Source organism: Equus caballus, chromosome 2 (assembly GCF_041296265.1).
Source record: "Equus caballus isolate H_3958 breed thoroughbred chromosome 2, TB-T2T, whole genome shotgun sequence".
In the NCBI taxonomy this organism is placed as follows: Eukaryota; Metazoa; Chordata; class Mammalia; order Perissodactyla; family Equidae; genus Equus; species Equus caballus.
The window spans coordinates 121,134,809-121,206,154 of NC_091685.1; the positions used below are offsets into that span (position 1 = coordinate 121,134,809).

General features: G+C 45.6%; 2 protein-coding genes across 6 annotated transcripts; both read left to right on the forward strand.

Moving 5' to 3' along the window:
- Window positions 1–23,014: 23,014 nt before the first annotated feature.
- On the forward strand, window positions 23,015–42,959 carry PITX2 (paired like homeodomain 2). 5 transcript variants are annotated; one of them, XM_070259814.1, is made up of 5 exons: window positions 23,018–23,604; window positions 27,381–27,436; window positions 27,881–28,018; window positions 39,034–39,239; window positions 41,706–42,959. In XM_070259814.1, exons 2-5 carry the CDS (start codon window positions 27,391–27,393, stop codon window positions 42,267–42,269), a joined length of 954 nt encoding a protein of 317 aa, XP_070115915.1. In that variant the 5' UTR covers window positions 23,018–23,604; window positions 27,381–27,390; the 3' UTR covers window positions 42,270–42,959. The 5 variants fall into 5 exon arrangements, with proteins under 5 accessions (XP_001916416.1, XP_070115915.1, XP_070115916.1 ...); XM_070259815.1 differs by lacking the exon at window positions 23,018–23,604 and adding an exon at window positions 26,310–27,245; XM_001916381.5 differs by lacking the exon at window positions 27,881–28,018 and having other exon boundaries at window positions 23,015–23,604.
- A 1,128-nt stretch (window positions 42,960–44,087) lies between these two features.
- On the forward strand, window positions 44,088–52,088 carry LOC138923103 (RNA-binding protein 27-like). The gene is made up of 2 exons (XM_070259818.1): window positions 44,088–45,073; window positions 47,124–52,088. The coding sequence occupies exon 2, from the start codon at window positions 48,279–48,281 to the stop codon at window positions 48,870–48,872; it is 594 nt and encodes a 197-aa protein (XP_070115919.1). The 5' UTR covers window positions 44,088–45,073; window positions 47,124–48,278; the 3' UTR covers window positions 48,873–52,088.
- Window positions 52,089–71,346: the final 19,258 nt, after the last annotated feature.

Here is a 71,346-nt window from a genome sequence, read left to right on the forward strand (position 1 = left end):
GTCCATTCATTCAGAAATTGCAGTTGGGTGCCCACCATGTGCCAAGAAGTATGTAAAGTATTGGGGATATCAAAGGAAATTAACAGTATCATTCTGACCTCAAGGAGCTTATAGGCCAGTGGCAAGACATACAGACACAAGTACAAAACAATTAGATAATTGCTATAATGGAAGTGTAGGCCAGCTGCAGCAGGAGCGTGGGAGACAAGGGCACCCACACAGGCTTGGGGCAGTCAGAACCATCTTCATTCACATTTCTCCAGCACAACAAGCTGCTCCCTTCTCCCGCAGCATGTTTCCTACCTAACCATGGTGTTTATTCCTCAAGAACATTTGTGCAGATCAAGCTAAGAAATTCCTACACAGTAACATCTTCCTGTGTAGGAATGCCTTAGCCTTTATTTATGGGAAGATGGAAATGTGGGCATTCCTTCTCCAACTGAGACGAGTTCTTGTATAAGTAACAAAGATAAGGTAGCACTTTCTGACACACTTTCTTGTTTTCCCAGAATTTAGGCTTACATCACTGCTTATCAGAACGGTCACAAAAGTTACTCTCTTTTAATCCAAAAGTATACTGCTGTTTACTCAATATAATTCACTTTGTGGAAAGGCATTTAATATTTCACTACACAAAATATGCTGCAGATATTTATGTCACGACAGCTTGCAAAATATTATAATTTATATTTTTATCTTTCTTACTTCCTATCATTGCCATCTCTGTTCATAATACTTAGAATGAAATTATTAATAACAATAAAATAAAAGATGATATCAGAAGAAAAGATTATATTCTATTATTAGTTACCACCCGGAATCTGCATCACTGGTTTTCTATCCTGGCTGCATATCAGAATCAGAATTTATAAAAATACTGATGTTCAGGCTACATCTCTGACCAAATAAATCAGAACTTCTGGAGCCGGGTCTGGACATCATCATTCTACTACAGCTTCTTAGGTGATTTTAATGACTCACCAGGATTGAGAAACACTTCTTTCACCATCAACCTAGACTTTCCTTAGTGTAACTTCATTTCTTCCCTTAGTTAGGCTAAAGTCGCTTTTTGAGCTATTAAGGTATATCCAGTACCCTTACTACAAATGTTATTTTAATTCATTCATTCGACACACGTTTGCTGCGTGCCTGATACGTCCCAGGTACCGTGCTACGTGCAGGGCAGGTAGAGAGCACTGAGCCACATGCCCTTCTTTTAGGGAGATTAGGGAACAAAGAGCGCACCTTAAACAAGTAAACAAAGACTATTTAAAGAGTAAACACAAGTATTATAAATTACCATAAGCACGTGAAGGAAAGGCCTAAGGACACTATAAGGGAGCTGAGACCTGAAGGATAAATAGCAGTTCACACACAAAGAGCCGGGAAAGAGTGTTCCAGGCAGAGGGAGCAGCAGGCGCGAAGGTGCCCAGACGGAGAGTCCGACACGTTAAGGAACTGCAGAAAGGCCACCTGCGGCCCAGGGTGGGCTGAGAGGCTGAGCCATGTGGTTAGGGCCTCAAGGCTGGACTATTTTTCTAAGTGCAATGGGAAGCCATTCAGGTATTTCAAAGTGGGGAGAGGAGGCGAGGAAGAGTGCCAAGATCCAATTCACCCAGTTAATGAGAGCTCCCCAGGAGACGTTTTGAGAATCATATGCTCACAAGCTTCTGAGTCTCTAGTTGGTGGAATCGTTTAATGAAATGTTTCTGAAAATAAAGCACATATTTGTAAATCACACACACACACAAAGCAGTCACCTAACTAAGGTGGTAACAGTAGTGGTAAATCTAGTATCTACTGCTATGCTAGTGGTAATACTAGTGGTAAGTACCGGGGGTAAATCAGTTCAGTATCCTTATATTGCCATCTCAATACTCAGCTGCCCTGTTTCTTTTAATAACTGATTTTTAATACAGTGCATGCTACTCTGCAAAATTGATAAATGGTGTTTGTAATCATTCTCTTTTATTGCCAAACCTAACTGTTGTTTTTGTTACTGTGGAACCTGAGTTCCTTCCGAAAAACATGAAACTTGTCATCCATTTGCCCAGGAAAGGCAGTATCATTTTTTAGGCAAAATCTGTTAGTTTGATCTTCATTGATGAACATTAGCCAGTTGATAAATCTTCAGAGAGAAACTTATACCTCCATATGGGTACAATGGATTTCTGATATGCTAACAGGATTGGTCCTGTGAAGAATTCCAGCAAGATAAATACACCCTGGGAGAAAATGACTTTTTCCTAAATGACAGATTAATGGTATTAATGACTTCTTCCCAGCCTGGCAAAAACATGGTGCCCAAGAAGAAGTCATCAAGAGTGTGTTTAAATGATCATTTTATGATTTAGATGAATCTCCTATTCGTTCATTTAAAAACATAAGAGCTTTCCTTTGTATTAATTTCCAGGGCTGCATAAGGAACGCTACAAACTTGGAGACTTAAAGTGACAGGCATGTATTCCCTCACAGCTCTGGAGGTCCGGAGTCCGATGTCACCGACCTTAGGGGAGAATCCTTCCTGGCCTCTTCCAGCTTCTGGTGGCTCCCGGCCTTCCTTGGCCTGGGGCAGCAGCACTCCAGTCTCTGCCTCGCTCTTTGCATGGCTTTCTTCCCTGTGTCTCGAGTCTCCCTCTCCTTTCTCTTATAAGGACACCTCATTGGATTTAGGGCCCATCCTGAATCCAAAATGATCTTATCTCAAGATCCCTAACTTAATTATATCTATAAAGACCCCACTTTCAAATAAGGCCACATTCACAGGTACTGGAGATAGGACTTGGATATATCTTTCTGGGGGACATAATTCAACCCACTACGCCCATGTAAGCTCCATAGCTAATATTATGACTAGTTGCAAATAAGAGAAATCTCAAAATAAGAGTGGCTTAAACAAAAATGCTTGTTTTTCTCTCAAGATAAAGATCAAGTTGAGAGGGCAATGTTGATATGGCTCCCCAGGTTGTCAAGGACCAAACTGCTTGTATTTTGTTTGTGAGAAGATGGCCTCTATTCTTAAATTTACCTCCTAGACCAAGATAATCACTCTATCTCCAACCATCATTTCTGCCCCCCAGCCACCTGGAAAGTAAAAAGATAAGGAGAAGAATACACCATCTTCCTTTAACAAAACTTGCTGGAAAATTTTCACATACTACCATTTACAAACCATTGGCCAGAATTCAGTCATATGGCAAACCTAGCTGCAAGGGAAGCTGGGAATTATAGTTTCTATTCTAGGCAGCCATTTGCCTGGCTAAAATTCAAGAATTCTATTACCGAAGAAGAAATAGAAAGTGACATTAAAGGACATCTAGACCTCTAAGCCCTGATAGCAAAATAATGTCCCAGGATGAATCTGAAGAAGTGAGCTTCCTGAATTGCCATGTTTCACAAAGAATCAATGCCTGCATAGAACCTGATTTACTCTAATCTGAAATAATCACAGTTTATAATAGTTCACTTTTACTTTTTATTCTTTTCTTAGTACTATCTATTTGCTTATTTGATCTCCACAGAATACTGTGATGTCTCTACCAAATGCACCAGTTAAAAAGTTATTACATTTGTTGACAATTACAACAATCTTATCAATTCCTTTGATTGCTATTCTATTATTGTGGTAATAACCCACTAGACCTTATTGGACTTACTATTAAAGATGACATGAATGAAAGATACCACACAAGTAAAGGACTGTAATTCGAGCAACAGAGGATTGTGTCAGATGAAGAAAATAAGTAGACCTAGAAAAAACCAGAGAAGCAGCAGCAGCTTCCTTTTTCAGCAGGAAAAGAGCCATCCACTTCACCTCTGACAGTGGCAAAAGAAGAACTATTCAATAACAACAAAAACTTAAGGCCAGTATAGGTAGTGGTCAAGAGCCATCTCATCTGAGCTGATAGAAGAAAGAAATGCTTGAGGAGTTCCTGTAATGGTAATATGCAGAGTCAATTACAGACCCACCGACTAGGGGAGTTAGCTTAATGTAATATGAAAGGGGTAGGGGAGGAAACTCTAGGTTTCCTCAGCTACTAGGAAACTCAGCTCTAGGAAATAGAGCTTATAGGAATGAGACCAAGAAACATGCCCCAATAAGCCAGCCAGAGAGCTGGGTTGCTCCTAACTCCCTACTAGAGACCAGAAAGCTAAGACAAAGAAATCCAGAAATGAAAAATACCTGGGAAGTAGGGAGATAGACTGTCAAATAGCTTCACCAAGGAAAGATTCAGAAAACCCTTGTGAGATACTGCCAACCACAACCACAGAATACAGTGTCTTCTGGAGCTTTGCCCTAATGAGCAAGCAAGAAGACATTTGCCAAATAGTAAGTGGGCAAAACATACCTTGATAGGTGAAGTTCCAGCACAACCTACTGGTGACATTCACTTACCAACAGGGAGGACAAGTGCCAGCAAGGTAAGAATTGATGATTACTTTCTAAAATACATATATATTTGTACTTAAAGGACCATGTTAATTTCTTTATCAACCCACATCTAAGGGTTCTGGTGTAAATCCTAAGAATAAGATTGTTTTTGTGGTAAAACCCAGCTAACTCATTTTAGGGCTTGAATTTTTCTGTTCCTAGTCATACATCATCTACCCTTATCAACGAAACCATCCTTTATTACATCCTTGAGTCCATCTAGAGAGACAGTCCTCTTATTCTGAGTCACTATTGATGAGCAAAGCCAAATCTCCCATTAATAAACCTGTGAAACTAAGTCCCCTGAATTCAGACACTGGTAGATGAATTCATGTGTTTCCAAAATGGTAGACAATGAAAGATTTTTTTCAATGTCATAATTTGAAAGGCAGATTCATATTCCTTAAGATACTAAAAAAGATAAAGTAGCTTAAGTATCATTCCAACCATTACCAAAAGTGGTAGAAATGGTTGTGCGATAAAAGATACAGAACTTTCATATCTTATTGGATCAGACACCCATCATGTGACCAGCTGTTGGTCAGATGATTATTTTACCTTCCAGAGTGCCCTTTTTTTCCGTATCTATAAATAAGGGGAGAAAAATCTCCTACAAACACCATAGGATCCGTGTAAAAATCATATATGGAAACAGATATGAGGGCACTTTGTGCAGCACAAAGTAATACACAGATGCAAGGTGTTCCTATTTCCACTAGCACAAACACTTTCCTCTAGGAGTATTTCCTCCCTCCGTCTCGCCACAGGACCAGTGCAATTGCCAGAGTATCAAGAGGACTTTATGTTCATTCTTATATAGTTCATGTTCCCAGTTCATCTTTTAGATCTTTGTCTTGATTCTTGAATTTGTTTGCTGAGTTTTCATTTTTCTTGCTCAGGAACAAAAATCACCTGTTTAAGATCCCTCCCTTGCACAATTTTTCTCATTCCACAGCCTGCAATTGTTGGTGCACCCTTAAAGGCCTCTTTCAGGAGTGCACATGGGTGTGAAGAAGGAGTGACTTCCAGTGTTCTTTCATTACTGAGTGACTTAGAAAGTTTTAGAAAGACAAGAGAACAAGTTTGTTCAACAGATGAATTGGAGGTAGAGGGGAGCGTGTGTCCTCAGCCTCAAACTCTGCCTTCAAACGCCAGAAAATATTTGAAGCACCTACTTAGACACATTTTTTTCCTCCAACAGACTCCATCCACCCTGGCTTAAGTTTTTCCTGACAATAATAATCACGTTGGTGTTTTTGAGGGACCTCAATGTGGGCATTGAACCAATAAGGAGTCAGACCAAAGAGTCAGCTATTGAACAAAAATATCAATGTTATTACTGATACAGACTAGATTAGAGGACTCAGCTTACTGAGAGAACCCAAAGGGGCTTGTTCACTCCCCACCCGCAGTCTAGTCTTCAGAGCAGCCCACCTGAGGGAAGGCTTGAGACCATGTGGCAGACACACTTACCTAGGTCACTGCCTCCACTTCTCTGAGTGGAGAGTGAAAGACAGACACTGAATCCCCTCATGCTCGGGACTTTTAATAGAAGAGCTCCCCACAATCAAGGGAATTGGAATAATGGCTGCCACTAGGCAAACGCATCACCAGGACGAGTAAAGAATTGGTCAAAAGGTTGGGAGTACCTAGGGATAAGAAGCCTGGAGTCAGAGGAGGTGTTTCACCCTAAGAAATAAGAATAGCTAACATTCATTGAGTTCTAACTAGGTGTCAGGCACTGCTCTAAAAGCTTCATCCAGATAAACTCATTTAATCCTCACAACAAGCCTATGAGGAAAGTACCATTATTATCTCCATTTTATTGATAGGGAAACTGAGGCACAGAAAGCTTAAGTAATTGAATGAGAGAAAAGAAAGTCATGTGCAAGTAGAAGGCTCACCAGGAGGCAAAGCAGCAGTATATTATTGATAGAAATTCTTGAGAAAGTCTAGCCTAGATGGAAGAGTTTCTGTTCTTTCAGATTTAAGGTTTCTACTTCCAATTGAAACCGCTGCTCATGAACTGGGCTGGCCTTAATGGGATGTGACAGGAAGGACAGAAGGAAAGTTCCTCTCTCTCCAAAATGTCTCCCCCTTAGGCTGATGTGGAGCCTGCATGAAATTCCCCCCTGACTTCTCTCCTCAGGTTAAAGCATCCAAAACCAGTTGTAAAAGATAAGTGTTATTAAAACAGGGTAACAATGAGTTACAACCAGCCTTTACCTCCTTGCAACATATTGATTGGGAGGTGGAGGTCGGCCCTAGGAAAAATGCTCTGAGGAAATGAGACAGAGGCTGGAGAGGGGTTAGAAGAAGGAGAAGCGAGTTCTCAGGGTGAGTGGCTTGGTGAGAAGGGCTCAGGGTCCCCAGGAAGCAGTGTGAGGGCACCAAATGAAAGAGTTTGAGTCCAAGACAGGGAACGGTCTGTCCCTCTCTTTCTCCTTCACCTTATTTGACCTGATATTCCCAACTCTGTCACTTGCCAAAAGGTCATTATTGCCTGTGTATATCACAACAAAAGCACTCATCTGCCCCTGAAGCTCTTCAGCTGTGCACTCCCACCAGCAGCACCCACTCTCCCTTAGAGTCTGTGAAGTCAGGAACCATAGAAAGGGCATCACTTCTTTGATGTTATATACATAACGCCAGTTCCTGCCCCATGTAGTTGCCTGTGGCTGCTATAACAAATTATCACAGAGTGGCTGGCTTAAAACAACAGAAATGTATTTTCTCACAGTTTTGGAAACATGAAGTCAGAAATCAAGGTGATGGCAGGGCCACAGTCCCTCCAGAGACTCTAGGAAGGAGTCCTTCCTTGCTTCTTCCAGCTTCTGGTGGTTGTCTACATTCCTTGGCTTCCTTGGCTTGTGGCCACACCACTCCAATCTCTGCCTCCATCTTCACGTGGTCTTCACATCATCTTCCCTTCTATATCTTTGCCTCTTCTGTCGGTCTCAAATCTCCTTCCGCTTTTCTGTTACAAAGACCGTTGTCACAGGACTTACGGTCCACCCAGATAATCCAGGATGATCTCCTCATCTCAAGATCCTTAACAATTATATCTGCAAAGACCCTTTTTCCAAATAAGTTGACATTCACAGGTTCCAGCTATTACAATGGGGATATATATTTTGGAGGACCAACATCCAACCTACTATACTCCATCAGAAGAACAATTGAGAAAAATGGGAAGATATAATGGAGTAGTACACTGTTTTAGAACCCTACCTCCTCACTTCATCGTGAAAAATACTAAAATGGAGGTTGTAGAGTGATGCCTTGAAGAACACACCAGAAAAGAACACCAGGTACCTGTGCCAACAATGTCAACAATCAGACATGTGATCTTGGATGATTCATTTATCCTTGCAGGGCCTCCATTTTCTTATCTGTAAATAAGAGGTTGCTTGGATGTTCTTTGAATACTCTTCCAACTCAACATCTTATGATTCTACAGAACATTCCATGCATATTTTAAAGCCCAGCATGCACACAGTTAGAAAACAGACAAAAGTAATGTTATCACAGCTAGTCTTTCACTCAGCAAACACTGCTGAATGCCTTCTTTTTGCCAGAAAAGGAAGAGGCCTCAGTGCATCAATAAATAAGCCATTGCATTAACTAAAACAACCCCAGGACCTCTCAGTGATGCTAAAATCAACAAGCCCTCACAAAATTAGATTGTTTTATACAAAGGCTATCCTACTGGAAAGAAGAAAAAGGAGGAGGGAAAGAAGAAAGAAACCTGGTGTAGCTAATCTGAAGCAGAGCTTTCCAGTTGCCACCAGGTACATCTGACTTCGTCTACGCTAGGAGACACTGTGCTGGAAGAGAAAGATTGATCTCTGCTCCATGAGATCTTGAACAAGTCACTTACCCTTCCAGAACCTGTTTGCTCATGTGGAAGATGGGAAAACCATAAGAGTACATAGTCTATGGGAAAAGTGTGGGGACCCAGCTCAAGGAAGTATGGAAGGCATTTAGCAGAAGCTGCCTGCATGTGTTGTTTCCTTCTGTGTCCCCCGCCCAGGTAAAAGTAAACAGACCTGACTTTACACCTTTATGTAAAGTGTTTGAAGTTCACTTTTCACCTGCTTTCCACTTTTCTTTCCCCTCTTGATAATCCTTCCAGGCAAGGAACTTGTCATTTACAGTTGTTCATTGATTAAACTAAAATTATTCATATCAAAATGTTACCTGAAGAAGCCTTTCAATTATTTTGTCTTTAACTATAGATTGTATTTCAAAGAATATTTTAATATGAGCACAAAGATGACAGGAGATCAGGGGGTGGGAGTGGAGAAGCGAGTTCTGAAGTCCGTTGAAATGAACGAGGCCCCCTCAGCTGACTCGGAAGAGGAATGTCATCAGACGCCTAGAAATGCACGCAAGGACTGGACACAGCGCTGCATAGACTCGCCGTTTCTCACCAAAGCCGGACTGAAAGCTGGAATCTCACTTTGCTCTGCAGCCACGACTGACTTCAATAAAATAATGACAGACTAAGTGCATATTCTTAAGAACGAGAAGACTATTCCATTGTCACGTTCGTCTTCCCAAAGCTCACTTATTGTGACCACTTCCCCTGTCCCCAAGATATCAAGATGTATAATGAATGTTTTCTGTAAGAAATCTTCTTTTTTGCTAATATTTGATGACTTTTTTCATGCCCAAGCCTTTCCCACAGCTTGTAACCAGGAAAATATCCCTATGGCTCCTCACTGTAATTGTGAAGTACCCCCAAAGTGCATGTGCTAGGATGATACTCTTCACTAACAGAGGCAGATAAAAGTGAGTGTGAACATTCGGGCTCCGGAGTCAGACAGGCCCAGGTTTGCATCCCAGTTTATGGCCGTTTGCTCTCTCTCTCTCTTTTTGTGATAACACAGGAAAGTTACTGTCCCTCTTTAAGTCTTAATTTTCTCATCAGCAAAATGGGGACAATAATAGCTCCGACGTAAAAAATTACTTATTGTAGCATACTCATTACACACGAGCTATGATTATCACCCAAACGTATGTTTCTGAAAATAGAACCTTATTACTTCAGTCTTGAGAATGGGAGAAGCATTAGTCTGAATTAATGAAATATTTAACTGCAAAATAATTTTAAAGAAAGGAACATAAAAGAGTCCCACAGTACTGCTTGGTAAAGAGCCATTAACCAATAGATAAGATGTATCGGGGGACCCACAGAATAGACCTGTGATGGACAATTTGACTTGAGTGAAGCATTAAAAAAAAAATGAACCACAGTTCAGTCTGACATAGTTATTATTATCAAAGTTGCCAGATAGGCCATTTTTAGTTCTGATTACTTTCATCACAAGGACAGTTTGTCAATTTGATCCATCTCTTCTTCTATTCAACAAATAGCAATTATTGATATAAGGAATCGTGCAAGGAACATGAAGATGAATACTATTTAGCCCACGGCCTCCAAAAGCTTACATATATGTACTGCACGCAATAATCATGCAAGCAGTCTAGGTAATCATTCAGAAACTTAGCTAATTCCATGTTCTTCATCTTTATAATGGAAATAATTACACTCATTCCTTACTTCTCAAGATTATTGGTAAAATTACAGAACTTGCTGATTGAGATCTTTAAATCTTTGACTAAACAGCATATGGAAGCATATGGTTTATTTTGATGATTTTTATTTTGACACTGCATTAATATTAAAACTATCCTGAAAACAATAAAAATATGGACAATTGATTAGAAGTTTTGACTAGTTCAAATGAGCTCTCAGAGCTGTCCATTGTGTTCATTTATTTGTCTCTATTGGCTTACTTACATATTTCTTTCTTCCCTCTTGCAAAAATGAAGCAGGAACAGCAGTATTACCCGAGGAGGCAGCACTCAGGAGCCGGCCCAGGTCACCACAGGGATACTTGAGCAAAATAAAACTGCCTTTCTTTTAAAACACTCTTTAATTTAGACTTTCACTAGTGTGCCTGGTCATTCCTCTACCTGGCGTGTTTTGGTTTCTCTTTTTGTTTTACACGGGATAACCTGCTTAACAAGCTATAACCAAATCACTTAGGAGTTTTCTTTCTGTTATGACAGAGTGCAACAAACCAGATTTCCAGTTTCTTTTCCTATAAATAAGATATAAAAGCAAGTAGCAAAAGATGCTGAATATAATCCACAACAGTTCAGATTCATATGGAACATTATATTGATAGGGAGAAATAAAATTTTCCGTAAGTCCTAAATTTGTTATATTTTCAGTACAGTTTCAATACAATAGAGTAATTAGCCACGTCCTCTGACCTAGAGTATTAGGATGAATGAAAAGGGATTATTTTTACCTTACCAGGGTCAAAACGATCTAGTGGTTGGAACTGGCAAATGATACATCATCTAAAAATGTTTCAACATATCATTTTATACTCTTCCCAAGACCATGTCACTTATTGTCTTAATTGGCCTGAGACAAGGAGGTTTTCACTAACTCTCACTAAGGTTATTCCAAAGAAGAGTCAGCTTCAGATAAAGTCATAGACTTTTTCAATTATGTGTACCTGTACCAAGGCATTCTTGAGGAGGAAAAATAAAAAGCTCCCTCATGATCGTTACTAAGAATCTTACCATGGGGAGTTCACTCTTATTTAAATTAAGAGGCAGTCCTTTATTAAATATATTCTAACTAGCTGTTACCATTACAGGACAATCACGTCTATGAATGAGGAGGACAGTGGAATGAGGAGAGGCAGGCGGAGTCTGCTGGATGGCCTGTTCTTTGACCATTCATCAACACTTCAGAGGACGCTCTGTGAAAATAGCAAGCATTGCTTTCACATTTTAATTCTTGTCCTATACTGAATTAAGTGTGCAGTTAAATTTTGTGCTAGATCTTAAACAAGAACTATGGGAGCTCGCCAGGGAAGCGACAACATCTTTGATAAATAAAGTGGAAGTGTTTAAGGAATTCATCCTTGAGTTCTCTAAATGAATCAGAGAGTTTTCCCATTTTGATTATTATTTATCCTATTTCTTATTTGTTTTTGTTGGCAAATTATAAGCAGATAGAATTTACAGGAAATGTTGATATATAATGTGTGTATATACGTGCATAAATATTTATACACACATTTATATAGCGTGGTCTAAAATCACAATGCTTTACATGGGCCTCCTATGGGGAATATTTAAACATACATTCATTTCTCTCTATATAGAACACAGAGTATAGACAGAGGGAACATTTCATAATTATGTATCTATTTTAAACTGTCCTTTTTAATTAAAAAGGGCTAAAAATTAAATGAAACAAAAACGCTATCGTCAAGTTTAATCATTCCACTTCTAAGTAGGGTGGAGTGATCTGGCTTAGCTTTCTTAAATGTTTTATGACAGCTTATTTGTCATAAGCTTTTTTTTATAGGTATGCACACAAATATAAAGAAAAATATTCTGACAAGAATAAAGACCTCAAAAACAAAATCCATTGTTCAAAATAATAATGAAAACCACAGTCAGCGACTTCCAAAACAGTGAGAAGCTTTTCCGCTCAACAGTAACGTTTCTCCGCTGGAACCTGACAGCGGTGAAAACACGCGGCTGTTGTCTCACAGTGCTCTTGGGACCTCGTTTGAAGGGTAGGTCTATATGGTTCCACCGTTTTCAGATCTCTGCTTTAACCTGAGGTAAGAAATTCGACATAATGAATCAAGGAAAATCAATGAATTTTATCCCAATCAGTAATTCATCCTTCCTTACAGATAATTATTATTTTTCTTAATTTCACAAAAAAATGTTGATTTTTGTTCTTTTCTCCCTACTCTTGAACTCCGCATATCGTGTGTTTGTCTTTCAAGGTCTATAAGGCACAGCCAGGCCAGCACAGGCCAGTGACCCAGTAATCAACAGAACAGAGAAGGAGGTTCCCAGGGTCAGCAAGGACTCCTGTCCATGGTAATAGAGGGGACCCTGGGGGTCCACACTTTTACCTCAGCACCTCAGCACCTCAGCTCCAGCTCCTCGGTCCTGACTGACTCCTCATTCCACATGGGCTGTGTGAGCACCAAACTTGGAACTTCTGGGATAGCTGTATCCTCTTTGAGGAGTTCTCATAAATATCCTTACCTGTGGGAGATTCAGGTTCACTGGTTTGCTAGTAAAACCAGTGAGAGCAGCCTTGAACCTGGTCCAAATCCTCACTGTTGCCTTCCTTCAAACCTTGGGAGCTCTCTGAGGTGGGGGCCAGCTCACTGATTGGGCTACAGCTCTTCAGTGAAATAATGTACTTTCCCAGTGTTTTCAAACTTCCAAAAGATATGTTTAATGGAAAAACTAAGATAGCAACATTTAAACTAAATCACTACATTCCTTACAATACAAAAGATTGTAACAAAATGTCTGGGGTGGTAAGAAGTTAATTTCACCTGTAATTAGAAGTAAATTTTCAATTTTAAAATGTAATATTATTTAAGTTCAATCTGGGAAACAAAAGACTCAAAAGACAGTCCCCTAAAGTCAATGTGCAAACCATTCTACTATTATTCTCTCATCTTCCCCCAAGCCTGTGCCCTACCACATCAGTTTAACCATCTGTCTTTTCTTTCCTTTTTCTGTGATCATTTGCATATAATTAAAAGATCCAGTTAGTCTTTCTTTTTTAACTGAGCTTACGCCCATTAAAGATCTAGGTATATTATTTCCACCATCCAGAACTCAGTTTAACAAATTACCGCAAAATGACTCCAGCAAATTCACTGCATCGTCTTGTCGGACCACAATCCCAGCCCCCGCCTCTGCTTTTTTCTCATTTTAGCTCAGTCATTCCTTTTCCCCTCTTGATTTTTTCTCTCTCTTCAACACATTCTTGTGGATTTGGAGAGGGTGGAGGATGAGGAAAGGGTATGATTTGTGTATTCTTTCTAAAAATATAAGAAAACAACAAATAAATATTTCAAGATGAAAAGCATTGTTTTTTATTTTTACTGACTTTTGTAGATCCTACTTGATTTTTGTAAATCAGAAACCAGTAAAATGACTTCAATGCTTGAGGAAAAGAGGGATGAGTTGTCATCTGTGGCAAAAAGGATAAAGAACTGCAAGGCGGCAGCGTACCCCAGACAATTCACAGTTGCTCTCTGGTGGGAGAGGAAAAGAATGAAAACACTCAATGAATGCATCTCTGAGAGAATAGAAGAGATAATTCAGGGGAGAATAAAGACAGCAAATATCAAAAAAGAAGATGAGTTAGAATCCTATTGCTTTTGACTGATAAATTACATTCAAGAAAAAGAACTTATCAAGAAATTTTAGAATATGTAAATTTGAAAAAAAGAAAGAACGTTTATACTCGGATAGGGACAATGCATGGGAAGTCATACTGGTTCCAAGATTACTCCAACATTTTCTTTCAGGGAATTTAAACATTTTTCAGTAAATCAGTGACTTCAGTTTCTTGAAGTCAGACTACTTGAGAAACAAACCGAACACACCTGTGAGAAAACACACATCCAAACCAAAAGGCAGTTGTTACAACCTCAAGAGTGATATGAACAAAATGTCAACATCCTCCCAAAAGGTAGCATAAATATCAAAAGTGCTAATAAGTGGAGGTGGTCCCCTCACGACAGAAGGTGTGGTCTGTGTACAGTTTCCAAATAACAACAAAGTCACGGCACTTCAACAGTAGCAGTACTGGTAGTTCCATGTGACGTTTGAAAGATGTGACAACCACCTCAATCTACTCAAGGAGCACTCGTGGTAAGGGTGAAATTTCATCAACATTCGTTACCCCATGGTGTATTAGAAAACAAGCAAGGAGATAAATTGATGGATTAAAAGATGAACTACGCACAGGCAGACAAACAGAAGGACAGATAGGGTTACAACCAAACATGTACTTTACTCACACAGAACAACAACAACTAGCCCCGAGGAGTGAAGTGTCTGCTAGGAAAGACTTGAACATAGAATTTTTAGACTGTTTTTAATTTAGCTCTTCCAGTGGCATGCTACGCAACTGGGGACAACTCCCTAAAAGTCTCTATGACACAGATTTCCATCTGTTAAATGATGCTAATAAGATTTTCATATAGTTTTTTGATGTTAAAAGACAGGAAATATTTGGAGGACTCTGGAAGAAATGTCTTCTATTAATTGGAGATCTTGACATGCCATCAGTCTCTTCAGGAACTGGAGTTCAATCAATACACAGATATATGGTGTACATGTGAAATTATGAAGCGTCAGAAAGCATTACCTAGAGTCCTTAGGGGGCTCTTTGCTGAAAATGTGGTTGGCTATCTTTCTGGAAGTAGTTTAGACATAGACTGAGGAGGGGGGCACTTTCAGGATCCTTTCCAGTCCTTACATCCTATGGATCCTAATTTCTCTCTCCCATTTAGAAAAATACTAACTATGAGACCCAAATGATGGAGATAGAAAATAAGACTCTATGCCCTCAAACTCTACTTTTGAAAATACCACAGCATTCCGGAAGAGATAGTTTGGGTTCCTATAACAACACAAGTTGAGATCCCCCTTGAAATGAACTCGCTTACTATTTTTCTTTATATGTACCCATTCCTTAGGTCACCTTACTCTACACAAAGCACAAAGAAATAACAGAACTTTTCCCAAGAAACTGGATTGATTCTTCCACTGCTTCTTCTCCTATGTTTCAGAAAACTGGGAAGCCATACACACTTATATTTATCTGTTTTTTTCTGGAAAAGGCCACAATGCAGTCAATTTTGGATTATTTTCAACAATGGAACAAACTTGAATTGGGAATGACCTTTGGGCTCAGTAACTGGCCTGTTGTGATTAAACGGACTTTGTAGAAGGCTCTCTGGTATTCTCTCCTGGCTAACATTCTACCACCAATTAGGATATGGTCCAGTGTTGCTCCCCACAGACTGTGTCCTTGGGATCATCATCTCTCCCCTTCATTTGTCTCCTGACATCCCTCCACCCAAAATTTCTCTTTCAGCACAGGAAATCACTTCACTTAAAATTTCAAATGACTTTACTACAGTAATAGAGATATTAAAGTGCAAACTAGACAGAGGTAGGTAATGATAGGTAAAATCTCATTTCTCCTTTGAGCCTAACATGGGACAGCACAGTAACCAGATTCCTAACAGGTTCTTCTAGATTTCACTCTCCACTCAACTTGCATGTTCCTGTAACACGGATGTTCTTATTACTCAGTCCTTACTCACTTTTCTTCTAGGATAAAACTACTCAAACCTTAATTTGTACATTTGATTCTCCCTTGGAATCTTTGGGAAAAGAGTTCTTATAAAATGGATTCCTGAGATCTTATATTAGACTCAGGTCGACCTGACAATCTGAAAATTAATTTTCCTATTACTCAGAAATATCTCTGAATTTATCCTTCTCTTCCTGGAATGCCCTGCCAGGATATATACTGGAGATCGGGTTTTCTGCTTTCTTTAATTCAATCATTTCTCCTGTCCTCCTCTCTAGCACTTAAAGCATTTCTGACTTTCTTCACCCCCCGGCTAATATATTTTCTTTTCTTGTCTCTGCACTTCCCTTTGTGTTTTTGAAACGTTCCACACAAAAGCTCTATATTTTCTTCTCCCGGAGGATGCTGGTCCTCCAGTTACGTTCACCACAAGTTTAGTGTACCAATTAATATTTGAGACTTTGGAGTCAAACAAACCTAGATTCAAATTCTCACTGCCAATTACTGCCTCTGTGACCTGAAGGAACTTACTTGCTCTGTACTCCAATGGTTAGAAGCTTGTGCTCTCTGCAGCTGGGTGACCTTGGGCCAATGCCATAATCACTCCCAACCTCACTGTCCTCCTTTGTAAGATGACAGTACCTACCTTAAAATGTTGGTATAAGTAATAAATGTGATGATCAATACAGAAATGTTTAGCACAATGGCTAAATAAACTGAGTATTCTATAAATATTAGTTATTACCATTGTTAGTCATTCAAATTACCAGAACCACGGTGTATACAACCAGGTTTCCTGACTTCACTTTGTTCTCAGCACAAATGCTATTATTTCTTAAGCCCAGACATGATCATACCTCATTAGCCAGAGGCTTTCTCTCATGGTCCACGTGAAGTTTAGAGTAGAAAGCTGGGGGAGCCAGCAGCACTGCCAGACTTTTCACACAGTCAAAGCCATTTAAGCATGTCTGAATTTGAGTTCTGGTAAGTCCCCACTTGTCTCATCTGTTCTGTATGCTACAGCTTACTAACACAGCAGCTCTCTCCTAAACGCGTCAAAACTAAACGTTGAGATTACGGTAAGTAGGAGAGCTACAGCTACAAAACATCATTGAACCAGCCACATTCTATGAAACCACATAGTAAAGGGCACAACGGGGAATCAACACACGCACCAGGTACCTTGGGATCCCGTAGTGGAAAAGTCAGTGCTGCACTTAAAGAGAACCTCCAGGGGAGGTCTGACTACTGCCTCGGTTCCTTCACTGAACTGCAGCTTGTCTCAGAGGAAGTGGGTGACAACCTCCAGTGTCTCCTTCCTCCTTCATTGCTTTCAAGTCCTTTTCTCCAGAAGCTGAGAGCCCAGCAAAGGGAATATCTTCCCAGAGAGAAGTTGTTCCAGTTGCTGCAAACTCTTGCTAGAAATTCCAAGAAAGTTAGCAAGGTAGGTTTGTAGGGTGACAATGGACTAAGTCAGAAGCATTCCAAGTACCAATTGTTATATAAGAGAAAGAGCTTAGGTTTTAGGTTTTTTTGTTTTGTCATGATGGTGACAGAGGAACAAACCCACTCCCCCCAAAAGCAAAAGGAATTCAAATAGGAATACAAATTACTACTACTCGCAAAAATTAAAATGGAAGTTCTCAAGGAATTGAAAACAGGGAGCTTTGTATATTAAACTAAAGATTTTTGTTATTTGAAAAGCAAGATGATGCTGGCGTTAAAGGTTATTTTAAAGTCAGCATAGCAACTGAACTTGCCTACAATGAATGTAGACCCAAACGACCGTGTCAGGTCTAGTAAGGACTTGCAAACCCCAGCAGACCACCCAAAAAGACCATGCAAAACCGATATGATACTCCTGACCTTACAGGAATGGTCAACTCAAGGGGTTTACCCAGGTTAGTGTGTCTCTATAGCCTTACTCCCAAAGTTGCTATCAGAAGTTAAAAGAAATTCTGTATAGCTACTTTTAATGGAAACTCAGATTGGTCAATGTACATAAAATATGTAAAGCAGTTGTATCTTATTCTTTCCCCTATTATTAATGAGGGTAAACCCCTGAAAGTTGTAGACCTGGTGGGGTGTGGGAATGTCTTGTTTTCACTGGTGAGCACAAACTATTTCTCCTCTCTAATACCAATAACCATGGTGACATATTTTTTCCTGTCTAAGTCTGCATCTACTAAAACTAGGCAGTTACAAACAAAACCCAGAAACATAATTTGCATTCTAATAAAATGATCCTGAAATTATTCTGCTTTTTACTGTGTCTTCCCTTGTCGTCCCATAGTGCAAGTTCCTATGGGCCTCCTGCTTGGAATGACTCATTGTAGATGATAGCCAGAGTTGACTGAGGAATCCTGAAATTGGGGATTGTAATTCCTGATGCAATCTATATACCAATCTACTGCATTACTTCCTCTTTATTTACATTTTGGCAAAGAATATAGGTGGAGATGTGTGGGCACATTTGCACATGTGTTCAAACTGCTTTGAAAAAGGAATGGGCAAGGGAGAGTGGTATCCAAGTTAAAATCAGGCAGGCATTTCGGATTTCAGGAGATGAACTGAAAAGGGAACAACTGTTAGATCCCCAGGGTTTGAGGGCAGTCTGTGTGAGTCTTCATATCTCTGAGTGTGTGCACATAGTGGAGAGAGTGGAGCCTTCCATCCTCAAATCTAAAAAGATTGAGAGATTTCAGAAGGCCCAGATGTGCCAAAGGTCAGAGGGATCAATATACAGACCCAACCATGGGAAAGAGGGGGGAAGATTCCAAAAGAAAACAGCGGCAAAGGGGAAGCCAATGAGAGGTAAGGAAGTTTCTGAATAATTAAAAGTTAAGAATAAGCAACCTTAGTTGCTATGGGGGAAGGAGGTAGGGTGGGGGATAAAAAAAAAAAAAAAAAGCAGTTGATGTGGTAATTAAGAATTTGGTGAGAGTCTGGGTAGGTCACCTCCTTTCTCACATCAGAGCTCCATCAGAAATTCTTTCAAGTGTCCTTCTGCGTCGCCAAAGATGACAACAGCAAATCAATAAGTGCTTGAAATGAAAGGGGATGTTGGCGAGCCCCCAGGCTACAGATTTCCCGCCGCCGGTCTTTTCTGAACTCCTAGCGTGCCTTTGCGCCGCCTCTCTTAAGAAGAGCTACCTTTTATTCCTATTCTCAGGACGAAGGTAAGTGCTCAGTTAGCATATCTATTAAATGTCGGCTCCAGTTCCAGCTCTCGGATCGCGCGGAGAACGAGCGCTGCCGCCGCTCGCCCAGCCAGCTCGCCGGGCAGGAGGAGAGGGGGCGGCTGGCCAGGCCGCCGGCGGGGACACACACCTCCGGGGCTGGCCCAGCTGCTCCCCAAATTTAGAGCTTCTGGGTTAGAGTTGGAAGGTCCCTGCCAGAGCAAAGGGCCTGAGCGACCGCGGCCACCGGAGCGCTCCCTCCACTTCATTTATTTACAAACAAGCACAAAATCATTAACAACAGACAAGAACCAGTGCTCCAAAATTAAATCTCCGAATCCCCGGAAACTCCGTTCTGAGTTCCAGACCTTGGTCTGTTACCCTTCCAGGATTCATCCCTCCCCTAATATGTCTTGATTTAACAATCTTTCCAGAGCCCAACATCCCCGGGACGTTTTAATTAGGTAATTCATTAGTGAATCAATACAGACATTTATATATTCTTTTAGCTCAAGTGGTTAAGTACTAATTTCTAAATGATTATAAAATACCGGAATAGGCAAAGCATCGTAATTTTAATTTATATGCAAATCAATTGGTTCATCTTAAATACCTTTAAAAAAATTATTGTTTTGTTTTAGTATCAGAGGTACGGATCAAACCGCCTGAATAGACAATTCGGAAACAAGATCTGAACTGGGAAGAAAATTTAGAACAGCCAACAAATCAATAATGTTTGAGGCACTTAAACATCTCCAGCCATTGGTATTTACACACTCGCTTGTTGTCAGATAAGGAGCTGGGGAAATTGCTTGCCAGGGCTAGGATCATAATCCAGAGTGAAGACTAAATGCTAGCACGCTGCCCACGTCACGGCGGCTCGAGAATAATACTGTACCTTTCCCCAATCCTGACTCCTGCGTGAGAGTGAATTGGAGGTCACCCCACATTTGTCCTCGGCTTTGCCCCACTTTGATCACAGAACTTTACGTCCTCCCTGAGTTTCACAATTTAATGCTGCTTCTAGCAGTTCTGTCACTTGCTTCAAAATATTAGAGGAAAGGATGTAATTCAGAATCTCACTAAAATGTCTCTGACCCCATTTAGCCAGCACCACTCTTCCTATGCTAATTGGGGGGGGGGGGGGGTTAATTCCCTCTGTCCCCCATACATTAAATATATAACAGAAAAGACAGAAGATACGGCTGGGGGAAATGGTCTGTGCACAGGTTTACTGGAGGGTTTACCGGAGGGTTATTATTCTTAGACATAGTTCAAAATTTTGGAAAAGGAAAAAAGACGTATACTTCCGGGAAATGTTTTCTAAGATATTCTAGAACAGTGAGTCTCACTAGGGATTAGCAGGAGATCCGCACCGGAGTTGTTTACGTAAAAGTGTAACATCCTTGAAATGCACAGATACATAAGGCCAGTGTCTCCCCACCCCCGGCTCCCAGGGCAGGCGCTCTGGCCCTTCAGGAGCTGGTACCTTTGATGCTACAATCTTGTTTACATCTGCAGGGCAGGGAATTGCTTGCTTTGCTTGGACGCTCCCTCCGCCCCCTTCTAATTTGAAGTAATCGGAATCTAAATACAATCGCCACGGCCCACTCTTCCATTTCTGCTCTGACGAGGGAAAAACCTGAAATCCACGTCTTAAATCGGCTCGGTGGTTTGCAGCCCCCCAGCACCCTGCCTGTCCGCTGCATGCCTAATGTATTCCCCGGTGGTTCTGGGCATTAATTAGTTGTTTAATAGGAGTATGACTAAAAATGTAAAAGAAGGATTAGGAGCGTGAAACGTATGTCCAGTTCCTTCCACACACTCGAGGAGGGAATGAGAATCATTCTGTATCTTCTATTTCTCCAGGAGCCATTTGCATTTCCCACCAGCTGCTCACTTCAGCTGCACTGGCGCTGGGCGAGGCGAGGACCCAAAAGCTCAGCGCGGTGTCTGCGGCGGCCGGGACTGGGGTTAACCAGCCCCCGGCGGGCGAGACTCCAGACAGAAGGGGGGCGAGGGGAACGAGAGCTTCCCGCAGCCCCTTCATCCCAGCCCTGGGTTGCAAACCTCAGAGTCCTGGAGGGGGGAGGGGGGTGCACGCGCAGATTTGCGCGTCTCTGCAGCGCTGCCCTTTTCTCTTCCCTTGTCTCTCCGCGCGTCTCTGAGTCTTCCTGTCTCTGATCTTCTCACTCTTTTCCCACTTTTTCGTGAGATTCCCCATCCTCGCCACCAGACGAAGGCGAGGCCGTTCTGCTATGAGCGCTTCTTAATCTCTATAAAATCAAAGGGAAAAAGGGAGGGAGGACATTTACCCATTAGTCAGGGGGCTGGGGAGGCAGCAAAAATCGTTGACAGGCAGAGGTGAAAACGTCTTTCCGGGACCACATTTTCTGGTTTGCTGTGACTTTAGATTTCAGTACTGGGACTTGTTGAAGAAATTTGCCTTTTTTTTTTTTTTTTTTTTTTTTTTTTTGCCTCAGCCAGATTTCAGAAATCAGAGATAAAAATTTTCAGAGACAGAGGGGAAATAAAAATAAAACAGCACGTGGGCATTCTCCCCTCATTTCTCTCGCCTTAAATAAAACTGTCTTGAATTTCCACCGGGGAAAGAGAGAAAGTTTGAGTTTTCACGGATGTTATGTGGACGTTGGAAATGGCTTAAAAATGTAGACCTCTCGTCAGTTTTCTCTGTAGCTGAAGAGGCCAACTCTTTCCATAAAATGAGTCCATCTGTCGACTGTTAGCTATTTCAAAGTGAAGGGATTTAGCACTCAAAACAAATTGAGCAAGTTTGTTTGCCTGTTTTTACTGCTAACTCAAATGAATTCAAAACACGGAGTAATTCAAGAAAACACATACCATGTTCCAGACAGCCCCCAAATATGAGGAAGGCCCAGCACCTATGGGATCACCTGGGCTATTTTAACACCAGGCTCTTTATATGTATATATTTCACACAGGTCCTCCCAAAAAGTCATTATATTTTCTTAAAATTGTGAGAATTGGTATGTTGATTTAAGAAGAGCAATACAACTTTTAGAGGGAACTTAATTGTCTATTGAGGACCAAAGGGGAGGGTACTTAGTGGCAGGCCTGGCTGAGTCCTGCTCTCATGCAGGAATTAATATTGGTGGGAAAACCAAACCGGGAGCCATGGCTCTTCTCCGACACTTTCCAAAATCCTACATTAACAGGACGCCCTTGAGATTGAAAGAACTTTGCCCAATATGCCTAGCAGAAGCCTTTTCACCTGGCCTTCCAAGAGAATCATATTTATAGTCCTTCCACCCAAAGGCAAAAATATCCTGCTCGCTACCAAAATACACGGCCTCGCTGGAGTCAAGAAATCGGAAAACTAGGATTTAGAAGTAGGGCACCCTTTTCGAGTGGAAACGACCCCTCAAACTTCACATGTTCTTCGATTTGTAGGAGCAAATGTGGATTTGAGGGTAGCTTCCCTTCCCACCCCCACTCCCATCCCTTGCAATTTAATACCATGCTCGCCAGGAACCTTAACCTCGTCATTTTAAAAAATGAGATATCCGTGACCCGGGGTGAACTTGTTGAGTGTAGGTACAGCAGAGGAAATTCTAGACTCTGAGGCCGGAGCCTTGTCCAGCACAATCCCTTGGTGTACAGCGGTCGGGGCCCGGCGGGCCCACCTGCGCGCGGCCCCCGGGTGGAGCGTGCCTGGTCCCCTCGCCTTGACCTCGGGCGCCGCGTCCAGGCCGGCTGTGATGGGCCAAGCAGCCCGGCCTTCCCCGCTAACTAGTCTCGCTCGCTTGCTGACTGCTGTCGCCCTCCCATCTTCTGCCCCCTCCCCTCACCCCACTTTTCCAAATTTCTCCTCAGTCATCCCCTCTCACTCCCACTACGCCCACCTTCCCTCCAGCCTCACGTGGGGCCCTCACAGCCCCCATCCCCGCCTCGAAACTCCTCGTTTCTGTGACCTCTTCCTTCAACTCTGCAGGCCTGAAAGGTCACACGCAGGCACAGTCATACACCCCACATGCCTCGCCCCAAACCCATGCATCCTGTTCTTTGTTCCAGGTCTTGGGTCACTTTCCCTGTCCCTTCCCCTATGTCAGTCCTGGTTTGCTCCCCAGAAGTACAGTTCGGCGCCCTGGCACGCCCCCTCTGATTTATTAGAGCTCCCGGTCTGGCGCAGATTCCTCTCCCTTCGCCTCCATCCCATCCTCCCTTCTCGTCCTCTTTTCCACAGTGGGAGTGCGTGCGCCTGCCGCTCGGCGGCTCCTCTCTCAGTGCCCTGCCCGGCTCCCTCTCCTGCTTTCGCCCTTCCGGGCTCTTCCCTGGTTCCCGACTCCTCGGCCCGCCGCATCCACCCCTCTGCCCTGCCTCGCTCCCCGTGGCCCCTGCCTTGCCCCCCGCGCCCGCCCAAGCGCGGTGCTGCTCCTTGATGTCCCGCCGCGAAGCGGGGCTCGGCCGCCAGCCCGCCCGCCCGCCACTGTGCAGTGGAGTTTGGTGGAATCTCTGCTGACGTCACGTCACTCCCCACACGGAGTCGGAGCTGAGCGAAGAGAGAGGGATGAGAGCGAGGGAGGGGAGAGAGAGTGCGAGACCGAGCGAGAAAGCTGGAGAGGAGCAGAAAGAAACTGCCAGTGACGGCTAGATTCCGGAGGCCACCGCGCACCCGTGGACGCCCTCGGAACTTGGCACCCCCGGGAGCCCCGCAGTCCTCTCGGCCCGGCTTTCGGGCGCTTGCGGTGCAGCCGGCGCCTCGGCTCGCTGGAAATCTCCCCGGGAAGCGCTGGGACGCGGAGACAGCAGCTCTCTCCCGGGAGCCGGTAAGTGGAGGCCGTCTCTTCCCGCAGGGATGTGAGATAATGCGAGTTTGGAAATTTGTTCCACTTTGGGGAATCTTCACCGTAGGTGATTTGTGGCTGTTGGGGCTGCCTTTCCCCCGAGGTAACGCAGTTGGCAAACAGATCTTGCAAAGCTCTGTTCCTTTCGTCCCCAGTCACAGACACTAACAATCTATGGGGTGCTGAAGTCGAGTGGGAAGCGAGACCATGGCTGGCATTTAAAACGAGGTATCTTCCCTTAAATCTCGGTGCCAACACTACAGGGACAAATCCTCAGGCCGAGGATTAGCATTCTCAAGATAAAGGGCCGGGTACAAAGTTTCAGCTACTGGAAGATTAGCCCCCTTCCCATTGTTACCAATTGGAAAAAAGATTCCATCTTAACTGGCAGTTAGTGACCTCTCAGGCCCAAGCGAATTACCTGGAAGCCGGGCCTGGATGCCAAGCTCACACAATTACTTTGGATTATAAATCCTTTAAATTGATCACCATCAACTCCAATCTTGCACTTCAGGGGATACATTTTAAATGGGTGCAGGGGACAGGATAATTCCCCAGCTGTCCAATAAGAAAAAATATTATGATTCTAAATCTGAGAAATACCTTTTTCTTTTTATTCCGACTTAATGCCTTTACTTTCCTAAGCAATTTAGAGATCAAACCATCATAGGGTAGTGTGATTTTTACTCTTTTTTGTGTGAATGTTATGTGTTACCAAAGTAAACTAAGAGGGAAAACATTTTTACTCCTAGAAATTAAAATAATGTAAGAATTCATACATTCTGAAAGTTTTTTTGAAAAATTCATCTGATTTAGAGAGATTTCCTTTGTATCCTTTGTAGGTCATTAATAAGAATTAAAGATGGTTTTAATATCATCTTGGAGGAAATTCAGCTAAAATTCAAGTACCAATTATGTCAAGGAAACAAAGCACTTAAGCAAAATAAATTGAGGATTTTTGTTGATGGAACATAAAATAAGCATACAAGGTTCCAGTAATCAAACTTTCCCTAAAAATTAAATAGCTAGTTCATTTACGCAATGTTTTACTTTACCTCAGCAAAACTACACTTAAATTATTCAGGTGCTTTGTTCCTCAAGTTGAGCACGTTTGTCTTCAAGTGTTCCGAAAGCATCAATATTAATTGGTTTAAAAGAAGGCTTAAACTGGTAAAATACAGAACTGTGTTAAGCAGTATTTTAATTTCCTTAAATGAACACCCACTGCAGATTAATTTACTGGCTAATCGCACCAATTTAGTTCATTTAAAACATATGTTCTCATGCTGTTTATTTTTAAACTTTCCTTTAAAGATTTTTTTATGGAGTAACAAAGTGAATGGAAAGAGGGGAAATGTGCAAGGATTTGGAATTATTAAAATTATATTTTTCCTGCAATTTCATCTTAGGGCAATCATCAGAAATCATTTTTAAGCAAATCGTTTTATTGCTTAGGGCTGGCCTGCCTGCCGTGGCCAGGGCGGTTCAGTGTGCTCTGTTAGCTGTCTACCTCTTTTTATCGTGCTCACAATAGTAAACTCAACTTGGCCAAAACAAGAGTGCCTGGCATATACAGTCCAACGGGACATGAACTTTGGGGGTGAGAACAACTTCCCATCAAGAAAAGTTGTGCATCTTAATTTGTGAGATTACCCATCGAAGCCAGTCCCCAAGTCCGGCAGCCAAATTTGTCTTGTCAGACTTGTCTTGACAGGGCAAGTTTAAGGATCAGTAGGCGGGAAGTGGAGGTCTCTTTTAAAAAAATTATCTTCTCCAGTTAATCAGACTCAATTCGTCTCGTAGGCCTGGTCATTATATGGAGCAAAAAAATGCAAGTCTCAGGGCTCATTTTGACTGCAAAATAAATCCCTCAGTCACAAGGACACGAGGAGGGAGCTAAGGAACACGCCTTGACCTTCTTTTCAGTGCTCAGAGCGGAGTTCTTGAAGATTTGTTTTGTATTGCTTTGTTTGGTCTTCAGCACTGAAGCTTGGGAGTTGGGCGAGAATGTGTAATAATTGACTGACTTTACCCTGAGCGACCCAATCTTTTTCTTTTGTATATTTCATTCTTTTAAAAAATAAAAATATTTGCAGTTACCATCTGCAATGCTCTGGTTACCGGCTAATAATGCAGCCAGTTCAGACGTTAAAAAAAAAAAAAAAAAGATTATCGAAATGATGATGACATGCAAATTTCCCCTGAAATTATCATAAGTAAACATTTGAAGTCTGGACTAATAAAATCCCATCTGTGTTACTTCATATCGAGTTAGTAGAAAGCTGTGATAATGAATTTTGTAATATCTCACGAACAGACATCTCAATCAGGGACTAATCCTGTGATTTTACTGCAGAATCACTAAATCTGGAGCCGCCAAACTGCGACTTCTGGGCCCCGGGGTCTGCAAGGATCGGCAGAGCCCCCGCCCGCGTCCCCGCTACCGGGTGGGGGAGCCGCCTGGCCGTCCCCACACTTGGATCCCCACGCCGCCGCGCGGGGCAGTCCCTCCTCTAGGCAGGGACCTTGGCCAGAGGCCCCCGGGGGCCGGCTCCTACCAGGAGGGGCCGAGGACTGGGGAACCGCGATTCAGGCCAGAGCCAGACCCGCAGCTCCCTGCTCCGCCTCTGCCCCTAGGCCCACGGGCCAACGCCCGCCCCCACCCCGGCCCTGGCCCGGGGCGCAGGGCGCCCGCCCGCCGCCGGCGTACCCTGGTCAGCGTGGAGCGAGGCCGGCCCCGAGATCGAAAGGCCCTTCTTTCTTTTCTTCTGTCTTTAAGGCAGCCGCGGCTCTTCCACCCACCCTGGCAGAGCCCCTCACCACCCACCTCTCCCGGATTGCCTGTGGCGGAGAGGTGGGGCGCGAGTTGAACGCTTGGCTCGCTGCATTGTGGTTGGAAATTTGAAAAAGCTTTGGTTTGCCGGGGAAGAGAAGGGGGAGGAGAAGGACCCTGGGGGAGCCGTTCCCTCAGAGCCATTTCTCCGTCCTCGGCGGGCAGGAAACCTTCCGGGCACGTTTGCCCTGCTCTCCTCGGTCTCGCTCAGTCCACCTCGCTTCCCTCCTCTGCGATCTTAAATCATACTTTAGGGTAAATAAATGGCCGGCTGAAGATCTCCAGGGAAAAGTGTGGCTAAATATGGAAAAGTGGCTCCTGGTGGATGAGAGGCCCGAAGCCAGCGCGCTCCTGGAACACCCCAGGCCGAGAGCCTTGGAGTCCTTTTCGTTTCAGAATGACAGAAAATCGAGGGGAACCGCAGTCTAGGACAGGAACAAGTTGACTCTGACATTCTACTAATCTTTACTGAGCTCCAACTAACGAACAAGCACTATGCTGAATGGTGGCCTTCGCACACAGCTCCCCAAAGAGAAAGGTCCTGCCCACCACGCCCTAATCTTGCATCTGCAAAGGTTGCCTTCGTGTTCAGACTGGCTTTTCACCCCTGACACAGACACCTTTGTGAGTGATTTCACAGCCCGGGTCCCCAGAACACTGTGGCTTCAGCGGCCAAGAGCCCCTGGACCCATTCGCTGCAGCTCTGGAGAGAAACCCTCTCTCGGCAAACCTTCGGAGGTTTTGGGCCAGGGGCAAGGGTGCGGAGGAGAGTGGCAGCAGAGGCCGTCAGGTTAGAACCCGTCTGAAACGCGCCCGGAGGAGGCGCGGGCATCTGGAGTGGCGGCCGTCCGCCCCGCAGGTAGCCGCCTCCGACCCTGCGCTCGCCGGCCCGCTCCTCACAGCCCTCTTCTCTTCTGTTTTGCAGATAACGGGGGATGGAGACCAACTGCCGCAAGCTGGTGTCGGCCTGTGTGCAATTAGGTAAGACTCGCTTCTCCCGCCCAGATCCCCCGACAGGAGGCCGCGCCACGCGAGGGAGGCGAGAGGGCCCCGGCCCGCGGCGAGGGGCGCTTCCCGGAGGGGCTAGCTTGGGCAGGAAGGAGACCAGACCCAGGCTGCCGGCGGCCTCGCCCCGCGGGGGCTGTGGATGGGGAGGGAGCTGCTCGGCGCGTCGCAAAGTCCCGGGCCCACTTGTCCCGGCGGGAGCCGCAGCAGGCAGGGAGGCGCGAAGGGAATACGCCGCCCTGCGCCGGATTGCCAGAGTCCGGGAGACCGGAGTGCCCTCTGCTCTTCCCCTAACTGGGTCTTTTGCTCTCTGTCCCTCTTTCTCCCCGGTCCTGCCTCCCCCGCCCCCGCCCCTGCTCCTTTCCGCGGCGGTCCTGGGCCGCTCCGTCTCCGCACGTGCGGAGGGCGCGGGCCCCCCAGGCGTGCAGCCGGCCGCCGTTGAATGCCTCTTCTCCAAAGACTCCGAAATCAAAAAGGTCGAGTTCACCGACTCTCCCGAGAGCCGGAAAGAGGCGGCCAGCAGCAAGCTCTTCCCGCTGCAGCATCCCGGCGCCAATGGTAAGGCCGGGAGCGGAGCGCAGGCCGCGCGCCTCCCGCCCGCCTCCCGCCCGCCTCCCGCCTGTAGGCCTCGGCTCAGGAGCGCGCAGGCGAGGCCCCAGACCGGGCCGCGCCTGCTCCTTGAACTTAGACACTTGGCCTCTGGGTGGCACGGGAAGAAGCCGTCCCGGGGACGTTCATTCCTTTCCCCAAATTATACAGCACTCCTGAGACCCAACACCTCTCCCTCTGCCTCTCGCTCTTTCTCGCTCTCCCGGTGTGGCCTGATCGCCTACGCACACCCCAACCTACCTCGGTGCCTCTGGCTGGCGTGGAAAAGTGGTCCAACAGCGACCTCTGTCGCTCGCCGCGTCCCTCTGCGTGCAGGACCGCCAAGGGCGCGCGCGGCCGCGGCAGCTGCCAGCCGCGCCCCGCCCAGGCCTGTGGGTGCGGGGTGTACCGCGGAAGGCGAGCGCGACGGACTGGTGGCGGCGAAGGTTCGCCGGGCACGGGAGGCGGAGGAGCTGCCAGCAGCCCGCAGAGCCTGAGGGCAGCACTGTGCGCAGCAGCCGAGGGTGGAATGGCGTGTGTGCCCCTGTCGACGCGAACCTACCTGTTGTGCTGGTTGCAGGGCCGTGGGTTTTGGCCATGTCGTTGCTTGATTGGCTGGTTTCAATCTGGACGAGTCAAGGGACATTGCTGCTCAAAGTCTGCAGGATGTGTAAAAGTTAAAACGTGTCCAACCCATTGCTCAGGCCTTTGCTGAATTGAAAGGTCCTTCAGTAGTGTGTGTGTGTGTGTGCGCGCGCGCGCGTGTGTAGGGATGAAGGAACAAGCTTTCCCTTAGAATCCATGAAGAAACTCAAATTTACTGTCCCTTCGATCTCCGGGTTTTCCAGGTGCCTTAATAAACAAGTACCGGCCTTAGGAGGTTGTTGACGTTTGATAGCGGGAGGAGACAGATAAAGCCCCCCACAGCCCTCGGCCCCTAACCCTCTCTTTCCGGATTAAAGTGTAAGGATACAAACGTCCTGTGTGCTGGAGGGGGGCGAATTGGGGACCCCTCCAGGTAAATAAACGGTATTACTAAGAAGAAAACAAAGGCTTTGCATTCGGCCTTCCCGGCGAATCTGAGAGAAAAGCATCGTTTGCTGAAACGTATAAAGTGGTCTGAGGCAGACCGGCTTCGACACTACACAGGACCGCGAGTCCTCCTGCTGGGTCAGTTAAACGCTCACTTGTCCCGGATTAACCCCATGGGGTTAAATAGGGCCATGCAGAGATAACGTCGGGTGATTTCTGTCATTAAGACTGTGTTAAATTCTTCTTCTGTTTGATAATCGGTCGTAAAAATAAATTATTAGACCGGAGTATGTTTGGGATATGGTTAAAAATCAAGAGCAGCAGTGACTCCTGCGGAACACGCTTTGTGCGGGTTCAGCCCAGGCTCCAGCCAGACTAGGGGAGCTCCCCGATCGCGCTTCGCACGGGGCGGGCTGGCCGCCGCCAGCGAGGCTGACAGTTCTCGCTGGCAGCTGGAGAGATGCAAAATGTCTCCGCCTACCCCTGCCCCCACCCGGGGTTCCTTGACCCCGGGAATGGTGTTTGAGGACAGGTGGCCTCCGTGCGAGCTGGCGAGGTGGGCCTCCTTCGAGGAGAGGCCTGAGGTGGGCTGGGCCCTAGCGCGTGGGCAAGAAGCGGTGGAGAGGCAGGGAGTCCTGTCTGCTCCTGTCGCAGTCCGGACAGGCGCCCCTGGGCGTTCGCCTTGATAATTAGCAAATAAATAAAGAGCTAGAGATAATGAACGATTGTTTTCTTAACTATTACTTTCAGGCCGGGATTATTTTAGCGCACGTGAAAGGCTCTTCCCCTCCGCCGCCAATAGCCTGTTTTCTACCTTTTGGACCGAAGAAGAAAATTGCTGCCCAAACATGTTTAATGCCATTAATTAAGAAGAGGCATGTGATAGGAAGAAATGCTGAAGATCTAGATTTTGTTGGCTTTTAGGGATCTGGTAGACCCAAAATGTCAAATATGAGTGGGCAAAGCTATAGACTCGCTGAAAGAAGTCTGCTGGAGTCTCCTTTACTGAATATAAGTAAATTTAACGTGCGGAATATGCAAATTCCTGGCCACAGCCTACTTTTAAAAGAAAGAGATTTTTTAAAATAGTTACTTGCTTTTAAAAAGAAAACATGTTTACAGTGACATACGATTTTCAAAAAGGGACCGTGATATTCGATTATTAGCACTACCCTCTCTTAGCCCCCCGAAAACACGGTGTCCGGGCTGAAGACTGAGAACGGTCTCTGAGCGGGCAGGGGCGAGCCTTGGGAGACCTGCGCTCTGCCTCCCTTCCGGAATACCCACTGGGCTCACCCAGCCTGGCTGGAACCGAAATGGGCTAGGGCCGGCGGTCGCCTGGAGACGCCTACGGCCAGGGGTTTGAGAGAGGGTGGAGAGAGGAACGGCTAGGCATTGCAAACGGGTGGAAGAAGAGTTAGCAAGTTGAGAAAGAAAGGGAGGAGGTCCCCTGAGAACATTCCCCTTGAACGGAGGCCCCTGGCTTTTCCTTACTTTGGATGTCCCCAGAGGAGCCTCCGTTTTGCAGAATTCAAAAAATGGTCTTGACTTTCAGGACTGATCCTCCCCTGGCAGTAAGCCTTTAAGATTCGAGGCGTTGGCTCTGAATTCCGGGGTGAAATCGGCCTGAGCTGCTGTCCAGTGGTGCCCGATCTGGCCTGAGCGACCAGACCTGGGGCGGGCACCTCCGCCAGGCCTCCCCCAGCAACGCCATTAATTTTTAAATAGCTTTGTCAACGTGAATGGGCTGAAAGTGTTCGACCAAGGTCCCTGGTGGGCACAGATTTCCTTTTCTTGGGAGGGGCACTCCACGGCCCCTTGCGACGCCCCCAGCGCTACACACGACACACGGCCTCCACGCGGCAGTCGCTCGGGCCGGGTCTTCGTCACAGGACCCGGGCTAAACCTGACGCCTCGGCGGTCTCAGACCCCTCGCTCTTTCAATCAGCAAATGTTTACCGAGCACTGTGTGGATTCCTAATATACCCTCTGAAAGCAAATAAGCCGGTTTCCCTTTGCCCTAAAAAGCGACTTTCGGGCTGAAGAGGACACCGGCAGAGCGGCCCAGGCGTCTCTGGCGACCTCCACCCGGGCTGCGGGGGCAGCGCTGGGCCGGCGCTGTGGGCAGGAGAGCACGTTGGAGAGGGTGGGGCGCTCTCCGTGCGCAGGCGGGGGACGCGGGCCTGCGGGGGGCGCGGGGTCCGAGGACCAGGCAAAGGGGGAGGGGAGCTGACTACGGAGGGGTTTCCGTGTTCTTTTTTGCCCCTACCCCCGCCAATCTTCAGCTTATTGGCAGAAACGGCCTCTCTGTTTTGTGGGATTTTCCCCAACCCTGGGCATTGCACCAGTGGCCCCAGGCAGGCCATCCCTGCGGTCCTCGCCTGCAGAGCTGCAGAGGCGGTCCTGCAGGTCGCGGCCCTCGTGCTGCCGGCGCGCGCTCGGAGTTTCCCGAGGCCGGTTGGGCTGTGATGCGGCACCGCCCGCTGTTAATATATGCGGCGGTCGTTAGGGCGGCTCCGGGGAAAAGGGAATGTATAACGAAAGCTTATTCGTGAGCAGGAATATACTAATGGAACAATCTGATGTCTTCTTAATCCTATGTAAAAAGCTTTGTCGTCTTCCTAATATTGACTGAATGGGTAATTAATGGCTCTTCATCTAGGCGAATACCCTGTAATCCAAAGATAGGCAAAAGACAACAAGCCCGAGGTAGAAGACAAAAGGCCCAACTGCGCCCCCCTGCCCCGCCACCAGGGTCTCCAAATGGGAACGTTTCCTCTCAGGAGAGCAAGGCAGGAGTGGAAACACACACGGACCTTTCCCGGGCTAGACTTAGCCACGGACCCTGGCGCCTAGCTCAGGTCTCCTCCACCCCGTCTTCCTCCCATCGGTCCTTCTCTCTGCGTTTCTTTCTTCTCAACCCCTCCAGGAAGTCCCCCTCTCAGCCGCCCCCGCCCCGTGGCCCTAACCAGCATCTTTTCGTCCAAAGCCCCCATCTTTCATTTGGGGAAGTGGTTTATGGCGGACCAACACATAAGGTGCTTAAAAGGCTCAGTCAAAGGCTCAGCTCCTTTCTGATCCAGGTGCAGACTCCTTTTACAACCCAAGACAGAGAGCCTGCAGGAGCAAGGTAGCTGGAAGGGGAGGGACGAAATTATTAGGAGAGAGAGCACACAAAATTGTGCCTATGTGTTGAAGACCGATCGGGAGTGACGGAGTCGTTGCGCGGATCTGACACGAAGAGTGCCCAAGATTCTCCTAGCGTGTTTTTAAACAGGCTGACATTTTAATTTAAACCTTTAGAAGTAATATATTACTTGGGTTACTACAATGAGGTGGGTTTCTTTCTTTTCTTCTTTTTTTTTTTTTTTTTTTTTGGTCAGCTGACAGCTTTTAAAATATTATTTCGCTAGGGAAATAAAAGCTTCATCTCAGATTATAGGTGGGTATTTTTGGATTTATGTGATTTATGGTCACCATGACAACTAATGCTGAATGTTAGCCACCAGCATATCTGGGAGAGGGAAGACAGAAAGAAGGGAGAGCAAGAGAAATAGAAAAGGGAGACGGACATGGGCTGGAGAGGAAGAAATAGAAGAGCGTTTTAATCCAATTGTTGGGTGTTTTGTTTTAAGTGACTTTAGTCAGTCTCTTCCCACTTTTCTCTCTCTGGACGTGGATACTGCTGTTTATCTCATTCTCATTTCTCTCTTTCTTTCTCTCTCTCTTTCCCCTACACCCAACACGCACTTATATCATTCTCTTTATTTTACTTAACACGACGAGTTGCGTTCCAAGATTAAATGAGCACCTGAGAAACCTGTAGCGTTAGCATGCTAATGAAAAGAGACATTACAGCCTGTGGGTCTAGCGATTTCAGCAGCCCCCTCCTCCTCGCCTCCTCTAATCCTTCGCTCTTCTCTTCACCTGCCCGTGGGAGCTGGGTATCTCCCCCGCCACTCGACCCCCCTTCCCCAGCCAGTTACCCCAAACCTCAAGTGGTTGAGTGTGTGGGACAGAAATATGGGTACCATTTGCAGGGATCCAGAGAGGATGGGTGCTGCGCAGTACATCTACAGACATCTGATTCAGAAAAGAATCCGCCCCTTTTTACAAAGTAGCACTTGTTTATTCCACTTAGGGAATAGTGGGAAAAATCAGCCACAGGGAAGCCGTTAATTTCTGGGTGCTTCGGCTTCATGGCTAGGGTGATGGAGCGGCAAGGGGGCCCTTTCCAGCTTGATTTGTGTGAAGAGAAAAGCCTGGCAGAGGAAGGCGGGGAGGAAAGGCCACCTCTTGGGCAGGGTGCAAGGTCTCCCTCTGACCTCTGCGCCTTACACCCACACGCGCACACACTCACGCCTGTCACGTGTCTCCGAGCTGAATCCGGGCGGCCTCGTCCTTGAGCTAGTCTGGACCGGAGCAAGACTCCCATCCCTCTACGGCCTGACAGCCCACGGAGACATCTAACTGAGCCATCTTCCAGGTGAGCTTTGAGGACAGATGTTTTCCAGAAGTCGTGGATCGCTTGATTGGGTCCCAGTCCACACCCGGGCCGCCGCAACCGCGAGTTTGGCCGCGCAGTCCAACCAATCTCGCCGAGATGGCCAGAGGGGCTTCGCGCAACTAACACTAAGGAGTGTGAAATTGAATAAGACTTTAAGACTGGTAATCGGTGGAAATACCAGCTCGAAACACGCCTGACCCCGTGTCACGCATTTCCCTCCTCAAGGGTCTTTCATTGAAAGAATAAGCAAGAAAACCCAATTGAGAGGATCACTGGTGTCTTCGGACTGGACAACCCAAACTGGCGCTGGGCTTCATTTCCTCCCCCCCACGAAGCCCTGCAGCCCCTTCAGCTTCCCTGAACCGACCACGGTGACTTTCTCCGGAGTGAAAATTTCTGTGATGGAGGCTGAAGTCATAGTAATTCTACAACGAAAGAGTGTATGGGTATGTGGGGGGGACGGGAAGGTGACCGTAGTGCTGACCCCACAAAATACATGAGATTTCTTTACTTCCAACTCCTTCCTTGTCAGTACTTTCTATACCTGTAAACCCACAAGTTTTTTTGTAGATTAAATCTCCAAAATTGCCCACCACCGCAATTTCATTGAAAAGCGTTTCTCATCTCCCCACTACACACTTGCTTTTCCCCATGTAGACTTTTTATGTTAGTGTCCTCCTACCACCTGTGGAGTGAACCCCGTTGGGCCTGGGCAGGGTGTCACTCAATCTCACAGTGTGTGAAGTCATTAGTTGATTAGAAAAGAGTGGGACTCTGGCTGGAAAGATGCAAAGAAATGCCTCACTGGCTCAGTTGTTTAGAGAGTTGGTGGTGGGGAGGATATATTCTGGATGTGTATATCTACAGATAGATGAGAGAGAGAGAGAGAGGGAGATACGGTTTTGTTTTTACTTTGGTTCTCCAGATAATTGTCTTTATTCTCCACTTGGCTTTGCAATGGATTGACTCAATTTAAGATTCCTTGTCTTTCTAGCCTTTTAGGCTGCCTGAAGATGACCAGCACCTCCAAAATCTCCCACACTTTAGCTCTATGGGAAGCTGTCACTTGTCCTTGGGTTTTTCACTCACTTTGGAGGCTGGGTTAGGTCCTCCATAGAGGGTATTTGCCATAATGAAAGTTCTGTTAGTCTAGCAGAGCCACGAGCTTAAATCAAAATTCTGTGGGTTTAATGAGAGATGGGCTTAAAAATCTGTATGGCTCTGTGGAGCTTCTCAGCTCTCCCTAGCAAGGAGTTTTGAAACCCTGAGCCACCATCAAAAATTGCAGCTCTGGAGTTTGAACCTTGAAGAAACAAGGAAAAAGGTACGCTCACTATGGTGAAGCACTCATTCCTTGCTGTGATGGAGTTTCTTCCTGAAATGAGGCTTTAAGAGTTTGGTATTGTGGGGATCGAAGCTATGCTGAGGTTTAAAAGGAGAAGCTGGAATATGATTAGTAAACACATTGGGCAGAAAAGAGCTGGATTCATATTGACTTCGTTATAGGTCATTGGCTGGCAGTGCAATGGGAGGAAATATTTACTTTACACATATACTTTATGATCTTGGGCGAATTAGAGGAAATTCAATAAGAAAACAGCTAGAAACATTTAAAACCCTTATTTAAGAGACTTAAGCAAATTAGAGTCTTATCAGATTAAAAACCACTACAAATGTAAGAGCATTGTCTTCGGTGAAACACTGTGGGGTCTGAGACGAAGTTTCTCCGCCAAATCTCAGGGATAAAATGCGTCATTTAAGCACTAGATAATGAGCAGAATGTAAATTAATTTAACCTTCTTTACCAACAGGCTGCTGGTGTAATATGTATAATTTAGTGATAAGATTGCAGGACCTAATATAGCTGGATGTGTGAGCCTCAGCTAATGCAGACCTGTCTCATGGGGATGTGTTCTGCTCTGAGCAGGTGTGTGTAAGTGTGGAATGGGGTAAAGTCGAATAAAAGGTCAAAAACAGTGATACCGATTTAAAGCTTACTACAAAGAAAGTTTCCCTTCATAGCTAAATTCTTCTTAAAGTGGGGTGACACTTGTGGGGAAAGACTGAAGAACAAGTCTCATTTGGTTCCTTGCTCTGCTCTCAAGCATGTCTAAAATGGGGGAGGAGTTGTAGATAGGATTTGGTGGGGAGAGAGCAGGGCAAAGGAGAGACACATAGGTTACAAACATATCTGTGGTCAGCTTCAACCACCCTGCCCCAGACTGAATGTTTCCCAATCTTGTGAACAAGGACAAGGAGGGGGTTTTCTGAAGACACCTCATACTGGCGTTGCAAATCATTGACTGTAATGTCAAACAAATACACATTGAGGGATGATAACACTAACTCCACAATAAAGCCATCGCCAATGCAGAAACCCGGCGGAGATTAGTTTGTGCTCCCTGGCTGACCTAAGCTGGAGGACAAAGGACTTTCAAGACTTATTTTGGATATGTTTGAACTTCTTTCTTTAATTTCTTTGGAAACTAAATTTCTTTGGAAATAGCGCTGTAAAGAGTTGCATGTCCCCAAAGGTGGTTTCTCCTTGTTTCCTATAAATGCACAAGGCTTTGCATTTCCTAGCTGCCTGCTCTCCTAGGCTTTGCTCTTCCTGCACACCCTGCCCGCTTGGACTTTAATGATTCGAGACAGCCTTGAGCTCCCTAGGACAAGAAAATGACTTAAAAATTATCCTTGAAATTGGTTATTTGGCAACACTCTTAATTGTATGGAAATTCATTAAAGCATATTTTATATATAATTAGCTCAAGGTTGTTGATTCTACAGGCTTTATGGATTTGAATCTGATTGATAATAAAGTAAACAAGAGAGTCGAATTTAAAGCGTGGCTCTCCCTCGGGTTAGGATGAGCTTAATACAGAGTACAAGGAATTTGAAAGATCTAGGATATGTGTCTTAATCAACGTTAAGTAGAATGTATAAGCTTTCAGCATTTTGAAAATGCTGGGTTAGGGTTTCTATTCTATTGTGTATTTTCTGTCTGGGGACTAATAAGCATTACAGAGAACGTGATCTGAGGCGACTTTTTATTCTTGTATAAATCCAGAGTGAACCACCAAACAGTTGTTCGTTTAAAGTCAAGGTAATTTTCTTTTGACGGACCCATTTGCTTCTCAATTTCTAATTTATTAGCCTGCCTTCTCGGGGCTCTGTCTTCTTTGCAATTAAAGTAAAGCTTCTTCAGATTAGCGCTGCGTTCACTTGACAGGCTGTTTGGAAAATTTAAGATCGGAGAGGTGATTTGTTGGTGTTTTTTAGATGTTCTGGTTTTAAGTAGCACGTCTCCTTTCCATACAGGGGGAGAAAAACACCTCTCAATTGGAAATGGATGTAGTGAGACACAAGCGGTGGTGGGGGGGGGGGAGTGAGGGGGGGGAGCGGGGGAGGTGTTGATTCTTGTACCTTTTAGCCCTCGACCTTTCCTCTCTCCTTTCTGCCGAACCTTTTACTCCCAGCCTCAGCTTTCCACCTCCCAGCCCGAACTAAAAGCCGGATCGTCTTTGGCCCGGCTGGAGCAGAATTCCCGGGAGCTGGCCCGGTAGACTCAGTAGGCGCCCCGAGGTATAGCCCGGCCCCGCAGCGCTGATAGGTGCAGACGGGACTGTCTCTCCGCCGCCGCTCGGGGCCTCCTGATTGGTGCCGAGCCACGCCACTCCCGCCCGGCGGAGGGTGAGGGCGGAGGCGGAGGCGGGGAGGGCCGGGGAGGGCCGGGGCGGGCCGCGGCCGAGTGACGTCTCGGCACCAGGAAGCCCGCCTCTGGTTTTAAGATGTTGGGCCAACAGGGAAGCGCGGAGCCGCAGAGCTGGTCCGTCGCTCGCCCGGGTGCCAGGAGCTGAGCTGCGGCGAGGCCCGGCCGGAGCTCGACGGCCCGAGGGCTGCGCGTGTGCGCGCCGCGGAGGGGGCGACCCGAGGCCCACGCCGCCGCCGCCGCCGCCGCCGCGGGGGATCTAATATCAGCTACCTGTCCCTGTCACTCTTGACACTTCGCTGTCAGGGCTGCGGCGCGGGGGGCGGGCAGACGCGGTCGGCGTTAGCTTTCCTCATTGGAGGGGTACGTGGGGAGGGAGGGAGGGAAGAAAGGGGTCTTTGCCCACTCTTGTTTCGCTTCGGAGCTTGGAAATCTGCTCCCCAAAGACGCTCGGCGCTGTGCCTTCCTGCCCACATCCCCATGTCTCCGTTCGCCCGCTGACTCGCGGCCGCCGGACCCTTTCGCTCGAGCCTTCCGAAGGAGACTGGGCCCGCTCGGCTGCAGGACCCGGCAGGGGTTGTGTCCCTGGCTCTGCCCGCGGCGGCCACGGCGGCGACACTCCGCGCCTAGAGCGCAACGCGGAGCAGGCGGCGGGGTTCGGCGGGGCGGCAGCTGGGGCCTCGCAGGGCGGCGCGCTCCTTCGTCCATGAGCTGCATGAAAGGCCCGCTGCACTTGGAGCACCGAGCCGCAGGGACCAAGCTGTCGGCTGCCTCCTCGTCCTCCTCCTGTCACCATCCCCAGCCGCTGGCTATGGCTTCGGTCCTGGCTCCCGGTCAGACACGCTCGCTGGACTCTTCCAAGCACAGGCTGGAGGTGCACACCATCTCAGACACCTCCAGCCCCGAGGCCGCAGGTAAGGCGCCGCCGGCCCGTGGATACCCCCGCCCCGCCGCCTCGCGCCGCTCGACCCTTCTGGCCCCCAAGGAAGTCGGCCCCTCCTCGGGGAGGCGTGGTGGGAGTGGTCGTCCAGCTCTCTCCCCGCAGAACTTCCGGAGCCAGGGTCCCTTACGCTCTACCTCAACCGCTGGCTGGGATGGCGCAGACGGCGTGGGCCATTCTTCGGCCCTCCCTATTCCTACCCTGGCCTCCCTTCTGTTTCCTGGATCACAAAAATCCGAGCATCTCCATTCAGGGACGTTCAGAGGCCACCCCCCTATCCCCCACCCGGTCCTTGGTCTCTTCTTGGTTTTCAGCTCCCGAGAAGCTCCGCTTGTTAGAAAAATATTTCTAAAACTACGCCTCAGAAGAAGAGGTGGTTTTTCTAAAGGGCGGAGGAACTTGGGTGCTTAACCGAACCCCGAAGTCCACCTTTTCTAGCCTTGCGACACCGCATCGAAATCTGAGTTTTCTTCCCGGGGCGCTGCAAAACGCGCGCGCGTGTGTGTCCCCAGAGATTTGGCGTGTCTGGGCAGAGGCGTGTAAATATCCTTGAAAGCACAGGCTATAAAAATGAGCGTGCCGTCGCAGTGAGATAAACATGTAAATAACGCGTGCGGCTCCGGGGGAGGGGGAGACGGGGCGCGCACACCCACGCTGCCGGCTGCGCGCCCCGCGCCGCCGCTCGCTCTCCGCCGGCACAGGCGCCCTGCTCGTCCCGGCCTGCGCCGCGGGTCCGGTTGGAACTCCGGGTTGCAGGTGGGCACGCTGATCGGAATCTTGGTGTGTTTCGTTTTCAGAGAAAGAGAAGAGCCAGCAGGGAAAGAATGAGGACGTGGGCGCCGAAGACCCGTCCAAGAAGAAGCGGCAACGGCGGCAGCGAACTCACTTCACCAGCCAGCAGCTGCAGGAACTGGAGGCCACTTTCCAGAGGAACCGCTACCCGGACATGTCCACGCGCGAAGAAATCGCCGTGTGGACCAACCTTACGGAAGCCCGAGTCCGGGTAGGAGCCGGCACGGAGCCTGAGGGGGCTACAGGGGGGTGGTGTAGAGATGCAGGCTTGCAGCGCAGGAGGAGTGTGGAAGGCAGCGCCGGCCCAGAGGGCGCGGGCGGGTGTCTTAGCGCAGGCAGGCGGCCTCCCGGCGGCCCCGGTTGCGAGGTTACAGCTCCCCCTTCCGAGGCCGGCCGTGGGCCTGGCGCAAGCGCCCGGAGCGGCACCGCTCCCGGCCCCGCCGCCCAGCGCCCTCCCCAACTGGGCCGCGTGGCATTCCCCTGCGCAGGGCATTGTGTTCCCGGCTTGCAGTCGCCAGACGAGCGCTAATAAAATCCCTACCAGGCCAGAAACCGAGAACAGGCTCCAACCTGTGCGCCTTAACAAGGAAAACCCGCCAGAGACATGCAAGGGTTGGCCTTCCCTGAGAAGCTTTCGCGCCCGTCCTGGCCCGGCCTTTTCTCTACTCGTCTCCTCCTCCTCACACCGGCTTTGTGGATTGTCGGCCATTCAGGTCTTTCCCACACCCTACCCCCTGATTTTGTGATCTCTGGAAGCAATTTTAATACACACTACTGTCTTCCTAGTCCTCTTAGAAGGAAAAAGAAAAAAGACTTTTCGGTTTGGTTTATCTTTTCTCAGGAGATTCTTACACCCTTCTCCCAATTATAATAGTTTTATCAAAGAAAGAGCTTACCTTTGTAGCCAATCTGTGCTCTATGCATTAGCAAAAATGAACTTAATTACCCAGGAGCAACATCCTGGTTTGTGCTAGTCAGTGGAAACTCCAAGTTTGTTAGGATTCTGGAAGCCGAAAACACACACAGCAGGATCCAGAGGGCTTGCTGTAGAAAAACAAATGCTCTGGATAGAAAAATAGAGCTCCTAGTTAGAGCAGAGAAAGCACAAAGAAGAAAACAGTGTGTAACAATAATGATGAAAAAGAACAAAGACCAAAATGCCCTCCCAAAGCAGAGGGAAGGAAGGCACTCTCTGGCATTTGTGTAGAGTATGAGGCTATGCTGGTGGATAAAAGAGCCGGGATGAAGTAGGAGATGGTTTTAGTTTAACTGCTCAGAGCTAACGCTCCGGCTCGGGCCCCGTAGTTTTGCGCAAGGTCAGCCTTTCGTTAGCTCTCCTGCGCGTCGGGAACCGGCCTCGCACGTACTCTTCTTGTCTGGCCAAAGTTTAGACGGCCTAAGGGAGAAATGGCAAGTAATGAAAATAACGCAATCTGTGGGTTCCCTGGAATCCTTTGGAATAGCCCTCCGCCACCCCTCCGGCTTCTCCGAAGTCCCTCCAAAGTCCCCGCCGCCGCCGCCGCCGCCGCGCTGGGCTCTCGCTCCCTCCCACTGGCTGCCTCCTTCCAGGCCCGCTGCTTCTCCAGCCAAGTGGGAGTGAGGCGTGCTTTTTATAGTAGTCGGGTACAAAGACGCAGGGGGATAAAAAGGAAATGGAGAATGAAAGGGAAAAGGCAAAAAGCGGATTAGGCGGCTGGGTCCGGCTGAGATGTGTAATGTGAAACATCACCGGAGTCAGCTCGGAAATCTCGGGCCAGGCTTCTCTCCAATACACAAAAGCCGCCGTCTGGGGCGACCGGCGGCCCGATGTGGATTGAGAGCGGGGTTGTGGCGGGGCCACCGGCCGCGGGTGGGGGCTGGCCGGGCTGGGCGGTTGCCTGCAAAGCCTAGCAACCGGCCTGGGCCCGGGCGGAGCAGCGCCGGGCGCGGGCCTGGGGTGGACGGAGACGGGGAAGGAGCGGCGCGAAGGCAGGAGGCTGCAGAGCGACCGGTTCAGGGTTCCTGGAGATTTACGTGCCAAGCTGGTGGATTTAATGAGCTGTTGGGGAGGTGGTCTCTTGCTTTTTATTTGGTTATTTCGCTGGGCGAGGAAGGGGGTCGCGGCCCCGGCGCCTGTTGAGGGCGCATCTTCCATGGAGTGGGGGGCGACAGTGGAGGGCTGAGAAGGGAGGGAGGAGCTGTTGGGAGACAGCGGGCCCCTGGTGCCCTCTCGCCCCTTAGTCCTCATCCCTGAGTCTGTGGCTTTGGAGTGGAAGCAGGTTTGCAAGGCGGCCGAGGAAGGGTGGGGAAAGTCCGCTGCCCCGCGTTTATTTTGCAGTAAGTGTTTTTGGACCCCGGGAAGGGCCTGGGTTAGTAAACAAGCCGCCCGCAGGCCGCCAGCCGTTGGGCTGGGGTTTGTGGCGCAGCTCCGAGCCCGGGCGCGCAGGCCTGAGCCGGCCAGGCCTCCCTCGCCTGGTGGGGACTCCGGGCTGGGGACTGCGTGCGGGCTCCGGCAGCGCGGGGCGCCGGGCGGTGGGAGGTGGGGACAGTTGTGGCGGCGAGGGTGTGCGTGTGTGTGCGTGTGTGTGTGCGTGTGTGTGTGTCAGAGAGAGAGGGGTGGCCTCTGGTGCTTTCCAGGATCAAGGTTTTGCTAATCTGATCTGTGGCTTTCGTTTGCTTCCTTGCTCGCCACCCCTAGGTTTGGTTCAAGAATCGCCGCGCCAAATGGAGAAAGCGGGAGCGCAACCAGCAGGCCGAGCTCTGCAAGAACGGCTTTGGGCCGCAGTTCAACGGGCTGATGCAACCCTACGACGACATGTACCCGGGCTATTCGTACAACAACTGGGCCGCCAAGGGCCTCACGTCGGCCTCCCTGTCCACCAAGAGCTTCCCTTTCTTCAACTCTATGAACGTCAACCCCCTGTCGTCTCAGAGCATGTTCTCCCCGCCCAACTCCATCTCGTCCATGAGCATGTCCTCCAGCATGGTGCCCTCAGCGGTCACCGGCGTCCCGGGCTCCAGCCTCAACAGCCTGAATAACTTGAACAACCTGAGCAGCCCTTCGCTGAATTCCGCGGTGCCGACGCCCGCCTGTCCTTACGCGCCGCCGACTCCACCGTACGTTTATAGGGACACGTGTAACTCGAGCCTGGCCAGCCTGAGACTGAAAGCCAAGCAGCACTCCAGCTTCGGCTACGCCAGCGTGCAGAACCCGGCATCCAACCTGAGCGCTTGCCAGTACGCGGTGGACCGGCCTGTGTGAGGCGCCCGCGGCGCTGGGATCCTGGGACCGTGCGGGATGGGGCCGCTGCCCTTGAAAGACTGAGAATGACGCTAGAAGGTCGTGGGCACTAAAGAAAGGGGGAGAAAGAGAAGCTATAGAGAGAAAAAGGAAACCACTGAATTAAAGAGAGCGCTCCTTTGATTTCAAAGGAATTTCCTCAGTGTCTGACATCTTTCACTAAAAGTATTTCCAGCAGTTGCAAGGACACACACAAATGTTTGACTGGATATGACATTTTAACATTACTATAAGCTTGTTATTTTTTAAGTTTAGCATTGTTAACATTAAAATGACTGAAAGGATGTATATATATCGAAATGTCAAATTAATTTTATAAAAAGCAGTTGTTAGTAATATCACAACAGTGTTTTTAAAGGTTAGGCTTTAAAATAAAGCATGTTATACAGAAGCGATTAGGATTTTTCGCTTGCGAGCAAAGGAATGTATATACTAAATGCCACACTGTATGTTTCTAACATATTATTATTATAAAAAATGTGTGAATATCAGTTTTAGAATAGTTTCTCTGGTGGATGCAATGATGTTTCTGAAACTGCTATGTACAACCTACCCTGTGTATAACATTTCGTACAATATTATTGTTTTACTTTTCAGCAAATATGAAAAAATGTGTTTTATTTCATGGGAGTAAAATATACTGCATACAAATCGGTCTGGATTCTTTCTGCCCTCCTCTGTCGCCTGGCCAGGGTTTCTCAGGCACTACCTCCTAAACAAACCAGTTTCCTCTGCCTGCCTAGTTAAACACACAAGGCAGCAGTACTTATTTAAATTTGGTAGAAATAAATTATAGTCATTCATCAGAAACTAAAAAAAAAAAGACACTGCCAGAAAAAAAAGGTTGCAAAGTCTGGTCTTGTCTCCCAGATTTTTCTTTGGCTTAACCCCAGAGGATTCCATTATTGCTAGCAAATCATATAAGAGACAAAGAAGAAAGGAAAAAGAAATTTAGAAAGTAGGCCAGCTTGGAATGACGCTCAAGTTTACTTCTGTTTGGGGGAGGGGGGGCTGTGCCTCCAGTAAATTGCCCTGGAAAAGTCTGTAAGTACACATGTACATTTATATACATTCCTCTCAAGAGGAATACATCTATAATAAGTTTACAAGGAAACACCTCCAGTTCAAAATATTTGGGCCTCCACGTTTATCTTTCAGGCTTAAGTAGAGAGATTCTTCATGTTATATTGCATTACTATTTCCAAATCCTTTCTAGACATTAAAAGAAACAAAGACCATTTCTAATAACTACAGCCCTTTAGTTTCCCAAAGAGCCCAGGGGTTGAGAGGTTAGAGTGGAGTTTCCTGAGTCTTGTCGAGCAATATGTAGTTGAGGCAAAGGTCACGCTCCCCGTGTTTTGTTTTAAATAATATTGACCCATTAATTCTAAACCTGCTTGTTCCTGAAATTATACAGGATTATAGTTTGCAAACTGCGGGACAATGAAGCAAATCAAGATGAATTACAGCCCTGGCTCTCCCTCCCATCCTCTGACATCTAACCGGGGAATGAGGTCGGTGTGAGTGTTTAAAGGAACTTTAAGCGCCTGCTCTTCCTTTGCTGGTGGTTTTCAGCCTTTTTTTTTTTTAACGTGAAATTTAATTTCGTAACAAATGGTACCAAATACGAGTTAGTCCCAAAGAATTCATCACAGTGACGCTAGGGGAGTTGACGTCGGGGGGGCGGGGGGGCGGGGGGAATTCTGAGGTCCTTTGCTAGTGTGGTCACACCCTCCCCCCTCCGCAGTGGGTGAGGACAAACACCACCCTGGGGATTCGGGAGCCAAAAGGAGCTGCCGGTTTTCTGGAGCCGAGAAAACCTGTGTTTTTGCGCTTCGGTTGCTTTTATCTGACTGAAACTTTACCTATACGCTTTTGGAGCTCAGACACTGAGTCTTTGTTCTGCATAGAAGTGCTGCTGCCGCTTAAAGAGATCGCAGATAGTGTCCCCGATTTAAGATCAGCGCTCAATGCACATTAACTTTCTTTCTTTCTTTTTTTAAGCTCTGCCTCCAACCTGCAGAGGGATCACGCGGCAGTGGGGGGCAGATAAAAGCCCTTTGGACGAGGGTCACCTCCGTCCTTGTTGTTCACTTGAGAGCAGTGGAGAGGAAAGCGGTCCCCACGGGCGGACTTTGGCTTCTGGAGCCGCGGGCCCGACCCTCCGGGCCTTACCGGGTCTCCGCCTGGTAGGGGGGGAGGGGCGGCGGCCGAGGGAGGGAGGCAGGCGACGCGGAAAGGGGACTTGGGGATGGGGCGCTGGACGCGCTAACGAGACCTGCTGGGAGGATTTGCGTCTCCAGCGGGTCCTGGAGCGACTGGGAGTGCCGGGACAGGAGACAGGTCTTGGCCTAGTTTGCTTGCTGAAATAGAGCTCTATCTCGAGGAAATCAATGTGCAGGAACAAAATGGAAGTCGAGGTTTGGACAGAGTTGTCACTTCCCCAACTTGAGTGGTGCGGGCTGGGGGCGGAGACTCGGGACTGAGGAGAGGCCCCTTCTCCCACCTCAGCTCCTTTCCCTGGACTTCCAGAAGGAAAATTACCCTCCTCACCCACCTTCCTCCTCACACCCATCCCCACTCGCCTGCCGGCCCCTTTCCCCAACCCTTTTCCCCTTTATGTGAGAGACGCCTAACTCCCGAGCCAGTGGAGTCGGTCCCCTCGCCCCTCCCGCTTCCACGCCGGTCCCCCCTCCAGCCATCGCTACTGCTACCACCTCGGTTCCACTCAATCGATTTTTGCTGCATGTCAACACTTATTACCGGTGAGTGTGAGGGTATTTTTTCTCCTTCTCTAGGTCTCTTAATGATTTCTGAGCTAGTTGTGTATTAAAGTGCTTAAAGAAACATTTAAGGTAATCTATAGCATGAACACCAACCTCCTCGGCGTGGGATCAAAGATGGCGAGCGAGAGGTCGGGCCCCCGGAGCCCAGGCCGCAGGCTCGCCCTCGCCGCCCACGTCCGCGCGCCCTTGGGCCGGGCCTGGAGCGGGCGCCCCGCGCCGACCGCCCGCGGTCTGGGGGCTTTCTGCTCCCCCAGCCCGGCCTCACCTGCTACTCTAACCCTGCCTCCGGCCTGTCCTCGGTTTTTACACTTTTTTAAATTTCCGGGGCCCCAAACCCTTCATTCAATTCAAACGGGTGGAGACCTGGGGAAAGGTGTGGATAGCCCACGTTTGTGTCAGCTTCCTCCCAGTTCCCAGATCTGAAGTTTACTGTCCACGACTTGGTTAGAAATTTAATTTTAAAAACCGTGCCAGGCAGGCGCAGGCGGTTTGATTAGGAGGCACATTCTCCCCTTCGCCTCCCGGCCCTGCTTTTTCCCCGCCCCCACCCTCTTCCTGCGAGGTGCTGAAACCCGGGAGTCCCTTTAGGAGTGTAACCAAAAAAATTAATGGGAAAAAAATAAAGAGCGTCTTAAAAGTTCCAATATTCCTCGAAAGCCCCATAAATTAACCCTGTGAAGAGCGGCGAGCTCTTTTAAGGCGAGTCCATAAAAACCTGGCATGATCTCGACCCTTCGCCCCAACCCCTGTCGCGAATGTGACCTAAGAAAGGTCTGTCCCGCAATCCACATCCTAATCCACGGGCGCCCTCGCCGCCGTCGCCGGGATCCCCAGCCTCCGGCCGCCCGCCGTCGACGCGGGCCACACTGGGAGTCCCCGGCTGGCCGATTTACATTTTTTAAAGAAGAAAAAAAAATGAAGAGGGTGTAATCAGATCAGAGGTCTTTATGAATATAGAGTCCCTATTGATTGCCTTATAAAACCCCCAGCAAGCTGCAGTTAATCTAAGCGCACCGCACAGCAAGAAGCGTGGCTGACCGGGGGAAGAGAGGTCTCGAAGAAAAGGGGAAAATTTTCTTGCAGCAGATTTTCAGAAGGAATTTTTTAAAAAACTATCTTTCCTCCCCCCAGCCTCCCTCATTTGACAATGGCATTTTTGCTGAATTTGAGAAAATGATAATTAAGGATGAGATTTCTAAAATAACAATGGGTTACGTGGAAGCCCGATTGTAAACACATAACTGAGTCACCTTTTCAGATTTTAGCAGAGGAAACCAGGGAAATTTTACTCTAATCTTAAAAGTTTATTTATCACCCTTGGCCCCCACCCCCCACCCCAGGGAGGCCTTCTCATTGTTGACTTCCTATCTGGAAAGATAGAAACCAGAATTTACTGTGTTTGGGATGCAAAACTTCATTCACTCCTGTGCTGAGTATTTCATGCATTTTATGTCAATGATGATTTTTAGATTTTGTTTGCAGATTAGAGAAGGCCTGCAGGAAATAAAATATCCCATTGAAGACGTATTTAATTCTACTTAATTACCTTTAAAAATCATTGCCACTCCTGTTGTAACAATGCGTTGTTAACAGTTCAGTGGCAGTTGTGGAAAACAGGAGATAACTTGAGGCTTAAGTTACTCAGCCAGAGAATGGCTAAAAGAACCAACTAAATTCCTTTTTTTTTTTTTTTTTATAACATTTAAAACATTTAAGAGTCTATATGGTGAAGGTGTTTACTTTGGGGGTTTGTGTGGGGGACTGCATTTTTTTCTTCTCAGAAAGGCTAGCAGAAGTTCAGGCTTCTAGGGGCCTCCCCGCGCAGGGCGTGTGTCTGCACCCCCTGACGTTGATGGATCTTTCCAGACCTAGTCCTCTTATTCTTCCTGCAAAAATGTTGGTCTCCTCCCAGCAACTCCCCCGCCCCCCCCCCCCCCCGCCCCGTCCCTCTCCTCCTATCTATTCTGTCTCCTGTTTTCTTTATCCACACCAAAGTTTTTGTTTGTTTCCCCCTGTTCTTTTGACTTAGAAAGTGGCCCGCGGATGCTGGGACCTGAGGTGCCAGGACTAAGGCTTGAGGTGGCTCCCGTAGAGCTCCAGCCTGCCTCTACCCATGTTTCCTCGGTCCAGAAGCAACAAAGCCTTTCTGCCTCCGCTGACAGTTTGCAGCAGCGCGGGATCCCCTCGCACGCAGTCCTAGGCAGGAATCTTTATCCTTTTGGTTCTCGGGAGATGAGACCTAGAACCGTCTCTGCTGTCCCTGAGAAGGCGGTGGCGCAGCATACCGAATGTGACTTGGAACCCAGACTAGTGGCAACGCAGTTCCTGGGCGCTTTCCCCCGCTCTGCTTGCGTCAACAGCCGCCTCAACTCTGCTGCTCCTGGCCAGTGTCTGGGTGGGGTTGCTGCACCCGGTTGAAGCTCGATGGCATCTTTCTTCGTCCTCCGGGGTGGACCGGCAGGGCCTTTCCTGGCGTCACTTCACGCGGCCGCCTGCGCCTGGTGGACGGCGAGTCTCCCACGGAGTCACCGCGCCCCGTGCGCGCACGCGCGGGGGGGCGCGGCTGGGCACAGACGCGGGGACCCTGCGCGCCGACCCGAGTGCCAAGGAAGGGGCTTTGCCTGCCAGGGCCCAAGGTTACAGATGACAGGTCACTTTGTTAGAAAATAATAGAATATCAAACAAAAGAAAGTGAAGTAAAACCCTTCTTGTGCGCACGCTGGGCCCGGGGCGGTGTTCCTTCACAGGGCTCTCCTGACCTCAGCGCCTCCGGGCCCTGCTTAAAACCCGTGAAATCTTAGGAGCCGCTCTTATCTGATGAGGCGGGGCCTTGTTGTCTGCTTCTCGACAGAAAAAAAAAAAAAATCCCTCCTGCGAAGGCTGGGCTGCAGCTCCTGGAGCGAAGCTCCCGCCCAGCCCGGAGCCTCCTCTGCCGGCGCAGCCCGGCCGCCTGTCACCGCCCAGCGCCAGGAGACGGCAGTCTGGACAGCTGAGCAGGACCTTTTGGACTCCTAGATTCCGGGGGCCACAAGGCCCAGCTCGTAGAAGGACCCGAGGAGCCGCCGCGCCACCTGAACGTGCCCCCAAGAGCGCCTTGGCCTTGGGCCTCCCTGGCCGCCCGAACCAAGGCTCCGGCACAGCCGGGCGCTGCGCTGTCATTGACCAGAACAGCTGCTCTGTCTTCATGCTCAATTTTTGGCCGGCGACATGGGAGAAGGGCGGTGGCAAGACGTGCTGCCTCGTATTATCCCGACGGTATTTTCAGAGGCCCCCGGAGATGCCGCGGCCCAGAAGGCAACCCACGCACCTCCGGGGACCCCTCTCGGGTCCCTCCCCCGGTGTGGGCACGTCCCTCCGGATAACGAACCCGGAATCTAAGCCGCAGCTGCCGCCGCGCGCCCACCTCCGGCCGCAGCCCCAGGCGAGCATCGAAGCCGGAGGCCGGGGCCAGTCGGGGGCCCTCGGGGTCCAGCCAGGCGCCGGGCCCGCCCTCGCCCCGCGTCCCCCGCGCCCCCACACGCGCCGCTCCGGCCCCGGGCGGCGGCGTCGTGGGCGGTCGGGGCCCCGCCTGCCCGGCCTCGCCGCGGTGCCTCCCTGCCGCGTGCTGGGCCCCGTCGGCCGCTGCTATGCGCTCCGGCGCCGGCCTCTGGAGGCCTGCCGCGTCCCTTCTCACCCTCTCGGGCTCCGCGCCGTCACTCCCGGGCCGCCATATACCTTGAATGGGTCCGCCCTGCCTGCTTCCCTCGAGCCCTCTCCATGCCCTGAGGTTGAACATTAACCGGCCGGAGCTATAGAGTGGGGTAAAACGTTACATATAAAAATGAATCATCTATCCGAGCTGGGAGAGCGCGCCTATAGCGAGCTCTGCGCCTCGAGCTGCCCGGCCGTGTCCCCGGCCCAGCACCAGCACCGACACTTCTGGCAGCCACAAACCAAGGACCATCCTGCTGCTGGCGGCTGAGGTCGGCTGCGGGGCGGGAGGGATGGGGCTTGTCGGATCCACCTTTCCCCTTTTGTAGCCTGATGTTAAGGCCTTTTAACACAAGCGAATTTCCTTTCTTGTCACACTGAGGTACACAGAAAGGTCTGGAACAGCTTTTCGTCTCTTACAAAGGTTAGCGGGAGCAGCTGCAGCCCTAGGAGACGCTGCCCACGGGGTCGAGAACCCAGGCTGAGCGATCGACTCCAGGGATTGGCCGCCCGCCTTGGCGCTCCGGGTGGGACCTGGGAGGCAGGGCTGGGTGGGTGGCGACTGCAGCAGGAGCCCCGCAACTTACCCCTGAGACCACGCGCCGGCCCTGGCCCGCCATCGCGCTGAAACCCCAGGCTCCGATAGCATCTCACCGGGGCCCTGCCTCTTTCCGACTCTGAGACTCTGATCTGTTTGTTTCTTTAACATAAGTAACAATGATGCTTCAGCCCTGACCTAGGTGCTAGACCCACTTGCCCAGTCAAATATACAGAACTTACAGAAAGGTAACAGAGCTGGAGAAGGAATTCAAGATAGGCCACCTCCTGAGTTCTTGTGCCCTCACCTGGTAACATTTGCAACTCTGGGTGCTCAGCAGATGCATGAATGGAAAGGTGATTCCGTTTCTGCATCTCTGTCTCTTTCCCTCTGTCTAACCTCTCCCTTCCCCTCTCCCCCTTTCAAGAAAAGAGATAAAGTGGGTGCAAGCACAGAAAGATGTGATGTTACATGGAGCTTTCAGGAATTGCCAACCAATGTGCAGAACAATTCTTGTACTTTTTGAGAAGATTGGTTTATTTCTATGGAAAATAGCTGCTATACTTGAAATGCAGTGCCTGGCCCATAATGGCCTCTCAGTAAGTAGTTTTTGTAGAGATCTCGCTCTTCGCCCCCTTGGAGCCTACCTCTGACCAGTTCATTGAAGCATCATAGCTCTTACTGAGAACTTTCCCCCAAACTTTGTACTGAGGGTGTGAGAAAGTGGCTGTGGTGGTGTGCGTGTCTGGTGTGAGCTCACCGTCGTTCCCTTACTCTCATGGGCTTGTCTTAGCTTCTTCAGCGGCCACTGCATCCCCTTCGGTGTGTTCACAGTCTGCATATGGGTCGTGGGAATTTCTGTCTGGGGGTGGAGGGTAGCAACAGGGACGTGCTCAGAACAAGGCTTTCCAGGGACTCAGCAGGCATCAGGCATGTGATGAGGACTGTGTATGTGTCTTGGTTGGACATTGGTCCATTCCAGGAGAAATGACTTTGAGTTCAAGATGTGGTTACAGGATGTTCATCACTTTATGTAGTGTCACGCTGCTCTAACTTCAGGGCACACAATACTCTATATCCTTCCCATAGAGCATTGCAGCCCAAGTTTGTCATTGCCCCAATTTGTGTTACCTCACTTGGCCAAGAAAATGGAACTGCTTCACGTGTTCTACCAGTTAGCTCCCGAGAGAGAGTGAACACATCAAAGCAAACAAATAAAAAGAGGTATGAATCACACCCCATTTATCCTCCAGTGACTTAGAGACAGAAACATGGGTGCGGAAAGAGCATTTACTTTGAAAGGTGGGGATGGTTGGGACAAGGGGTGTTATAAAGGGTATTGCAGCACTCACTCAAACTGTCTTCCCCCCACCAAATTATCATGTTATCTGACACCCTCAATCTATTTGTGTCCTGGGTAACAGACGGTTTGACCAAGAGGTCATAGACTAGAGGGCTTGGGTGACTGGAAACAAGTGTGACAAGAAAGGAATCTGGGTGGGGTGCCACAGTGGAGGTGGAGAGAGGATGAGTCCACAGTGGCTGGAGCAGCCTGGCAACCCCACGTCTCCGCTGGACCCTGCATTCACATGCAATGCTTTGTCAAAGGACAGGGGATTAGGAAGTGCTATCAACACAGCTTCGTGGACCAGAGAAATTTACATCTCTCTCTCTCTCCACACCCCTCTTCTTTCCTTTCTCTTTATTTCCAGCCTTTTTCTCTTCCCCCCTTTTCTTTTTTCACTTCCCCCACCTCAGAAGGCTCCTCCCAGAATTCTGGCTGCTCCTAGATTATTCTCTGCTTGTCCCCTCTTTTGAATTCAGGCTTCAGATTGTTTTTAGTGTTTACTCTCCCAGATAGGAAAAGTTGTTTTCTCTGATCAAGAGTCTACATGTAAGCCATTTGAATTCACAAATATGAGTGCTTGTTTGAACAATGAAGGTGCCAGGGCCAATAAGCAGAGCACGCAGTATCTGAAACTACTTTTTCATAGCAAGAGAGGATGGTGTACATTCTTTAATAAAGCCCCATTGCGCACCGGGTATCCCCGTAGGGTCAGTGGGCCCACTGCTTCCCCCCCCCCCCCACCTGCACATTACCCGTGGCATTATGAGCATCAAAGTGGTAAATCTTGGTTTAGTTTACTATTCTCAACTTTGAAGTTCCTGCTCCTCCTGAAACTACCACCTATGGTACACATATGAACTTGTACACGCTGTCAAAATTGCGTGTTCCAAGAGAACACATAGTCCTGTGTAGAGTTCACATGCTGATGTGAGCTCCTTTCTGCATCTTTCCATATAGAGGTACTTATTTTTCTTGTGCCATATCCTATTTTTATTGGCTCGCTGGTATTTTAAGGTAATTTTTTCTTCCTTATATTGTTAGAAAGCACCTTCGCTGTCATCCTGAAGCTCTTTCAGATTAGAACTTGGTATAAAGACGTCTTCCTCCGCAGAAGAACAGCCCCATTTCCACCCTTCTTCGATTCCTTTTCCTTTCTGACTTCTTCCAACATCTCTTTCAGAGAGAATTCTAAATCTCACAACTCTTTTCCTTTTTACATCTTAAGTTTTATTTCTGGGCACTCATTGTTCTTATACCTGAAAACTGCTTTTTGTCTATTTTACCCCTTTGTCAATCACCATGTGGGATGTTTTAATATGAGTTAAGATTTTGGGGGCCATTCTTTTAAGCTTCTTGTGGGAGCTTGGTGCATTATCTGAAATATGTAGTAGATGTTCAATAAATGCCTGTTGGTTAAACAGTAAATTAAAGCCTCAGTTCACAAAAATCAAAGTCCAAGACATTCAAATCTATTGAATTGGCAAGAATTAAATCTCAGATTAATGCTAATTAATTTCTAATCTTTTTCTCAACAAATCAGACATGTAAAAGAATTCCATAGCAGAAATTTCATCTTAATCTTTTTTATTATCACTACCATCATCTTTGCTATGTGAGAGCATTTTTAGGAAAATAAATCACATCATTCATCATTATTAGGATGATGATCAGGTTCATAAGATACTGGGTGAATTTTAATGTTTCTTAATATATCTTTATTAAAATAAAGATTTTAAAAAATATATAGCTTGGGGAATGTGTCTGGTGAGGAAGACAGAAAGGAGATGTGTATGGTGGGGGGGCACATAGAAGATAGAGGTTTCCAGCTCACGATAGTCAGAACCTAGGATCATTTTACTAGATAAGAGATTATGATCTCCAATTCTCACAATTATTTTACACTTTTAGCAATTTCACTATTCACAATATACAGTAAAATATAGTTCATTAAAATATACTTATGAACAACGTTGTTTTTCATTTTTATGGTTAGAGACAAGGAAACTAAGAAGTTAAAAACATTTGTCAACCCAAAAACAACAGCAAAAAGTTATTAATCCAATCAGACTTTGATTGAAGTAGAGACCAAAAAACCATAGTTGTCTTTTTTTCTGCTAATCGTTGCCCAATAAGCCTGAAATATTTTTGATTAATTTATTGGTAACAAAATATTCCTTAGATCACCATCCCATCCACTCCCATTTTCCAATTGCTACCGTAAGCAGTAACTCACGTCACTGAACAATGGGAAGAGTGGCATTACCTTTGATGAGTCAACTGTGAAGCATTCAATAATTCCTACTGTATACCACAAAAAAAGTTTCACCTTATTATGCGAAGTAAATGAACAAACAAATCATGTATGGACAAGCAAGTAAGTAAATGCAGGGCCTGGAGAGGTGGGGAGCGACAGGAAAGGGGGTTTTGCAGTGCCTACAGAGTTCCGGAGATCCTGTCTCAACTGGGGAATCGCTAGTCCTGGCCTTGCTGCTCCTCAGAAGGCACTCCAGGGAGAGCTAGGTGGCTGGGGACTCGAAAACTCCTGGGGGAGGATGACCCGGAACTTATAAAATGTGATGGGTACGTAACGTTATCTTTGATTGGCTCAGGAACTGTAGTTGTCATTTCAAAAATTTATCTACACACTCATAAAACAATAGGCCAATGTTATTTTTGCAGCACTCTAAATATATTTTTGTCGTTTTATTTTGACCTTACTTTATGTGTAGACTTTTCTAAATACGACTATAGAGTGATGCAGAAGACGATCTACCTAGCACTTTCTATGAGTACTGTGCTAAGTGCTTTTCATACATTATCACAATCAGTTCTCATAACAACCCTGGAAAGTAGCTGCTATTATTTCCTTCACAGGTGAGAAAACTGCTGCTCAGAAGTCGCTTGCCTCAGGCTGCCTGGTCAATGAGTGGCAGACGCAGGCCAAGAATGGGGCTCAAATCAGGCACAATCTGAGGAGGGGTTTGTTCTCCCAACCACTAAACAAACTGCTGCTGGGAAGGAATTGCTGGTCTTCAGTATCACTTTGCTATGATTAGAAAATGCCATTCATAAAATAAGAGGAAGATATATTGAAAGTGCTATGAAAGTGATATTGCCTAGTTTATGAAATGAATAGTGTTTGAAAAATGATGATTATAGGGACTGAGCCAATCACAGGGAAAGTTCTTTTTCACATGTGTTTCAAGGCACATTTCTTAGACTAAAGGAATAGATCCAACTCCTGAAGATGTTTCGAAATGTGCCATTTTTAGATATGATAGGAAAAGGAGCAAACTCATGCTGATGATAACGAATACACACACACACTACAGTTGGCGTATGATCAAGTGATTTGTCCTTGGTCTTGTACATTACGACCTGCTCCTCCTCTCTTGCCTCTCCTTCCCACTGTCGCCTTTTGAGGCTAACTCTATAGCTGAGGTTTGACATCTCTACTCTGGAAAAGGCCTCTCTGACATGTTGGCGTTGGAGTGGGTCAGGAGCCCCTCCCGTGTGCTCCCATGGCCATATCAAATACATAACACACTTCCATGAACTTCACACTTTTGAAGATTATAGGCCAGTTATTTTTTAGAATGTTTCTCAACTTGTTTTGTGTGTGTGTGTCTGTGATATTTTTATGTGATTAGATTCAGGTTACATATCTTCTATGATATTCAGGAATATCACAGAAGTGATGTGGTGTTCTAGGCACACAGCGCCCACTTATGCAATATTTAGTGATGTTACATTGATAACCTAGGGTGGTGTCTGTCCTTTCGTTATAATTTTTCCCATTGTAGTTAGGCTTTCAGGAACAGCTTCATGGTGAGGAACTGAAGCCTCCTGCCAGCCCGACGAGTGATTTTGGGAGCGGATTCTCCAGCTCATCAAATGATGCGGCCCTGGCCCCCAGCTGGCCTGCAACCTGAGCTGCCTGCAGATTCCTGACCCCCAAAACTATGTGAGATAAGAAATATTTACTGCTTTAAGATGCTACATTTTGGAGTAATTTGTTACATTGCAATAGATGACTAATACATTGTATGTCTACCTCCTATCTTCCAAAAGTTTTTGTCACTTTTCTTCTATTATAATATCTCCGCTTATTCTTTGCACTTAGAGTCTTATTCTTTTTTTCCCTCTTTTTGCTGCCATTTTAGTGGCATTCGGGGGAAAACAACGATAAACAAATGTGTTCATTTCACCATGTTTTACCAGAAATCCAAGGACGTGAATGTTCAGCACACATTTGAAGGATGGAAAGGATAGGACTCAGTGGCACTGTGTAAGAAAGACAGCTGAGACAGAAGAAAGAGGAAGAGAAATACATTTATAGAAAATAATAAGCAACTGAAAAAATATTTTTATTTCATATTTAATATATAGAACTCTGATTTTTGCAAGTATAATTCTAAGAATACTTCTTTTGTCTGCCCAGCACCACTCTCGTTCTGGAAACAGAACTGCCTTCCTTTTGGAGGCTCTGCTCTTCTCTTTGCTCAAAACATATTGCTTTAATGGAGGCTGCCAATTACAGAGTTGGTCTCTGTTCACGAGAGGATGCATATGACCTAGGCGCGCCCTTCAGCCCCTCCCTGGGAATTTTCAAATGGGATTTAGAGAAGAGAAGTAGATCCTTTTATGATGAAGAGATGGGACGTCAAAAGCCACATTCTCCAGGGCAGAAGGTTGCAGTCTCAGTAGAAAGCTGGCTCAGAGAGAAGCACAAATGAGAGCTGGATGGAGAGAGAGTCCTGGCGGTGTCCCTGTTCCTGTGACCCTGGAGGTCCAGTTAAACCCACACCCTTACTGATATTTTGCTGCTCAGGTCAATGTAGTTTCTGATTTGCCCAAGGTAGTTCAAACTGGGTTTCTGTTACTTGCAACCAAAAGAGTTCTTGCTTCCAAAGTGTATCCCCTTTTCCACGCCCACAAATAATCTTTCCTGGGGGGAGCAGAAGAAAGTGCTTTTGGAACCATGATTTGAGATAGTCTTTTGGTCTCCTCAGAGGCTCCAGTGTAAAGAGAAAAATCTCATCTTCTGGTGGCCCTTTGCTAGCACTGCCTGGGAAATATTGAAGAGGTAGAGAAGGGGAGTTGTGCACACAAACACACACACACACCTGTTAAGCTTTTTTGCCAACACAATAATATTTATTGAATGTCTATTATATTTCAGGCACTTTCACAAACATCTGTTCTGCATTAGTCCAAGAAACTAGATTTTCAGACTGTTCCTAATTATAGATGAGATAATACCTTTAAGATAAAAGATGTTAAATATTAGTCTTTACAAAATGGGAAAGTTATGAGCAAAGACTATTATTCTGTGCACCTTTCCCTACTTTCTCCAGGTTTAACCACCATGTGGATCTCTCTTTTGCTTTCATATTGCAAGGTTATCACAAGAAACTTGAAATAAGCTTTCAAATGCAAATGCTATTTCAGTATTACTGTTTGAGTGACTTGTTTCTAAAGACATTTTGGGAAAGATTATAAAAAAATGAACAAAAAATCCAAATCAAACTATAACTAAGTAGCGTGACTTGCCTTGAAATTCTAGCTTTATTCCTATAAATTTTTGTCCTCCAAAGAAGCGGACTGAAACAAGTCAGCCCAAATCCATGTAAACAAACTTAAGTTTGAGAGCGCTATGGTGTAAAAGGCATTAATTCCATCTTTGATTACTACTTTGAAACTTGGACAAGTATTGTTCGTCCAATAATTTCTCATGTGTTTTTTTTTCGCCCCTAGTCTTCCTGGGAGAAAATGGTTACAACAGCTTGCAGCTCTCTTTGGAAGAAACTTCCACACTGGCAAAGGTACCAACTTTTCACTTTCTCACTGGGTGGTCCAGCAGAGAAATTCCCCAGTGGCTGAGAATCTGGAGCCTGACTGGGACTCCTATAAGCTATTTAAACATTTAAACATTTTTATTTGTAATTTAAGATGTGAACTCTTAGAATTAATAATAGGTAATTAGATTTTTCCCGTTAGAAAATTGCAAGGAATTCCCAACATATTTTGTAGAGTTAAGACTATAAGTTTGTCAAAAATTAAATTTCTTCTTCTCACTTTAAAAAAAAAATGTAATCTCTTGGCTCCTCACTTTGCTCTTCCATTTTTTATTGTCTTCTATACCCTTCCAATGTTTTTTTTAAATTGTCAAATATACATGTATATTTAAAATATAGTCCATAATACGTTTTTGTTCTGTAAACAATTCGTTTATTTAACAAAAAGTCATTGAACACTATTGCAAGACTCTGTGCTAGAAATAATAAAGGATAGGAAGATAATAATTATTTATTAAGATAAACGTTTTAGACCCAGCGCCTCATTTAATTATGACAACAAGTCTGTGAAATAGTCACTGCTATTCTAATTTTACAAATGAAGAAACTAAAATGCCAAGAGATTAATTAATTTGTCCAAGATCATCCAACTAGAAACTGGTAAAACTGAACTTAAATCTGGGATTGTTTGACCTCCAACGGCTTTTTGCTTAACCTACTGTCCCCAAACCAACTCATTCCATGATGCTTCCAACTCAGGAAGAACGACCTCTGAGTAAAGCAGACGTGCTAACTACTACACATGGAATGATACAATGTTCTATGTTCTCAGGAAGCTTAAAATACATAAGAAGAGATAAATCATGTAGACATATGACAGAAACCTAAGTTAGAATTCAGTAGGTGCCTGAGGAGTGGTGCAAAGTACCTTGGACTTTCAGAAAAGAGTAAGAATACTTCTGGCTGGGAAAGTCAAGACATCATAGTTGAGATTCTTTTTGATTTTGGCTTAGGGAGGTGGACAGGGTTTTAGTAGATGTGGAGGGGAAACATTTCAGGCAAAGGAAAAAGCACAATGAAGACTTGATGGTAGATGGTAGATGAGTTTGGTGAACCAAGAGTAATTCAGTGCGGGGAAGTGGAAGATAAGGCTAGAAAGCTAAATTGTCGTTGGATTGTGGCAGACATTGACAGCTAGAGTAAGAAGTTTGGAGTTCATTGTATAGGCACTGAATAGATGGGAGTGACATCTTTGAGCAGTGTAATGAATGAATAGATGCTGTGTTTTAGTAAGTTAATGTAGCAAAAATGGATGACCAAACTGTAATGAGAAGTAAACTAAAAGGTTTAAACTGGGGTATTGTAGAGATCAAAAAGGAGATAGAGCTGAAAAAGCCAGAAGACTACATTGGATGAGAGGCTTTAGGGAAAGGACAAATTCAGATAAACTTCAAGTTGTTGAGTTTCTGTGAGTGACTGAATGATGAGACCATTAGCAAAAATAGGGAAATGCCATTTCTTAACTTGGGAGAACAAGAAAAGGAATTATGGCAAGGCAGATAGTGAGAAATATAGTTTGGGAATCTAACATCAGGAAGTTCAGGTTTTCCTGGTAGAGAATGCACCAACTGACATGTTCCACCAAGATTGAGCTTACTCAGAGGTCAAGTTGATGGCAGCTTATTATGGTTTGTAAGGTAGCCAAAAGCTTGCCAAAATCTTTTTGTTTATTTGTCAACTGTATCAGAAAATCCACACCATTAGATGCCTCAATATGGATTAAGGCATTGACTTCAACAGGTCCTTGAAATTTATTAGGTCGTCCAACTTCTTCCTCATCAAAAATAGTCAAATTTTGGGCCAGCCTGGTGGTGTAGTGATTAAATTCTTACACTCTGCTTTGGCAGCCGGGGGTTCGATGGTTTGGATCTCGGGTGCGGACCTACGCGTCACTTATCAACCCATGCTGTGGCAGGCATCTCACATATAAAATAGAGGAAGATGGGCACAGATGTTAGCTCGGGGCCAACCGTCGTCAAAAAAAAAAGTCAAATTTTGATTGGATAGAGGGAGATTGAAAAATATTCCCATCTTGGAACACTGGGGACTGACTTCCGTAGGGTGCCAGTACGGTGTCCCTAGTGACAAGAAAAATTTGGTACTAAAAACATTGGGGGACGGGAATTCATAATCTGTCAATTATTTATTAACCATTCCACCAATTAAAAATATTTGTTAAGAAGCTACTTGGCATAGGGCATCTTGCTAAGTCTGACGGGAGAAAGCAAAAACAATGACAAAAATATTATTTCTATTTTTAAGAAGTTTAGTGGGCAAAGGATAATGAATTTATCCTACCTCGTAATTTCACCAAAGGCTGATATTTTGTGTATAGACCTAGTAATTAAGTTATGTTTCAACTTCCAAATTAGAAAATTTAAAACATTGTAATCATCAGTACTCACTTCTTGAGGGTTTTATCTGTCTAATTAATCAATATTTCAAAATATAATAGAGTTTCCAATGAAGCTGGAGCTGCCCACTTTTTAAGATACTATATTAGCGTAGTGCATGGGAGAATTGGACCTCTATTTGTACTTGACAGGAAATAAATTTAATGTATGTGTCATTTCTATAATGGTGCAGGTCAAGATATATGTACTTATTTTGTCAACTTTAAAAGTATGAATAGATCTAGATACACAAATGTTTAGCAAGATTTTTATCAATAAATTGGATTTTTAAAATTCTATAATATAGCAGACATCAATAATTCAAAGCTGGAGAGGGTTGTTGATATGACATAATTATAATTGGAATTTAACGATAGATATGACTAATTTTTAGGTTTAAAAAACCAACAAACACCAAAGGAGATAAAGCTGGCTTAATAGAAATGCCTAAAAATTAAATTATCGGGGATTTTAGGGGATGTGGTAGCCAACCTTCATGATTTCAGGCTCTTAAAATTCACATCTTCTTGTAGTCCCCTCTCACAATGAATAAGGTTAACCTATGTAGCTAATAGGATATTGTGGAATGATCATGTGTGACTTCCAAGTTTAGGGCATAAAAGATACAGAAGCTTTTGCCTTGTTTTCTTTTGGATCACTCTCTCTGGGGGGAAGTAGCTGCCACATCATGAAGACACCCAGGTAGTTATGTGAAGAGGTCCGTGTGGTAAGCAACTGAGACTGCCTGCCAACAGCCAGCCTGAACTTTCCAGCCACATGAGGGAGCATCTCTGAATCAGAACCTACAGCCCCAGTCAAAGTTTTAGATGGTTATAACCTCAGCCAATGTCTTGAATCCAACCTCATGAAAGACCCTGAGTCAGGACCACTTAGCTAAGCTGCCCCCAAATTCCTGGCTCGCAGAAACTGAGATAATAAATGTCTATTGCTGCTTTGAACCACTATGTTTTCTGGAAATTTGCTACACATTAATAGATAATATATCTGGAAGTGGGTTGCTGCCATAAGAAGTCCTAAAAATGTGGGAGAGGCATTGGAGTTAGGCAGTGGCAGAAACTGAAAGGACGTTCAAGAGCGTGTTAGTGAAAGCTGAAAATGTCTTGCGCAAACTACTATTATAAGCCTGATGGCCTTTGAGGAGGCTGCTGTTGAGGAAAAAGTTATTGGAAACTTGGGGAAAGGATAGTTTTAATATGGTGGCAGAAAGTTGAGCAACACTGTCATCTGCAGTGATGTGGGAGCTAGAAAATGTATCTAATAAAATGGGTGATCTGGTTCAGGGATTTTCAGTCTGACTGTTGAAGGCGCTGCTTGATTTCTTCTTGCTGTTTATAGTAAAATGTAAGGGGGGGGGGGAGACAAGCTAAAGGAAGGATTGTTAAACCAAAAGAAGCCAGAACCTGTTGGCCTTGAAAATTTCCAGCCTCTCAAGATGGGAAATAATGCTAAAATAAAGAAATGGCTTCTGGGCAAAGATCGACTGCAAGCACTGCCAGGCAATCACGGCAAAAAAATGAAGCTGAGGGGATGGTTGCAAAATCTTTAAGACCTTAGAAAGATCTAAGGTTGTGCCTCAGAGAGCCATTCAACCAGACACTAGGGCTTCAAGGATGCTGAAAGGTACTGTCCCTCAATCATCTCAGCAGAAACTCTAAATAGAGAAGAGTTCATCTTAAACAGATTTATAAATGTGGCTTTTGTATAATAGGATAAACCACAGGAAGATTCATGGGAGACCCACAAAGTTTTTAAGAGTATTTAATTGTTAGAAACATCAGCAGCTTGAACCGAAAAGAAAAGAGATAAAAGGAAAAGAGGGCTTTGGACCTCCAAACTTGTACAGACAAGAACCAGACTGAGAAAACTGCACACAAACCTATGCTACCTTTCATGGAAAAATAAGTTGACTCACAAGGCAGAACCAAGATCCCAAAGGTTGGAGCCAAGAGTCATGGAAAATCATTCCCAGGAAGCAGTAGGAATGAGCTCTGGAGAAAGAACTTCCCATATTTTACTAGCTAAATTACAGAAGTACCACAGACCAGGGACTCCTGTATTCCTCTTGCTTTCCACTCATTGAACAGGAACATCTGTAGTGGTTATCCTATTCCTGCCCTACCATTGCATGTTGCGTGCGTGTGCGAGGAAGAGGGGGTAGTTATCTTACCTCTTTAGCTCATGGGTCGTAGGATTAAGGAACTGTTCTCAAGGATCTATACTCAAAGAACCGCACCCCAAAGACCTTATCCACATCTGGACCTAGTTGAGATGACAAGATTCTAGACTTCGAGATGATGCTGTGATGGGATGAGAGTTTTGGTGGCCTTGAGAAGGTGTGAGTATACTTTAAATGTAGGAGGGAGATTAGTCATTGAAGGGTAGAAGATGGACTCTAGTTCCAGGCTTCAACATGGCCCCCAAATAGTCCCTGCCTCCTGGTATTCATGCCCCTGTGTAGTCCTCTCCCACACTGGGTATGGCGGACCTGTGTAACCAATAGTACATTGCGGAAATGACAATGTGTGACTTCCAAGGCTAGGACACAAAAGATATTGTGGCTTCTGTCTTGCTCCCTCCTGGATCACTCAGTCTGGGGGAAGTCAGATGTCATGTCATGAGAACATTCAAGCAACCCTAAGGACAGGTCCATGTGGTAAGGAACTGAGCCAGCGTGAACTTGACAGCCATGCGTATGAGCTATCTTAGAAACAGATCCTCCAGCCCCAGCAAAGCTTTCAGAGGATTGTTGTCCTAGCTGAGATTTTAACTATAACCTCATAAGAGACACCAAACCAGGGTCTCCCAGCTAAGCAACTCTCAAATTCCTGAGCCACAGAAATAGTGTAAGATAATAAATGTTTGTTCTTGTTTTCAGCCACTAAGTTTTGGGGTAATTTTTAGTGCGGCAACGGATAACTAATGCAGTGAGCTACAGTCTCAGTATGAGGAAACAGTATGAAATGACTGCTTAAAAATGTTACTTTTTCACCTGCATCAATTAAATAAAGATTCCATATCAACTATGCTAATAGTCCACTTCTAGACATATCAATTTAAGATATTGTATACATTTTGAATCATATACTTTGAAAGACATTGGCAAAGACATTGAGAGCACTAAAGGACTATCAAGATAGTGAAGACAATAAAAAAGAACATGAAAAGCATATAAGAACAACTGGTGATTTTTTTAACCTTGAGTAGACTTAAGGGGTCACATGGCTTCTGTACAAATAAAAGCAGTAACACAAGAAATACATCATAGGCACATCCTGCATACCCTGTGTTCCTTCAAAGAGGAGAAAAAGAACCAAAGGCTGAAAGTTATAGAATGGCAGATTTTAACTAAACCTGTGGAAGCATTTTTTTGATGCTTGCAATTCCTTAACTAAAGAATGGTTTCCTCAGAGGAACAGTTGAAACACAGGCTAGATTATCACCTATAAAAAATGTAGTACACAAAGATCCTGGACTAGGATGTTGGATAAACCTTGCAAAATGGCTTCAAGGCTGATTTCCAGTCTGATCTAAGATACATTTATTCAGTTACCTGCAATAAATGGCAGACTTATAGGAACTCCTTTACACAAACCTCCAAAGTCTTGAAGAAGTTTCACCATAGGTGACACAGTGGACATCTTGCGGATCCATGGAATGTAATTAGTGTTTTTCCAATTACATGAGCATCTAGAAACAAAGCAGAAAGACAACTACAGAGGGAAGATAGCTCTGATTCTCTTTATTTGGTCTGAAGATTAAAAAAAGTCTTTTCTGGGATAGATATATTTTTCTGAAGCTAAAATTCAGCTTTGGCCTCATTTAAAGCAGAACATTGTGGGTGAGAATGATTTATAAGATTTAAAGTCAACTTGCACACCACAAAGTACAAAGAAGGCAAGCAGAAGTCATTTTCTCCCTGGGAATCATTTCATTATCTACAGTTTGAGGCTCATCTAGAAGGTCCATTATGTGCCATACATGTAAGTGGTAAGCTTTCAATCAGCTAAGCAAAGTCATATAATTGTTGATGACAGAATTGCTTAACCCAATTCCCAAGGTAATACTGACAATTTGGGAGTCTCTTAGAAATAATCATTTTTTCTTGAATAATAAAAATAAAACCACACAGAAGAGGGGCTGGGCCCGTGGCCGAGTGGTTCAAATTTTGTGAGCTCCATCTTGGCAGCTGGATGCAGACCTACTCCACTCATTGGCCATGGTGTGGAGGCATCCCACATACAAAATGGAAGAAGACTGGCACAGATGTTAGCTCAGGGCTAATCTTCATACCAAAAAGGAAAAAAATAACTTAGGAATTGTTTTTAGGATAATATTTACAATTCTAAAAACAACACTATATCTGCAACACTTTATTTATTAGATAATTTTGTCTAATGTAATAATATGTTTTTAAACAGAAACGTGGAAAACAAAACCATAGTCTTTTACCAGTTTGTCTCTGAAGTTATCAAAGAATCTTATCTCAGTTTTACCATCTATAAATTGGGATTAATATTTACATAGAGCATATATGAATTTTATACAAACATTGATCCATTATCTACTGTGCTTTGAAATGAAGATACTGATAATTGTGAAATATTTTTTAAAAGTAGTTTCATTTCTCAAATTTATTAAGACAGTAATCATATATTCACTGGAATAACATATATTTAAATGCCAACCTTAAGTCTGAAGTAAACATTTTTTTGACATTACACAGGCTCAGTGTTCCGAGCTCTTCCCCAAGAATGTAGAAGCTCGTTCTTAAACTGCTGTGTTAGAAAAATCTCATGTTGAAGATCTCTTCTTATCATTGCTCCTCCACACTAAGCCTCCTGAGTTACTTTTCTATCATCATTATTTTTATTTTATATTACCAGTATAGATTAAGCAGAGAAATATATAAGGCAAAGTATTTATAAATACGTCAACATTTGAACATGGATACTTGCCTTTCAAAATGCTAGTTAACATGTCAAGATTTTTGAATTGTAGTTTAAAGTTCTTAAGCTCTTTGCTTTACATCTGAGGGGAAATGTCTGCTTTTTTCACTTCTTACAAAATCTGTTCCTAGCCTATGACACTTCACTAGTCCCTAGGATCCACTGGGATTAACATTTATAAACTGCAAATACACAAAAAGTCAAGGGCCAATGCTTTCCAAATAGACATAAATTCATTTTACTTGTGGTAAAATGAGGCAATCTTAATTATCATTAAGAAGAATGGAGAACTCTAATTTTCAACATATACTGCAATTAAATTCAGTTTCTTTAAAAACTGAATTGGTCTGGGTATAGAATATGGAAAATTTATAAGAAAGTATATTTCTGATAATGGTACCCACTTTTCATATTGGATGACTATTAATGTGTTACAATGTTAAATATTTAAAATACTGAAAAATTAATGTATTTAGTTCCCTTCTTACAAAGGCTGAGGGCTTTTTAACTCTAAAGCCATTGTTTAACTATGTTTGAAGGTTTAGTTTTAAGGACTTTGTATCATATACAAAGTAAAACATTGCCAGAATATCTGTGAATATGGAATATAAGTTTTTATCACTATGTACTTATTTTCTATAATGGGAGCTAGCCTCATAGAATTTGAAAAGAAAACAAATTTTAAAATGTAGAATGAATGGATTTCTATTTTCACAACTGTGTCTATAAATTATATGCCAATATCAAAGTATCTCTTTGTTATTGGTATATAGAATATTTACGAAAGTTCAATATTCCTTTTTTTAAGTCATAGCTTCAAGTGAGTTTTCACAGTGTTTGACTTCAAAGACAATTAATCTGTCTTCAACTTGTGTAATCCTTAGCCTTAATATATTTCAATTATGGTTTCCTCCTTTGTGGCTCTGATATTTACAATTTAATTCATAGCATAATAGCATTTGAAATGACACTATCAGTGTAACAAAGGATATGCTTCTTCATATTTTAGCACATAACTTCATAGACACTTTGATACATTATTATAACTCATGGAAGCCTATGGTTAATTCAGTGCATTATAACACTGTAGAAATATATACTATTTTAGATGGTGTGATGGGAAAGCAGGAAGATTCAGTGTGAAATACACTGACCGTTACCAGGGATTCATCGGTATCCTCTTTCTTCATTCTTAAGTAAAAACAAGATCAAAACCATCAATTCAATAGCACGAGTATTGCATTTTTTTGAGAAGCCTTTTAGGGAAAAGAGTTTGGGGAATTCATTTGGAGGACGTCTGGTCTATCCACATACAAATAAATAGTAGTAAATACTTGACTTGGAGCTGCCAGAATTAACAATTTATATTTTAAACACGTCTCATATATTGAAAGACTCTAAAACTTTTCTTTAAACTCTGAGCTCTTATGCTCGTTTCCCAGTGATAAAAGAAAAAAAAGGAGAAACATCATTCTTTTCAGTAGAGGATTTGAGGAAACTTTTTAAATATATTGTTTTTTAAAACACAAATTAAATTATTGAGGAAAATTTTATTTTAAAAGAATCATTAAATTATGAGATAAATTGGATCTTTTTTTATCTTTGTGTCCTTAGATCCTAACAGTATCAAGTACCATGTAGAAATTCACTAAACAGGTATTGAATGAATTACTTCACAAATAAAATAAAAATTATTATTTGAAAAAATTTAGCATCTTTGGTATTATTAAATTTGGCATTAATTCAATGATAATAACTCAAAGTTGATTTCGTTTTCAAGGAAGAGCCAAATTTATATCATTCAACATTAACATTTAACAGGTAATCAAAACAATTAGGAACAATTGTATAAATACAAGATTAATTCCATATTAATTTTTGCTTCAAAAATGTTTTCCTGGCTAAAATCTCAAGTATGAAGTATATCAAATAAGATACAAATATAAATGAATTGTTGAGGTTGTCACAAACAGCTGAAAAATAGAAACGTATAGCAGAAATGTGAATAGGTTTGAACATGTCACTTAGGTTGCTAATTAGAATAAGTATCTTTCTTCAGTTGAATGCGGAGTTTATTTGCATTTATACCAGATACTTGAGTACTGTGATTGTTGTTGAACTTTTAATGGATTAGATGCAGTGCCAATTTTCTAGGCAGTAATTTCTTGTCTAAAAGTACAAATGTGTGAAAAACGAAACGGCTGCGCTGATAGATGTTCAGCTTGAGTATTACCACCTTGGACTTAGGCTGTCTTGTTTTCAAGGCCTCTTTCCTCCTCAGATGCTTTAAGAAAACCCCGAACCAACTCTTCATGCCATGGTACACCTTTGCTGAGATCTCTCCTGAATTCCGCATATTCTTATCCTCAAGTTGTGTTACATGTCCAGATCCGCTCTCGGACTACTACATATATAGAGCTGAGTAATACTAATTTACTAAAAAGAACTGCTCCCTCTAGTGAATTCACAATATTACTTCACTTTTTGGCCTTGCTGCACTGAGTAATTTAATGAGTGATATAGGTGATGAGGACGAATAGGTTGATGGTCTGGCCTACTTTTATGATACTTAAATTTTAATGTTTTCTGTGCTTAAATATAGGGAAGTTTCATAATAATTGATTAGAGCTGCTTGCTGGACATTTCCGAACACTACATTTAAAAACCCTGCATTGAAAATATAGCATTTCTAGGGGCCGGCCCAGTGGCACAACGGTTAAATGTGCACGTTCCATTTCGGGTGGCTGGGGTTCACCGGTTTGGATCCCGGGTGCGGACATGGCACCGCTTGGCAAGCCATGCTGCAGCAGGGTCCCACATGTAAAGTGGAGGAAGATGGGCACGGATGTTAGCTCAGGGCCACTCTTCCTCAGCAAAAAGAGGAGGACTGGCAGCGGATGTTAGCTCAGGACTGATCTTCCTCAAAAAAAAAAAGAAAAGAAAATATAACTTATTTCTAAAACTCTTCAGATTACCTTTGAAATGCATTTGGTACCATGTTATTTTGAGGGCTATGGCCATGTTGACAGCAGTGAAGTAAAGAGGGGGGATTAGAGCAATTACCCTAATAATCAAAAGTGTGTTATGGTGGAAATAAGTTTAACTGGAAATCTAACTCTGGATGTAATGCCTATCTTTGCTCTGGTTACCATATTCCTCAGAAAAATTAGACATTATCAGTCCTATTCCAACTAGTCAGAAATGGTGTATAACTAATGATACAGATATTTAAAAATCTGAAATTATTTGGAGTTTTATTTAAGTTTCTATTACAATACCGGAATATAAAGTAAAACACTGGGGCAGCCGTGAGAGGAAGAGCATTAATTCTCAATTTGTTGATGCAGACTTGGCCTTAAAATAATTCATTTTAAATCAGAGGAGGGAGAAATTAAAATTGAAAAGCTGTCTAGGTGATTACATTTATACAACTGATTAATTTAAATGTGGCAATAACAACAGAGCAAAACAAAACAAGATCGGTCAGGAGACTTGCTTTTCCTTCAAACCGGGATTCCATTTTCTGGGGAATTTGAATTACCTGGATAATTATTTTTGTACTCGACCATTTTGCCTGAATAGGCAAAGCCTTTTTAAAATACAATTTCGGTTAACATAGCAGATGGCACAGGTTACCAATCCCATCAAGTTATTGTTTTTCTGTATCCATAATAAGAGTAATTCCATCAAGTTTTATGTAGTTTTCACCTTCCAAGCGCTTAGCAAATATTAATTCATCATTGCAACACTCCTATGAGGAGGCAGAAATTTTTAATAAATAAAATATAATAAAATAGATTCTAGATTAATTTATTTGAAAGCACCTGTGAAAGACAAGCTGCGAAACTCAAAAAAATTAAATGATTATATTAATTATGTGAAAGAAGGTAATACTGTCTTCTGATTCACTCTCCCTTGCAGTGATTTCAGGAGGAAATCCCGGGAGTAAGGGGCCCGGCAAGGTTTCAGAAGGTTTGTTTCCGCCCTCCTCCCTCCAGGAAGGCACACTTAGCAGCATCTCCCTGGAGACGGGACCGAGTCCCGGGAGGGGAGCCCTGCTCGCGCCCCGTCCGCGCCGGCCGCCTGCGCCCTGGCTGCTCCCAGGGCGCCGTGAGGGCGGCGCCGGGTTTCGGGCACCTCTCGCCCTTACCGAGGCTTCCCCCTGGCCCTCCCGGAACCAGCCGCCGGAGCCTGCGAGGGTCCTGAGTGGCGTCCTCTGCGGGGAGCGCGCCGGCGCCCGCGGGCACGGAGCGGCGAGGCGGGCAGCCGAGGCTCGGGAGCGCGGGGAGCGCGCCGGGACCCGCGGGCACGGAGCGGCGAGGCGGGCACCCGTGGCTCGGGAGCGCGGGGGAGAGCGCCGGGACCCGCGGGCACGGAGCGGCGAGGCGGGCACCCGAGGCTCGGGAGCGCGGGGAGGGCGCCGGGACCCGCGGGCACGGAGCGGCGAGGCGGGGCACCCGAGGCTCGGGAGCGCGGGGAGGGCGCGCCAGCGCCGGGGCGGCGGCCTCCCGGCTGCACGCGTTCCCGCGGGGCGGAGCCGAGCGGAAGCCGAGCGAGGCGCTGATAGGTGGAACTCCGGGCGCGGTCTCTCCTGGAGAGTCTAGTGTCCTACTCTGAGTCCCCAGGTATGTGACAGCTCTCAGGACTTTCTCCAGCTCCCGGGCGCTGTCCTTCGTGGAAACTGAGAACATGCGGCCCCTGGGCGTTCCCGGAGCCCGGGGAGTGGGAGCGCGGCTCGCCCCGAAGGGACGGAGCCCGCTCTGCAGGCCGCCCGGCGTCCCAGCGCCGCTCGTGGAGCTTTGTCCAAAGGGAACGTCAGTGTCTTTGTAGCAGTCATTGATGGCGAAGGACGTTTTATTTATTCATTCATTTCTAATTTCATAAGTGGCGAGAAACCAAGGGTTTGGATGAGCATGTTAGAGTTCAGATGAAGGAGGAAGGCAGGGGCATAACAGAAGAAAACATTTCCTTGGTATATTCCCAGCCTTTTTCTTCCCCTTTCGGAGAAAGCGGCCCCTTTTGAGAGGATGAAATGAGATTCAGGAAAATTCATTGTATCTCAGATGGAGGAGATATTTCTGTTTTCCTCACAGTATTTCTATTTTCGGTCACTCCTGATTGGGGGAGATAGAAAAGGCTAAGTGACAGCTGGACTTCTGTTCATCAACCCCTCCCAACCCCGCCTACCTCCCACCCCAACCCCGCCAACCTCCCCTCCTCCCCTCCCCAACCCCGCCCCCCTCCCCCCGTCCCCCGCCCCCCTCCCCCTGTCGTCCCCCCCCCCCCCCCCCCCCGCCCATCGTTCAGAGAAGAGCCCATTCTGTTAATCGCCTGTCTACAAAAGATTTGAGGTGGTTTTTAAGACTACATATAGAAAAGAATACAAATAAAATATAAGTATTAAGAACACTCAGGGTGGGGTGCAATTATGCATATTTGCTAAAGTTGATTAGCAAGTTTGGCTCTGAGCTTCTTCAGGTTCCTTGGACAGAGTATAAAAGAAATAGGAGTTTTGGTTTCTGTAAGGCCACTTTGTAAAATCCTTAACCTGCCACTAGAGGCTGCTCTTAATTCTTCGTACGTGGGCAGTAATCTATTGAAAAGAAAGCTATTTTCCACAGCCAGTAAGGAACTGGAAATTGCATTGCTTTGCTATTCACATTTTGATGCATTTTTCTCTACTAACAGTTCTTTTCTCTGTTATTATTGTTTGGTTCCTATCAGTTCTGTTTGATGTTTTGTTGTTGGAACCCGAATACGAAATGGAGGCATTCTTCCTTTTGGCTTATGCTTTCGTATTTCAGCACAGTATGTAGGCCTGGGGTGTTTTTGGTCCCCGTGACTGAGTTTCGTTTTTGCAGTTAGAAAGAAAACCCACATTTTATTAAAGCATAATTCATGACCAAAATGCATTGTGTCTATCGCTTTTCTTATTAACCATGATAGTGAATTAAATGGTTGTTCCCTTTCACCTAGTCTCTTTTTAATAAAATAAAGGATATTCAGAAAGGACTTTTCAAATAGGCAGGATATAATTAGATCTCAAATAAGCAAATACTGAATGAGTACAGGGTGAAGATTTATGAAAAGTTCTAACAGCTGATAGAGGCTTTATCCCTTATCAAAGGCAATTGCGTTCAAAATATTTTAATTTCTGACAAGTGATACCCATCCCTTAAGTGTCAGAGGGCAAAGTATTAATCCACGACATGAGACTTAAAATAAACATTCCGCTTTGTACATAATATACAAGACCTGCCCCTTTTGACTTCTAAGTCTCATTGTAACTTGCAAAGGGGACAAATGCTAACATTTATTGAGTTCCTGCTGTGTGCCAACTACTCTGCTACGTGTTTTATGTACACCTTACAAAAGTCTTCGGAAGCGGGCATTAGCACCTTTTTAAAATGAGGAAACAGGCCTAGAGTCATGAACAGGAACTCGTTCAGGGTCCAGCAGCTATCAAAGGGTGAAGCTGACATCAGATCTGGTCCGGTTGATGCTGAAGCCTGTCCTCTTTCTAATTCACACTGGAAGAAGTTTAGCAAGACAAGGTATGTTAAGGAATCATTCCTATATTTGATAAATAGTTCTTGAATTTCAATTTTATTGGATAAATTCCGTACTCTATTCAGGTTTCCTTCGTTTTTGTCCGATGTTCTTCTGTTCCAGGATCCTATCCAGGATGCCACATTACGTTTAATCGTTACGTGTACTTAGGCTCCTCTTGGTTGTAAAAATTTCTCATACTTTCATTGTTTCTGATAACCTTGACAGTTTTGAGTACCAGTCAGGTGTTTTGTAGAACATCCCTCAATCGTCTGCTGCTTTTCTCATGATTAGACTGGGGTTACGGGCTCGGGGAGGATGAGCACCAGGGTGAAGTGCGGCCTCATTGCATCCTGTCAAGGGTACATACTATCCGTGTGGTTTGTCCTTGATGTCGACCTGGAGCGCCTGGCTGAGGCAGTGTTTGTCGGGTTTTCCACTTTAAAGTTGCCTTTTTTCTCCCTTTAAACACTATACTCTGTGGAGGGAAGTCATTGAACTTAGCTGGCATTTAAGGAGGAGGGAGCTATGCTTCACCAACTTGAGAACGGATTATCTACATCAATTATTAGGACTTCTGCACGTTTGTTTGCTCTCTCTCACTAATTTATTTAATCATTTATTTATATCAGTGTGGACTTGTGGATATTTATTTTGTACTTTGGGTTTTAATTCAATATTACTTCATTTATCAAATTAGTCCAGCTTTGGCTATTGGGAGCTCTTTCCGCTGGCTCCTGAGTCCTTTGACATACCTCATGATTCTGAGTTTTTTTGTTTTGTTTTGTAAGTAGGTACTCCCTTACTTGTGGCGCTATAAGATGTTCCAGGCTCAGTGTCTATTTCCTGCTCCAGTTCTAGAATCAGACATTTTTCCAAGGAATCCTAGTTTCTTTTATTGCAGAATGG

Bases quoted from the DNA above. Each gene is read 5' to 3' on its own strand.
- PITX2 (XM_023636744.2), top strand. From the start codon at position 38,003: ATGAGCTGCATGAAAGGCCCGCTGCACTTGGAGCACCGAGCCGCAGGG. The intron at 38,211-39,033 runs GTAAGGCGCCGC...TTTCGTTTTCAG, and splicing joins CTCCAGCCCCGAGGCCGCAG to AGAAAGAGAAGAGCCAGCAG. The intron at 39,240-41,705 runs GTAGGAGCCGGC...CGCCACCCCTAG, and splicing joins TTACGGAAGCCCGAGTCCGG to GTTTGGTTCAAGAATCGCCG.
- LOC138923103 (XM_070259818.1), top strand. From the start codon at position 48,279: ATGCTCAATTTTTGGCCGGCGACATGGGAGAAGGGCGGTGGCAAGACG.